This window comes from Eretmochelys imbricata, chromosome 19, assembly GCF_965152235.1.
Source record: "Eretmochelys imbricata isolate rEreImb1 chromosome 19, rEreImb1.hap1, whole genome shotgun sequence".
NCBI lineage: Eukaryota > Metazoa > Chordata > Testudines > Cheloniidae > Eretmochelys > Eretmochelys imbricata.
The window spans coordinates 4,082,519-4,151,264 of NC_135590.1; the positions used below are offsets into that span (position 1 = coordinate 4,082,519).

The 68,746-nt window shown below is 57.8% G+C and overlaps 3 protein-coding genes across 5 annotated transcripts; 2 read left to right on the plus strand and 1 right to left on the minus strand.

Annotated features, from left to right (window-relative positions):
- The first annotated feature begins 2,076 nt into the window (after window positions 1-2,076).
- DLGAP3 (DLG associated protein 3) lies at window positions 2,077-30,614 on the plus strand. The gene is made up of 10 exons (XM_077837858.1): window positions 2,077-3,090; window positions 15,887-16,092; window positions 18,047-18,161; window positions 20,144-20,378; window positions 21,601-21,941; window positions 22,530-22,615; window positions 26,071-26,498; window positions 26,776-26,867; window positions 27,411-27,554; window positions 30,396-30,614. The coding sequence occupies exons 1-10, from the start codon at window positions 2,077-2,079 to the stop codon at window positions 30,612-30,614; spliced, it is 2,880 nt and encodes a 959-aa protein (XP_077693984.1).
- A 6,440-nt stretch (window positions 30,615-37,054) lies between these two features.
- On the plus strand, window positions 37,055-40,270 carry SMIM12 (small integral membrane protein 12). Of its 3 annotated transcripts, none has more exons than XM_077838000.1 (2): window positions 37,055-37,200; window positions 39,037-40,270. In XM_077838000.1, exon 2 carries the CDS (start codon window positions 39,068-39,070, stop codon window positions 39,344-39,346), a length of 279 nt encoding a protein of 92 aa, XP_077694126.1. In that variant the 5' UTR covers window positions 37,055-37,200; window positions 39,037-39,067; the 3' UTR covers window positions 39,347-40,270. The 3 variants fall into 3 exon arrangements, with proteins under 3 accessions (XP_077694126.1, XP_077694127.1, XP_077694128.1); XM_077838001.1 differs by lacking the exon at window positions 37,055-37,200 and adding an exon at window positions 38,148-38,710; XM_077838002.1 differs by lacking the exon at window positions 37,055-37,200 and adding an exon at window positions 38,148-38,646.
- Window positions 40,271-59,355: 19,085 nt separating this feature from the next.
- On the minus strand, window positions 59,356-65,571 carry GJA4 (gap junction protein alpha 4). The gene is made up of 2 exons (XM_077837942.1): window positions 65,418-65,571; window positions 59,356-62,666 (listed from the first exon to the last, which is right to left on the minus strand). Exon 2 carries the CDS (start codon window positions 62,646-62,648, stop codon window positions 61,644-61,646), a length of 1,005 nt encoding a protein of 334 aa, XP_077694068.1. The 5' UTR covers window positions 62,649-62,666; window positions 65,418-65,571; the 3' UTR covers window positions 59,356-61,643.
- Between the last annotated feature and the right edge of the window lie 3,175 nt (window positions 65,572-68,746).

Consider the following 68,746-nt stretch of genomic DNA (forward strand, 5'->3'; position numbering starts at 1 on the left):
GTGGGAGAGATGGAAACATCACAGCTTAAAGCCGCATCGCTGTAGGCTGCATAGATTGCTATTAGGACTCCCATTGCTTCTGCGCGTTCTCATTGGTAACCACTGGGTGTGGCATGGAACAGCTGTTCCCTGCGGCCGTGTCTGAGAACTGGACGCAATGCTGGGGCAACAGCTTTGAGTCAGGTGAGCACGTTGCCTCGCCCCAGCCCGTGCCGACTCATGCCCGTCCCTCACCCATGTCTAAGGAAATAATAATAATAAAAGAAATGTGAGAGAAATGCCAGGGCCCCCTCAATCCCCGGGAGACTGTTCAGTTCATGGCTCAGAGCCCACGAGACAGCCTGTTAGAGGAGCCAGGCCGTTTGGTTTGAGCCTTGTGTTGAATAAAAAGCCCTGGGTACAGTTTAACTTTCTTTGCTCAGTTTCTTTCTTCTTGTTGTTTGCCTGCTTTGAATGGGGAACTGCCGGCACTTTGGTAAATGGACTGATAGGTTCCTGAGGTTTCAAGGTAGCTTCTATAAATACCTCTGTAACCTCCACTGGAACACGGCAGAAGTGCCATTTGGACGGCTTGATTGAAGATCTGCAGGTAGAATGAGGATGGATTGAGATTTCATATCACAGTGGGCCCTCTCTCTCTGACTCCTTATTTCAGCACATTATATGCCACGTGAGTAGAGCTGGTTGGAAAAATGCAGAACCATTTTCCACCAGCCGGTGCAGTTGTGATTACATCAAAACGCTTAGGATTAACATTTCATCTCGGAGGAAAACCAGGGAGGGGGTGTGTGTGTGTGTGTAAAATGTTCTGACAATGTTGAAATGTCCCGTTTTGACATGTTGAACTGAAATCTTTAGATTTTTCATTTTGGAATGACTTCATTTTGATCGTTTTTTATTCTGTGTTCTAGTATGTATTATAGTAGAACACTGACCAAAATCACAATGAAATGTTTCAATTGATCCAAAACGCATTTGTTTTTTAAAAAGAATTTCTTTTGTGGAGACCTTTGAAATTTTTGGGGTTTGTTCTGATTGGGAGTGAAGCTAGATTTTGAAATCTCAAAATCCTTTCGATTTATAAGAACCGGCATACTGGGTCAGACTTACTTCATCTAGACAAGTGTCCTGTCTTCCAGTGCTTCAGTGGGAATGAACAGAACAGGACAATTTATTGAGTGATCCATCCCGCTGTTGTCCCGTCCCAGCTTCTAGCAGTCAGAGGCATAGGGACACCCAGGGTTGAGTCTCTATCTTGACCTATCCTCTGTGAATTTATCTAATTCTTCTTTGAGCCTGGTTAGACTTTTGGCCTCCACAACATCACCTGGCAAGGAGTTCCACAGGTTGACTGTGCGTTGTGTGAAGAAATACTTCCTTTTGTTTGTTTTCAACCTGCTGCCTGTTAATTTCATTGGGTGACCTCTGGTTCGTGTGTTACGGGAAGGGGTAAATAGCTCTTTTTCTCCACACCATTCCTGATTTTATAGGCCTCTCTCATATCCCCCTCGGTCGTCCCTTTCAAGCTGAGCAGTCCCTGTCTTTTTAATCTCTCCTCATATCGAAGCTGTTCCATCCCTTCTCTGCACCTTTTCCAATTCTAATATCTCTTTTCTGTGTGAAATGGAACGTCTGTCCTGTGCTGGCTCTGCACGGGAGCACAACTTTGGGCTGGGCTCACAGACCTGCCTTACTTGGAGCTCACTTTTCAGCACCCATAACTTCGCCGTCCTTTCAGATGTGACTGGCGGGTGCGGTCGGGTTTTTAGACTCGGTGGGCCAGGCCTTTGGCTGGTGTAGCTGGGTGCAGCTCCATCAAAGTCAGAGGAGCCGTGCTGACTTACACCAGCTGACGGGCGGGCTCATACATTCTGCCCACATAGAAAGGTGGGTACAGAGACGCCACCGACCCTTCTCCACATGGGCAGGTTGAAGGTGGAAAGAGACGCGGGGCTCGGAAACCTGCCCAGGTGCCAGAGGGATGGGAGATGGCTAATGTGTCTGTCCTGTCTCCGCAGGGGACCCCGCAGGGATCATCCGGCAGAATGAGGACGTTCCACGCAAGGTTCTGACACCATGAAGGGCTACCATGGGGAGCGCAGCCAATCACAGAGCTCCACAGGGCGCCCGTGTCCCTGCATCCCAGAGGACTGTGACCAGCCCCTGGACTACATCCGCCGCGGCCAGGAATCCAGGCAGTCGTACCTCTTCAGCCCCAGTGAGCCTTGTTCTTTGGATCACCGCTACTGCCCCTCTCGGAGCCCGGGGGTCCCCGCCGAGTGCCCAGCCGGGCCCATGAGCCTGACCGAGCCGCTCTCTGCCAGCAGCAGCAGCACCTTCCCCAGGATGCACCACACCCAGCAGCAGTATGACTCCTGCGACGAGTGCATGGCGGCCACCCACCCCTCCAGCAAGATCAACCGCCTGCCCCCCACCCTGCTGGACCAGTTTGAGAAGCAGCTGCCGCTGCACCACGACGGCTTCCACACGCTCCAGTACCAGCGGGCCGGCACCACGGAGCAGCGCAGCGAGAGCCCCAGCCGCATTCGCCACCTGGTCCACTCCGTCCAGAAGCTCTTCGCCAAGTCCCACTCCCTGGAGGCCCCGGCCAAGCGGGAGTACAACGGCACCAAGATGGAGGGCCGGGGGGATGGGTACCACCAGCACCACCAGCACCACCAGTCCCGGCACGGCAAGCGGAGCAAGAGCAAAGACCGCAAGCTGGACTCCCGGCACCGGCCCAAGATGATGGGCTGGTGGAGCTCTGACGACAACCTGGACAGCGACAGCAGCTACCTGGTGTCCGGCCGGCACGCCGTGGACCAGGGCACCCAGTACTGCGTGGATGCTCCCGAAAGTGCCTTCAGAGACTTGACCTTGAAGAGTCTAAAGAGTGGGGGGGAGGGCAAGTGCCTGGCCTGCGCCGGCATGTCCATGTCGCTGGACGGCCAGACACTGAAGAGGAGCGCCTGGCACACCATGACAGTCAGCCAAGCCCGGGAGGCATATCCCAGCTCGGGAGGCAGCCAGGAGAAAGCCTTGGTACTGCAGGAGGCAAAAGCCAAAGACAGAGGCTACCATTACCTTCAGGTGAGGTGTGCGCTGGGGGGGAGGGCTGGCTTGGTTGGCGGGGCGGGAAGGGAGGGCGGTCAAGTCTGCAGGAGTCGATTGCTGGTTCCCATCCAGCCTGGTTGCAGTGTCTGGAAGTCACTCTGCACTAGCGCAGAGGGCGGTCATCATCAGCGCTGCGTCTCCCAGCCCTGCAGAGAGCTAGCCAGATGCAGCGCTGAGAGCAGGTGTCCCTTCTACACCAGGGCTTGCAGCAATGGGAACGCCTGGTAAAAACACCCCAGCGCAGACAAGTCTCTGGATGCTCCTTGACCTTTGTCAGGGGCCTTCCCTGCTCTGCTGAGCCAACCCATGGGCTCTTCTTTTTGGGCTGGAGTTCTGGGGATGAACTTCTTACGAATCCAGTTCCTTTGGCCTGGATGCCCCGCCGCACACGTCTCTCCCCTCCGCGCAAACGACCCCCCATGCACACAGGCAGCTTTCAGCAATGGTGAATTGCAACCTCCGCTATGAGCCTGCAGCCGTGTGCTGGGCTGGGCTGCCGGCCGGGCAGGTTGCTGTGGCCCTAACCCAGGAGTTGTCTCTGAAGCGCCGTGCGCTGTTGCACAGAAGCACGATGCCCCCGGGCTGTGGTCAGTGGCTGCTGTGCCAGCCTGTGATGGGATGCCCAGGGGCAAGCTCCCTGCCCTGCATTGTGGCAGCAGGGGAGCTGTGTGGCGGGGCGTGTGGACAGCGCTGGACTCACTGCGCTAGGCTGCGGTGAACCGTGGAAAGCTGGAGAATGTCCCTGTGTGGCTGACACCCAGGACTCAGGGCTCCCGGAGCTGCAGGTCCAGTGGGCTGCTGCCACCTATGGGCTAGAGTCCGTGGTACACGTAGAGCCCGGGAGTGAACGGGGCGGGAGGCCGGGATGGGATGCAGAGAAGCTTGGGGTTGTGGGTCCAAACGGGATGGTCCTGGCCTCCAGCTCCCTCCTGGGCTGGAACAAGGAAGCCCCAGCTGAGGGTCACCCGCTTCCCAGCGACATAACCGGTGAGACTGGAACCAGGTCCTGAGCCAAACTCCGAACAATGGCCTGAACTATCCGCCCCCCCATCCCTATGCAGGGCTGGACCCAACCCCACTCCCATTGCCTTCCACACCCCCATAGCCCACCCTTGCCAACCCCCTGCCCCGCACACACCCAGTGCCCCACACTTTGGAAGACTTTGCTCTGGGTGCCAATCCTGCCGCTCAGTCTTGGTTTTGGTGTGACCCCATCTACAGCCATGTGGGCAGCGGGCAGTCTCTTTCCTGCCTGCTCTCCAGAATCCGACCCCCCCTCCCACCCTGCTTTGACCCACTTGGCTGGGGCTTTGGTTTGCCAAGGGGTGGGGGTGGGGTGCTTCTGTCAGGGAAAGGACCACACCCAGCCAGTGCCAGCCTTCTCTGCCTCTCCTCCCCCAGCCTCAGGGCCTGCAGGGCTATCAGTGGTGGGGTGATGCCTCCCCCACATTTCCTCTGCATTGGGCCTGTGGATTGTTCCACACGTGACCATGTGGTGCAAAGGGCAAACAGTCTGGACCTGGCACTGACTTAGGGTCATCAGTCTTGGCTCCTCCCAGTTTCAGTGGGGGGATCTCCCTGTTCTAGACCGTAGGGTATTTAAGGGGCCTGAGATGACTGGGTCCCTCCAGGTATCATCGGGTGATGAGATTAGTGTGAGGGCACTGCAAGGTGATACCATGTGCAAATCCTGGCATTGTTTCATCCCAGGATGCCAGGGCACCATGCGAATCCTCACACCTGGTATGCTTTGGTAGGTGGTGCTGGACCCTGGGAAACTGAGGCACAGAGCGGAAAAGGGACTTTTCCAAGGTCACTCAGAGAGACCTGAGGAAGAGCTGTGTGTAGCTCAAAAGCTTCTCTCTCTCACCCACAGAAGCTGGTCCAAGGAAAGACATTACCTCACCCACCTTGTCTCTCTCATATCTGTGACCAACCCGGCTACAACAGTACGGCCTACAGAGAGCCAGCGGCAGGAATAGAACCCAGGAGTCCTGACTCCTGTTTTCCTGGTCTGAAGACCAGGCTTCACTGCTTCCCCTGCAAAGCACGCGTTTGTCCAGCGCCGTTCCCCGGTGAAATGGGTCTGACTTTGGGAAGGTCACTGCCAAGCAGGCATGTGCCACCACCGCTCCCGTGGCTTATCACACTTCCAGGGGTGTCTTGCCTGCCTCTCCTGCTAACCGCAAGCGCAGCTCGCTTCTGTCCCCCGCTCCCCTGCTGAATTATTATTTATTGATCTGGACTGGGCCTGTGGTGAGCTCCAGAGCACTTAGCAGATTCCCAGCCTCTTGCCAGTCTGGCGTCCGTGTCCCCGGCTCCCTCCCGGGCTGTCCCTGCAGCTACGGTTCTCGGGGTAGCAGGTGGCTGGGGGAGGTGGGGAGTGGGCTTGTGCTTCAGGGCTTGAGCTGGGGTCAGAAAATGGGAGTTCAACTCCCTCCTCTGCCCTAGGCATCCAGTGTGACCGTGGTCATGTTGCTTAGCCTCTCTGTGCCTCAGTTCCCCTGGTGTGAAAGGGGGGTGATACTGCCTCCGCTCTCCCACCCCTGGTCTATTCAGATTGTAGGGCAGGGACTGTCTCTTTCTATAGGTCTGTACAGCACCTGGCACGCTGGGGCCCTGAGCTTCGTTGCAGCCTCTAAGTACAAAATTGAACACCCTACCCCGCCCCTTCCCTGAGGCCCCGCCCCATGCTCACTACATTCCCCCTCCGTTGGTGGCTTGCTCTCCCCCACCCTCACTCACTTTCACAGGGCTGGGGTAGGGGGTTGGGGTGTGGGAGGGAGTAAAGGCTCTAACTGGGGGTTCAGGCTCTGGTGTGGGTCCAGAAATGAGGGGTTCAGGGTGCGGGAGGGGGCTCCGGCTGGGGGTGCGGACTCTGGGGTGGGGCTGGGGATGAGGGATATGGAGTGCAGGAGGGTGCTCTGGGTTTGTGGGGGCTCAGAGCTGGGGCAGGGGGTTGGGGCTTGGGGTTGGGGCTCAGGCTTGGGGTGTGGGCGTACCTCGAGCTACTCCTGGTCAGCGGCACAGTGGGGGGGGGGGGGGGGGCTAAGGCAGGCTGCCTGCCTGCCTGTCCTGGCACTGCCCTGCATATGCCCTGGAAGCAGCCAGCAGGTCCGGGTCCTAGGCAGGGGTGTGGGGGGCAGGAGGCTCCATGCGCTGCTCTTGCCCGCAGGCATCGCCCCCCCAGCTCCCATTGGCCGGTTCCCAGCCAATGGGAGTGCGGAGCTGATGCTCGGGGTGGGACAGCGCACGGAGCCCCATGGCTCCCCCGCCTAGGAGCCAGACCCGCTGGCCGCTTCCGGAGCGCAGTGCGGTGCCAGGACAGGTGGGGACTAGCCTGCCTTAGTGCCGCAGCACCGCTGACTGGACTTTAAACAGCCCAATTGGCGGTGCTGACCGGCGTCGCCAGGGTCCCTTTTCGACTGGGTGTTCTGGTCCAAAACCAGACACCTGGTCACCCTCCCTCTAAGCAGTGCTGCCATACCGATAGCACGTAGCAATCTCGCTGCCGTTGGAGTGTAGGGCAGGAAGCGAGGAATATGGCATCCCACTAACGCCAGCAGGGGAGATTTTAGGAAGGTGAAAGGGGATTGCACGGGACGGCCCAGCACTAGGGGAAAAAGGGTGATGGGGCTGACCCTCAGTGACCACAAGTGGCCAGCGGCACAGCGCCCCCTAGTGCCGGGGGGCTCACAGAGACCAGGTGGGAGGCAGAGACGGTGGGGACAGGGGGTGATTGAATGAGCCGGCTGAGAAGGGCACAGAGGTTTTCTGCCCTTCTTCTTAGTGGTGGGATCAACGCTCATCTTCACCCACGCACCCTGACAGCTGGCCGGCGTTGGCTGCTTTTAATGAGCGCTCGCCTTTCCAAAGAAAGCTCCCCTCCTCCTAACATGTCTTCCCGAGAGCTTATCTCTGCCAAACCACCTCTCCCTCCGGCTTTGGCAGCTGGAGTGGGAGGTCCGGATCAGGTCGTGCTGCTTTCAAAGGATGCCTTTCCTATGGCTGGTTCAGAGAGTCACCCCCCCAGGCTTCCTTTAAATGTGAGTCTAGAACCAGGGCAGAGCAAGGGCAGATACAGCATGTGGATAGGCATGTGTCTGCCCACAGAAGGGCAGTCGGTCTGCATGTCTAGCTAGATATAGCTGTACGGGAGGGGGGTGGGGGCATAGATAGCTTGGTGATGAGCCAGGGCTAGCCCTTACCCCGCGTGTGTGACGGGTGGTGAGAGCTGGGCATGTAGCTCCATGGCTGTCTACCATCCCCTGGGACTGAGCTCCTCTCCTCTGGGTTTGGGTTGAGTGGGATGGGATCCAGGACCTGGCTTGGTTCCCAGCTTCCTGCTCCTCCTAGCCTGCCCCCTGTTTCCCTCTCCATGGTGGCAGAATCGGGTCCAGTGTGTTACAAATGTGCATAGGGTCCTGTCCCAGCTTCCTTACGGAAGCTCCGCTCTTCAGTGCTTCTGCCTCATGCTCCTCTGAGTGATCCCCCAGCCCGCCCCAGTTCCTGAGAGCTGCTCAGCGGCAAGGCACAGAGGGGCAGGGTGGAGCTGCTTGCTCTGCTCTGTGCTATGGGAGCCCCAAGACCAGGGTGATGGGCTGGCAACTCGGCGTTTGGGACCTTTCAGCGGCTACAAGGAGTTACTAGTGGCAGCTTGGTGACAGGGCCACGCCTCGTGCCATGTGTTTAAAAAGTTGAGATGGCTGGTCTGGTAAAGCTGTGGGAGGATCACAGGTTCAGTTCCTGCACATGGCCTTGCGCTCCCGTGGACCTCCCCAGAGCAGGATCTGGGTGTGCACCTTTCAGCCCCTGCTAGGGGGAGGAGATGCTCAGCATTACGTCCCCTCCCCTAGTTGATTGTAGGAGGGGGGCATAGAGAAGGGGACTTGAGGACATCGCCAGACGATGCCCTTGGGGATGGGAGTTAAATACTGAGGACAGAAGTTGAAGCCCTGGGTTTCCCATGACCTGCTGATGGCGTGAAGGCTGATGGCATAGCGCCCCCTAGTGCCACGCTGGGGAGCTGGCTCCGTGCAGCGACAGAGGGAAGCCCCTCCTCTTGCTGAACTCCCAGCAACTCTTTCTGCATCTGCCTGAGTCTTCCCTGCAGCAGGGGCTTGGAGCAGCACTATCAGTCGCTGGCTGGGTGCTGGGAATCACCCAGCCTGCTCTCCTGCTTCAGCCGGGGCTCTAGCCGGCACCATCCACCCATGGGTTAACTCATGGGAGGGGAGGTGCTGGGGGTCGCTGTGCTTCTGGGAAGAGGACTGGCTCTTTGATAGCAGCTCCCCTGTGGCTGGGAAAGGGCAAGCAGTGAGCTTTGTAGGCCATTGAGGGTATGTCTACCCTGCACAGTGAGCCCGGGCTCTGACTCGGGTTTGAGCCACAGCCCCCCTTCCATCCACACACAAATCAGTCTTACCTGGGTTAGCCAGCACTCGGGACCTGGGTCCTTGGATCCTGCTAGGGGGTGAGTCCGAGTCTGAGGCCCGCTGAGACTTGGTCCAACTGTCGTTTTGCAGTATGGATGCAGCTCAAGCCACAGCTGAGTCAGAAGGTCTGGGCAGTGCAGTATGGACACGTCAGCAGGTCTGAGATCCAGGTCCTGCAATTGTAAAACCAGGTTCACAATGCAATGTGGACGCTCCGAGTCCCCAGGCTGGGCCCCACAGACCCAGGTTCACAATGCAGTGTGGACGCTCCGAGTTCCCAGGCTGGGACCCACAGACCCAGGTTCACAATGCAGTGTGGACGCGCCGAGTCCCGAGGCCGGCCCCACAGACCCAGGTTCACAATGCAGTCAGGCACGAGGACTCAGCCGAGAGCGAGCCCAGCTGGAAGCTACATGTTACTCTTCTCTGGACCAGCGCGAGGCTGAAGTGGCTCTTTCCTGCAGCTTTGTTCCCCGTTGGCTTTGCTCTCCCCAGTGTTCCCACAGTGCCTGGCGGTCCAGCACCTTGATGTTTGTGATTAGAGGAGAGTCGGGCTGTAATAGCCTTGTCCTCCAAAGGCACAAAGCAAAAGGCTTTTATTTAAAAAGGGGACAGGATTATGCCAGCTGGTGCAGCCGGCTTCCACGGCGCCGGGGCCCCCAGCTCTGCACATCCCAGTCCCAGTGCTCCTGCTAATCACAACCTAACAAACAATGAGAAGAAGCCGTGGTCCTTGGCTCTCCGAGGGAGACAAAGCTCCAAAGGCCCAATCAATGAGCTCCCAGCTCTAACGAGGAGAAAACAGAGCAACGGGGGTGGCCAGGAGAGAGGTGGTTTGTGAAAATGCATCTTAATCCTTCTTCACAGCGTCCTTTGCTGGATCTCTCTGTCTCCGTATAGGGCCCAGCACCTCACCCACATTCATGGGCCCCTTTGGGGGAGGGGAGGGTCACCATTCTCTCCCTATGGAACAGGGGTGCAGAGAGACTCACCCAAGGGCATACACAAAGCTTGTGGCGTCCCCATCACCTGCTTCCCAGTTTGGTGCCTTGGCCACAAAGCCATGCTTCTTCTGAGAGCCCTGGAGCATGTGCTCACGCTCAACGGGACCCATACATCTAAGGCATAGGGAGCAGCAGCTCAAGATTTCCACCTGACTCCCCACCTCTCCCTGCTAATGTCCTGCAGCCCCTGACTAGAGAGTGCCCAAACTGGGGACAGATTCTGTTCTCCTACTGGTGTAAATCTGGAGTAACTACAATGGAGTGGCACCGGGGCAAGGGGGGGATTGGGCCCACATGGACCATTGAAACCCTGCTGCTGTTGGAACCATGACCCATCTAACCTGCTTTGCAGGTACACAGGTTCTGAAGAGGCTCCCGATCTGGTTCCCTGCAGGCCTATGTGGGACTCAGTGGCGTTGCCTGGCATGAGACCGGGATGACTCTGTGCAGAATCAGGCCCTGGGTTTCTTTATTTAGCAATAGGTGTTTACCACGTGTATGTACAGCGCCTAGCACAACGGAGCTCCGATCTCCCTTGGGTTCTATGACAGTGGTTCTCAAACTTATTCGATCAGGCTCCTCTTCTTTTTGTCTGTAGTCGTTTAGGCCCCCACCTATAAGTCCATATATCGCCACCCAGCTCTGAGGGCAGAGCGGAGAGCAGCGGCTGCTGGCCAGGGCAACCAGCTCTGAAGGCAGCACCCTACCAGCAGCTGTGCAGAAGTAAGGGTGGCAATGTGAAAAGTGACATTTGTCAATATCACGTTTCACAGCCGACTTAGTGCCCCATTGCCACCCTTACTTCTGTGTCACAGCTGCCCCCCTGGGGCTGACGGCTGGAGCCCTGCTGCATACGGGTGAGGGATTGGGGGAGGCCGAAGGAGAGCCCGAGCCTGGGTGGCGGGGCTCTGGCTGTCAGCCCTGGAGCAGTGGGGTTCCAGCTGTCCCCTTAATCCCCGCACAGCCCTTCTGCACGAGCCCCAGCCATCCGGAGCTCTTCAAAAAAGGCACACGGCTTGGGCCTCCCTTGACACGTTCACCTGCCCCCCCTGGGGAGGCCTGCCCCATAGTTTGACAACTGCTGCTCTACGGTAATGCCAGGAATAATCAGAGCCACTGAAAACCATCCACTAAGGAACTGAACGTTGCTCCCGTCTGAGGGCAGCTGAGCAAAGGGAGGTTTGTGGCCTCACTCCAGTGACCCTGTTCTGTGGCTGACTAGGACCCCGTGCTGCCTGGCAGCTGAGAAATAGCAGGGAGAGCGCAGAGTGGAGTGGAGATGGAGTCATCTCTACCATTGAAACCTTACTGCTGTAGCTGCAGGACCACGAAGGAGGCAGCCGGCCTGTGGGAGCATTTACACTGGTAACCGCTTCCTCCCCAGGGTCTCGGAGTGGCTGGGCATGGAGGGGATTTGCCAGTCAGGGTTCTCCATGGAGTAGGCTGGATTTCGCTGCGTGGTTTTCCCATGCCGTGATCCACGGGGAGCTGGCAGGGCAGGCAGACCCGCTCCCTTCCGCTGCAGGTGGGCTCAGTCTCTGTTTTCTTCCTCATCATGCTTATGTTTCTGGGTGGGTTGGGCAGGCGGCAGATGGAGCTGACTAGGAGCCTGGCATGCCATGGGCAGGGATTGAGTGTTGCCTTCCTGCGGGCAGCCTTGACCCTCAATCCTGGCCTGCCGCGTGTCCTGCCACTCCAGCGCCAGGACCCCACCCCACATCTTTCATTGTCCAGCTGTGCCAAGGACCGGGATAGAGAGGAGGTGGCGGATAAGGATTGAGGGGCATCGGCAGAGCTGGGTGGGAGACGGGCTGTGGGTCAGGATTGAGATGCAGCGGCAGAGCTGAAGGGAAACTTGCCTAGCGCCGGCCCGTGCTCTCCCTGGCTCTATCAATCGCTCACTGTCAGATGGCCAGGCTACTCTGAGGCCATGGCTCCTGTCCCATCCCGTGTGCAGAGAGCACATGGGGAGTGAGCTGGCTCTGCTCCCAGGCCCCAGTGGCATGCTGCAGGCGTGCAGCTTAACAGGGCAGGGGCTCTCCGAATCCCAAAGCACCCACCTCACCCGTGCACCCCACCTTGCCTGGGCCTGCAGCTGGTGACATGACCTGGCCAGGGCTTACAGCTCCGTCCGGGCCCTGGGCTACCTCCAGCCTTGGAGTCCCAGTGCAGCCCGTCAGGAGTCCTCCCCAGGCCTGCTCTGTAGCGTGCACCTCACAGGCCCTCACAGAGCTCCCTGGCTCCCAAAGTGCAACCCCCAGGGCCTGCGTTCCCCAGCTCCAGCCCTGCCACCGCACCCCCTCCGCCCTCTCCTGCCCTGCCCACATGTGCCTGTTGGACAGCCAGTGTTGCCGTCCCAGAGGCAGAGCAGAAGTCGCCCTGGTCTGAGGCCTCCCAGTCTGAAGGGGAAACTGAGGCTCTGCCCTCAGCTCACACATGGCTCCTGGGCCAGGTCTAGGAGTCTTCACCTGCTGCCGCCTGAGGAGCTGTGATTGAAAAATCAGGCCTGTGGGCGTGCGTGTCCCGCACCCCTCGCGGGGCCTGTCTTCCTGGCTCTTAGCTGAGCAACGCTGCTGTTTGTTCCGCACCACTTAGCACAGATTGGAAAAATGTAAATGATCTGCCTTCCTAACCAGCCCATCAGCGCCGGGCCTCCCCTCCTGCCGTGGGCCCAGCTCCAGCCTCTCCATGGTAGAGGCGCCTGGCCCACGCTGCCAAGGGGATGGGGAGGGGGGAGAGGGTGGGAGTGGGCCTGTGCACGTTGGCACCTGTGCGTGTGAGATCTCTGGGGCCAGACCCTGTCCCCGTGCTGGTCCCTTTCTGCTGTTCTGAGTCTGAGAGGAAGCCGGTCAGGAGCCTGCCCAGCGCTCTGGGGAATCCCAGCAGGGTTGCCCCACCCTGGTGTCATTCCAAGGGACAGGAGATACTTCGGGCCAAATCTTGCCCTCAGTTATGCTGATGTAAATCCATAGCAACTCCACTGGCTTTAGCTGAGCTACACTGGATTTACACCCGTGAGTTAGCCTGTGCGCACCACTCCATGCTGCGGTGTGGGAAACGGACGCCCTGGCTGATCTGTGGGGCCGGGAAGGGCCACGTTCGGCTCTCGTGCTGCTGTAAATCCGGGGTGTCTCCACTGGGCTTCAGTGGGGCCACTCCAGTTTCAGGCTGGTGTAGGAGGGTGCAGAGCTGCTCTCCCGCAATGCAATGGGGCAGTGGGTCTCACTCTTCCAGGCCCCAGCCCCAGTGGCTGCATTTCAGCAGCGCCTGGCAGCCTTGGGGATGAGGGGTGCTATAGCAGCCTCCAAGGTTGTGCTCAGCTCGGGTTCGTTGACGGTGTGTTTTGCTCGCGGGTACGCATGTGACCGGGGTGGTCCGGGCATGCCGGGCACAAAAGTTCCCGCCTTCCTGTTGGGGCATGGCTCTGTCATAACCAGTATCGAAGGCTTCTGGTGGCTGGAGCTGCCCCCTCTTCCCGTGGTGGTGGCCAGCTGGGTTCCAGGCAGGGGAGGCAGCAGAGAGGACTGTGGGAAAACGAAATTCCCAGGCGCTTCCTTGGCCCTGCCTCAGGTTTGATCTCGTTGGGCTGAGCCGCTCTGGCCAGGGATTCCCCTGGCTCTGCCGCGGCCCCCAGGAACGGGGAGTCGCATGGCTGGCGCTGGAGCCTATGCAGGGCTGCTGGCCGGTTTCCATGCTGGTTAGCTCAGCTGTCACTCCCCGTCTCTGGCCCATCTGCGCGACCTGCAGCTCACTCGTCGGCTGGACCGAGAGGAACGAAGGGATTCTCCAACATTGGCTCATCAGCTCTTCCCTGGCCCAGCCTTGAGCAATTGATTGCGGCCTGTCTCAGCTGGCTGACGCACCCCTTGGGCTGTCTGCTTCCCGAACGCTGTCTGGGCACCTGTCCCTACGGCTCTGACCGGAGCAGCCCTCTCCTGGACTGCTCTGCTCTGCAGAAGAAGCCCCCGCCCCAGGAGCACTGGAGGCTCTGAGGTTTCGGCTAAGAAGCCCCAGCAGCATGAGGCAGAATTGTGCTTCTTGGAAACAAACAAAGCCAACAGTAGGGCCAGTCGCCCCAGGACAGCCCCAGAGCCGCCCTCTGCTCGTCTCCTGCCAGAAGGTCTCCATGGATGCATTGACACGGCTCGCCCCCAAAATGTCCATATTCCCACATATCTCCAGAACCCAGACTGGCCCAGCCCAAAGAAATCTCCAGCGCCGGAAACAGCCCCACAATGAAACTGCTCCTGTGCAATGGGACATCCCAAACTGCTCCACACTTGCACACAGGTACACTCACGCTCAGATACACCTACATTCGTGCTCAGGTACACTTGCACGCAAACACACACAAACATTTATCCAAAGCCCTCCCGGCTCCAATCGTTGGGCTCTGGTCATCATGGCACCTGGCTCCAGGCCAGCCCAGTCTGGAAGTTTTGCACCACTCCCAGCCTCACCCATCTCCCATCGTCCCCCCTGGATTTTGGATCAAACCCGGTGCCAGCCCCGATTCCAGTTCCTTGGTGTGTGCGCAATACAAGATGGCGCCAGGCTCCCACCCCCTCTGGCTGGGAGGGTGCAAACACCCCTCTCTCCCCGACCCACAGGCTTTTGCCAGCTCCCTTCCCAAGTGGCGGCCATGGGTGTTTAACCATTTAATGCCTGGATTAGTGCCGGCGGCCAGCCCCGCTGCCTGGGTTCCACGATAGGTCACCCTTTACCAATTAAAAGCTAATTAGCTCTTCCTTTTTCCCAGGGGAAGGAAACTGTGAATGACAACAAAATGATCATTCACCCAGGCTGCGGGAGGGGATGGCCAGGTTCTCCTGGCCCCCTCCCCACTCGCTCGCCTTCCCAGCCCTGGCTACCTGAGTGGGAATGTGGCAGGAGAGCGAGAGATGCGGTAAATGGACCCGCTGTCATTCCCATGTTCCCTCTGAGTGGCCGGAGAGGCACCTCTGTCTGTTCGGGTCTCTGGTTCCCTGCCAGCTGCTTTGCTCTTGTGCTCATAGGAGGGTGGTGAAGCACTGGAATGGGTTCCCTAGGGAGGTGGTGGAATCTCCTTCCTTAGAGGTTTTTAAGGTCAGGCTTGACAAAGCGCTGGCTGGGATGATTTAGCTGGGGGATTAGGTCTTGCTTTGAGCAGGGTGTTGAACTAGTTGACCTCCTGAGGTCCCTTCCAACCCTGATATTCTATGATTCATAGCCCGGGGCATACCGGAACCTGGTAAGGACGCCAGGGTGCCGGCACCATTGTGAGCGCGGAGGCTGTCAGGGGTAAGGAGAGAAACAAGGCTCTCTCTCTGAGGGCACTGAGCTTGTCCAGGCCAGCTGGCCTTTGTTTGGGAGTTTGGGGCAGGTTCTGAGCCCAAACAGCACCCCAGCCGTGCCGTGCTGGGTCGTCAGCTCCTGTCGTTGTGAGCGGCACCTGACAGCGAAAGGAACCCCAGCCTGGCAGACATGGGGATGCCGAATCCACTTTCCCTTTGCAAAGGGAAAGGCGGGGTGGTGGGGGCTGAGCCGCAGAAGGCTCACGGGGCGCCCAGAAGATCAGATGCTTCTGCCAGCTCCAGGAACCCCTGAGCAGAGCCCAAGCCAGGCTGGAGCAGCCGTCAGAGCAGGAAATTTGTGGTTCATCAGCAGGGGAACAGCCCATTTCACACAATTTTGTCCCTGCTGGAACGCGGCCCCACTGGAAAGCAGAGGAAGCGAGGAGGGGAGTGAACCAAACTCTGCTGACCCAGTTTGGGGCAGAGACAGGCTGAATCAAATCCTGCAAGGCCAGGAGCCCTGGGCTTTGGAGTTCAGATCTGGTGCCCTAGACTTTGGGGCTCGGGTCTGAGCTGTGGGCTGCTGGGAGGAATGGGGAAAGGGATGGTTCCTCTTGGGGACAGGATGGTTTGCCCCTCCCTAGTGTGGTGCTCCCAGTGGCTAATGGGGAGTGGACCCTGCAGCCAGCAGGGGAGAGAGGCCCTGTCTGTAATGGCTATAAAGAGGATTCTTGTCAAGCTGTTGGACACAGACAGACCCTGTGGGTCCTTCGGGCTCTCTAGCGTCTCTGTCCTAGTGTCACGTCTCCCCAGTGTCCCCATGGGGTGGATGTCTGAGTCTGCTCCACCACCACAGAGAGACGACGCGTGGGTGGGTTACATGGGGTCACCCCCCCCCCCCCAGATTTCTACCAGGAACCCCCACTGCGCACAACCAGAACCTTTAAATTGTGCCCTCCCACCACTATCAGCCGTTACGTGTCGTCTCTGCCCCCATGCACGCTCCACGGCCCTGGGCTCCCTGACCTGACCCCTCTCCATGGGGCTGTCCTCGCTGCAGGTGCCGCAGGACGAGTGGAGCAGCTACCCAGCGGTGGGGAAGGACGGCGAGATCCCCTGCCGGCGGATGCGGAGCGGCAGCTACATCAAGGCCATGGGGGACGATGACAGCGGTGACTCGGAGGCCAGCGCCAAGGTGTCTCCCAAGGGCTTGTCCCGGCGAGACGGCTACCGCCGCTCCTCCAGTGTAGACCAGGCCAGGACCAAGTAAGAGAGGGCCTGAGGCGCCAGGCCTGCTATGAACCTCCTTTGGGGATGCAGGCTTGGAGAGGGGCAGGGGGCAGGGAGGTGGGGCTTGGGGAGAGGATGCTGGGGCGGTGGATGCAGGGTTGGGGAGGGACGGTCGGGGAAGGATGTTGGGACGGTGGGTGCAGGGACTTGGGTGTTGCTTTAGTTAGGCTTTAGTGAGAGAAGGGTTCTCTGGCAGGGAATCCAGGCTAAAATACACAGCTTATTTTTTAAAAAGTGAAACTCCATAGAACCATGGATTTCAGCAACCTTCCCACGCATCCCACCCCCCTGCAGATTGGCAACTTCAACATCCTAGGCTCAGGTTAGTGCTGGGACATTTGAGTATGAAACTGAAAAATTCGACTCGCCCACTGTATTTATTCTTTATTATGTGTACTAAGGTAGTGCCCAAAGACCCTGATCGTGATTGCACGCCATTGTGCTAGGCGCTGCACATACGCATCAAAGGAGAAAGTCCCTGCCCCGTAGATCTTTCGGTCTGGGAGAGCGGGGCGTGGGGGAGAATTTCCAGGCAATTAAAATCTTTCAATTTTCTTTGTCTTCCATGAGTGCTAGTGAGTAGATTTTGCACTGGGAAATGATCAGTTTTGCAGGGCTGCCATAAACAAGAAATGCAGATGTTCAGTCTATATTCAGAGGATCCAGATGTTCAGAAACGCTTGTTCAAAACGCCTGTGGGTTTGATTGGGTGGCTCTGCTAAATGTGCGCACAGATGATACCCAGCTTATGTGGACATTTGCATGTGCAATTACTGCAGCTGCATTTGCATATAAGGGCCCGATCCTGTGCTTGGATCAGTGGGCACAGACTGAGTTCTGGAAGGTTCTGTGTGGGTGCAGGGTGCACATGAGGGGATCTGATTGCAGGATCGGGGCTTGGGTGCACAAGTGTCTGGGCATTTTTGTGCATGCAGATCTGCGAAACCAGGACAGTGAGTGAAACCCCAAAGGTAAAATAAACTGTATTGGAGTTCATAGAAAGTTTGAACTGTTGGACTCTCTCAGGGTTGGGTCTTGTCTATGCTGGGATTTTAGCCACAGCTGAAAATCCCTGGCTAACAGGGATGCAAACACCGTTTGCACCAGCACAGGGGGATTTCACATTGGTGCAGTTTATCTCTGTTGCGGGAATGGGGCAGGGAAAAGAGGAGGGTTACTGGGGTCAACTGCAATAGTGCAAATTACGCTGCAGTGTTTAGACTAGGGGTTTGCACTGGCGTAAATCGTTGTGCACTGGTGAAAACAGTGTTTGTATCAAGAGTTTGCACTAGTGTCAATTATGCTGGACTGGTGTCAATTATGTCCACATTAGGTGTCAATTATGCTGGACTGGTGCAAATTGTGTTTAAATTAGAGGTTTGCACCATTGCACTAGAGTGGTGTAAATCAGGCCTGCAGTAGGAGTTTGCACTGTTGCAGAGTGCACCGGGCTGGTGTACATTGTGCTGTGTTAGGGGATCACACCAGTCCCTGTGTCGACAAGGCTGTAGTGCTCTCAGGTGTTGGTGGCCCAGGTAAGGACACACCTGCTGGTTAACCTGCTCTGTCTCTCTCAGTGGCCTTGCCTCTTTGCCAGCCCCACACTGCCACCATGGCTCTGCCTCCTGCCCTGCTTATCGACACCTTCCTGTGCTGTGGGTGTGGGTGATGTTCTGTGAGCCCAGCCTACCCAGAAGTGGAGGGCTCCGGGAATCCCCTCCTTGCTCCGGGGCTGCCTGGGGAGATTGTAGAGGTGGTGGGGCGCTCGCGTTGGGATGGCGGGCGGGTAGGGGGCGGGACAATGATCTGCCGGGTTCAGGGGGCAGCAGCAGCTGCGGACAGGAGCCCAGTCACTGGGCTGTTCCCAAATGCTCCGCTTGAACGTGTTGCTTTTGGTCCGAATCCTTTTTCCCCCGCTGTCTCTCATTAGGTTTGCGAGTAGGCACTATTCTGATTCATATATCTGTAACTGTCCCAGCTGCTGCACCCCGCCCAGAATGCACCCTCGCGGACAGGGCTATGGACGCTCTTTCACCACCGGCCAGGTAAGGTGGGCCGCGCCCGTTCTGTGCCTGGCTCTCATGCCCTGACTGTCCTGTGCCCTCAGTTGCTGGAGTTCATATGCTCGGTGCGGGGGCGGTTGGTGTTTGGGCGGACTCAGCACCCTCCATGGGGCTGGATTTTCTGAATGAGTGGCTGGAGCTGAGGAGAGCTCTGCATGCGAGGAGCCGAGTGGAGCCATCCGGAGCTGGGCGTGGGACTCAAGGTTCCCAAGTGGCAGCAGTGTCCGAGAGGCAGGACAGGCCTGGCCGCTCTCCACTGACCCTTCTGTGCCACATGGAGACCTGACCCCCCACCCCGGGGGGCTAGTCCCCCCCCCACCCCTGCATTGCATGTGCTAATCTGCAGCATGGGGACGCTGATTCTTGGGGAGGCGGCAGGCTTCCCTGCATGCACCAGCGAGGCTCTGCCCCTTCCCCGCAATGGCTTGGCTTCTGCTCCCCTCCAGACATGCTGCCTGTTTGTCCTCCCTGTCCGGCCAGCGCTGTCCTTTCTCCGCTCATACAGTAATGCAGAGCGCTGTCTGCATGCTACCGGCCTTTCCTCCGCAGCCCTGCCTGGGCCGGCCGGGACCCTCCCACTGGTGGCGATGCAGAGTGCTTTCATGTCTTCCCAGAGGCTTGACTAGCCGCAAGAGGCCCCTGTGTTGAGGCGTCTCTCTTCTCGGTCCCTCCTCTCTGCTCCCAGCATAGGCTGTTTATCTGCCCCTCCTTCTGCATGCATGTTAGCCCCAGGGACCGGTACCCAACTGATGCGTCTGTAGGAAGGGTGCAGCCCGGACAGTGGCCAGGTAAGCTGCCCCAGGCTGCCCTTCCAAAGCACTACAATCTTGAGTCCCTGCAGAAGAGGTGAGGGGATATCAGCCTCCGGGGCCCTTTCACCTGTTAGCCTCTCTGCCAAGCTGAGCTCCACATTTTTCGCCAGCCGAGGTTTTCTCTCCCACTGATACATCTCATAGAAGGCATCAAACAAGCACCAGGTGCTAATGATTTTGGAGGACACTCGTGACTTGAACTGGATTCAAACCAACGACCTAGTAGCGCAAGGCTCCCCTGGCCCCTATTACCGTCTCCCTGAGCCATCCAGCACCAAAGAGTAACTGGAGTGTAGTGCTGTGATAATTCGGAGTTGGTTTGGATAAGCTTCCCCAAAGGTTCGGAAGCTTCTCTGAACCTCTTGGTTGTGCCAGGCCTGGCTACTAACATCTAGGGAAGAGCTTGTCTCTCCCGTAATCCCGGTGCTGCTTCTCTCAGTGCTGCCCGGACAGACTTCGCCTCCCTTCAAAAATGGGTTTGAATTTGGATGACTGTCTCAGTGCCGCTTTTCCCCAGCAAACCCCAGGGCTCCCTGCTGTCACAGTGCTAACTCCTGGGCCTGGCACCAGGATTTGGGCAGTGATGTCTGCCTGCTCTCTGTCAAGAGCAGAGGTAGAGAGAGACCTTCTAGGTGCGCCAGGGACATGCTGCAATGGATGGAAACCCTGACTGGGAGTCGCCTCCCCCTCAGTGGGTCACGGCTGGGCTCCAGGCAGCACCTGCGCTGAAATAAAGCCCGGCATGATCAGTCGGGCCTTTCCCTCATGGCAGATTCTCGTGCACCAGAGGAAGTAGCTGCCTGGTACCAGGGCTCAAGAGCTGCAGCAGAGGGGAGAGATCCTGGCAGTTGGCGGGAGCCTGGCAATGGGACTGGCAGACTTTCCTCTCTAGGTTGCTGGGTCGAATCCAGCCAGGGGGAGGGAACTGGCTGGCTGGAGTCGAAGGGCCTGGGTGACTAGGGAGGGGTGGATGCAGGGCCCTCGCTGTGCCGGCCGATATATCAGTATCATCTCTAGTCCTTGAGCCACCAGCGGGGGCCAGGGCGAGTTGTTCCCTGTAGCCCCTCTGGTATCTCCATGGAGGATGGAGCGGGGGGCGCTGGACCCTGTCAGAGCTGCCCAGGCCCCTCATCTGCCCCACTCTCCCCTCAGATCAACGAGGAGCTGAACCACCAGTTTGAGGCGGTCTGCGAGTCCGTCTTTGGCGAGGTGGAGTCCCAGGCCGTGGAGGCGCTGGACCTGCCGGGCTGCTTCCGCATGCGGAGCCACAGCTACCTGCGAGCCATCCAGGCGGGCTGCTCGCAGGACGACGACTGCCTCTCGCTCTTCTCCATGTCCATCCCGCCCAGGCCAGCCATCACCAGCAGCATCCTGAAGCCCAGCACCTGTGAGTCCCAGCCCCTGCCCCATGGCGCTGCTCCCAGGGGCCCTTCACTCGTGCAGGGGTGGGCGGGGTGGGCAATCCTGCCGGGACCCAGAGGGTCCTCACACCCACCCCAGCCCCTTCCCACAGAGGGACCCCCCCGGAGCGCCTCTCCCCTTCCCACACCTCCTGCCAGCCCCTCCCCCTTTCCACAGAGACCCCCCCACCAGCCCCTCCCCCTTCCCATGCGGGACCCCCTTCATACCCTCTCCCGTCTCATGTTGGGACCCCCCACACCAATCCCTCCCCTTCCCACAGAAGGACCCCCATCAACTCCTGCCTCTTCCCACATAGGGACCCCCCTGCCAACCCCTTCCCATAGAGGGACTTCCCCCACCTCCCCGTAGAGGGACCTGCCCACCTACCTCCCCCTTCCCATAGATGGCACCCAGTGGGGTCACCACTCCAGCTTCCCACTGCCGCACTTTGCTGCCATCTTGAACGGCTTTCTGGGATGCCCTCCAAGGGCCGGGCTCAGCTGCCCGTGGGCTCACCCGCCGTGAGGCTGTGGGTGCTGCCAGCCCCAGGGCAGTTCTCTGGCCGGCTGGAAACATCGTCCTCACTGAGGTGGCAGCTCGTGTGGCTGGCCCTGGGGGATGCTAAGTGTGTCCGACTGGGCATCGCTCCAGCCAGCCAACAGCCCTATCTGTCTGTCTGTCCATCAATCCTCCTGCCTGGTCTCCACCTTCCTCTCTGCATTTATTTCGGGTTTCCCCTCCTCTCTTCCTGTCTTTCTGTTTTCCTCCTTCTCTCATTTCTCTCTCCCTTTTTCTGCCTGCCTGCCTGCCTCATGACTTGTGCCGCACAAGAGCACACTGATCTTCCCTCTCATTTGAGGGTCGTCTGGTCCCTTCGGGTTTGGTGGATGAATTGGCCAAGCAGCCGGTCCAAAAGCAAATGAAGCTTTTATGCCTCTTTGCCACAAGCTCACAGTTAACCGGCAGGGCATGTGGGGTGGTGCAACCTTTGGTGGTGCGGCAGTGTAGGGCCAATTCCTTGGCTGGTGTAAACGGGCCTGACTTCAGTAGGGTCGCTCAGCTTCACAGCAGCCAGGGATCTGACCACTAGGCCTGGCACCCCATGGGGATGCAGGAGGAAGAGGTGGGACTGGCCGGTGTTCGCGTTAGGAAATGAGAACGTGTCTCTTTCTCATGTGACTTTTTATCGTGTGTCTCTCCCACAACAGCCTTCAGTTACCGAAAAGCACCACCGCCCCTCCCTCCAGGAATCAAAGCCAAGCCCCTCATCTCAGTCACGGCACAGAGCAGCACTGAGTCCACCCACGAGAGCTACCTCCCCAGCGAGGTCGCCCGGAGCCCCTCGTGGTCCAAAGACGCCGTGGCTCGCTGCAACTCCACAGAGAGCTTGGAGAACTCCAAGGTGACAGCCATCTCCTTGGATCTGCCTCCCGTCCAGCCCCGGGGCTCTCCCAAGCCGTCCACACTCATCATCAAGGCCATCCCAGGCCGGGAAGAGCTGAGGAGCTTGGCACGGCAGAGGAAATGGCGCCCATCCATCGGAGTTCAGGTAGGTGTCACTCTTCCCAGAGCCTCCCAGTGTTGAACCGGGGCCTAAGCCCATGTGAATCCAGCTGCCAATGCTATGACTCCGGGCTTCCTAGGGGCCCCAGAACTGGCACTTGTAGGCTTGGCCACTGGGGCCCCGTGTAGGGGCCCAATGCATGGTGACTCGCCTCCCATTCAGCCCTCCCTTCTCTTACCCGCAGTGAATCTTGGGCTGCTCCAGACCAAGGTCTCACCACCACGACCTGGCTTTGCAGCCGTTGCCAAGGCCTGTTGCAAGCGGCATCATGTTGGCATGAAATGGTCTTGCCAACAGGCAGTGGCAGCCCAAGGGTCCTTCCTGCCATGGCCCCCTGCCCATACCTCATCCTTGACCAACAAGGCGAGAGGGGACTCCAGTCTCCATGGCCCTTCATCTCTGTGCTGGATGCTCCTGGAGCTGCCTGGCCATGGCTTTCGTCAGCCCTTTGTTTCTTTGGCTTTCCCACTGCCGCTGCACCTGCTGTGGGAAATGAAAAAACATGAGTCTTTTGCGCCCGAGGCTGTGCAGCGATTCTTCCCCGACATGCTCTCCCTCTGATCACCACCGCAGGTTGAGACTATATCTGATTCCGACACAGAAAGCAGGAGCCAGAGGGAATTCCACTCCATCGGGGTGCAAGTGGAAGAAGACAAAAGGTACGGCTGGTTAAATGCAGCTTTTATCGCTCCATCCCTCCAGGAGCAGGGCTTAGTGCAGCTGCCGTGCCGGCTTGATTGTTTTCACACAATGCCTCCCCCAAACTAAACATTCATAACGTGCGCGTCTTCTCCTGAGCATCCCAAGAGCTTGGCAGCTTCTGATGCTGACTGCTAAGTACAGCTGTGTTTCCTCGCTAGCTCATAAATCAATGGGCAATGCAGGCAGCAGCTGGGCAAGCTTCCCTGCGCAACATGCCTCATCCCTGACCTGATGTCATCCTAGGGATGGGTAGGTAGGTCAGTCTCTGGACCATTAAGCTGCTTGGTTGGTCAGCTGTCAAAGAAGCCGCTGATTGTGATGAGCAGGAAGGTTGTACTGTGGGCACTCCTCCGCTGCAAAATGAATTGAGGCCCAGCAAACTCGCATCACACAGGTCAGCAGGTGGCTCTCAAGTCATCACAACTTTTGCTCACTGCTAATAGATTCAGATCTGCACCCAAGAGGCCAGAGGCTCTGGTACCCTGTTACGGCCCCTTCCTGTTTTATCAGCACGTTTGTTACCCTGGGGCCCTGATTGATATGCCAGAACACCAGCCGTCACAAAGCATGTGTTAACCTATGCACTGGGCGGGTATTGAGGGATTTGCAGCTGTCTGGATTTCCTCTTGCTGCAGGTGTGAGCAGTGACTCTAGGATTGATCCCTATGGGATGTGTTTGTGCCTGGAGATCAGCAGCTTCTATCTGCCCATGGTTCTGATCCAGATCTGGGGTTCGGTTCTGGGGGTTTGGATCTGCCCCTCATAAAGGCCCCTGGTTCTGATCCAGAACTGGAAGCACGGTTCTGTAGGGTCTGTCTGAGACCATCAGTACCTGGACCTGCAGCTGAGCAAGGCTGGGTACGAGGCATGGCTATGACTCAGCTGTTCAGACAAAGAAGCTGAGATGCCAAGTGGAATCCGGCTGAAACCCCTAGAGATGGCCATCAAAGGGGCCCTTCACGTGGCCCACTGGGGCTTGTCCAGCTCTGACCCAAGCCCCTCAGAGGCTGGGCTATTCTGGACCTGCTTGTTCACCCTCCCTGCCTCCCCCACTCCTTCCCGCCCATAGCCGAGTCACTGAGGACGAGGCATCTATGGGGAACTCTACAATGTTCCTTCTCTTTGCTTAACAAGGGGCCTGAGCGCATGTTCCCGTCCCCGTCCTTCAGCATCCATCCAGGGCCTGTTACCATAGAAACAGGCTAGCGTGCGCAAGCAGGAGAGAAGGCATTGAAATGAGGGAACACGAGGAAGCGGCTGTCAGCGGGCTGTCCCCACGGACAGCCAAGAACTCAACAGCTTGTGAGCCTCCCAGCGCAGCTTCCCCGTCTCGGGAGCCGGCCGGCCCCTTGCTCTGCTCCTGCAAGGGGAGAGGTGTCCCGGCTGGGCAGGGTGGGGAGGGGCAGCGCAGCCCCAGTGCATGGGGTTTACAGTCAGTGAGCTCTGAACTGGGGATTACACTCCAACTGGGCAGGTTTCCTTAGACCCCCCACCACACACACACACTACTCCAGCTCCAGGTCCCACACACAGCTCTGCTGATGCCCTTCGATCCTGACCCGCAGCCCCCTGTTATCCCAGTCCCGGAGCCCCCGCTGCTGTCCCTCAATCCCTCCGCCTCACAACCTCCCCGCCGCCATTATTCCAGTCCTGGAGCTCCTGCATCTCTACCGATGCCCTCCAATCCCGACCCACAGCTCCCCGTTATTCCAGCCCCCCAGCTCTGCCGCTGCCCCTCAGTCCCGACCCACAGCTCCCCGTTATTCCAGCCCCCCAGCTCTGCCGCTGCCCCTCAGTCCCAACCCACAGCTCCCCGTTATTCCAGCCCCCCAGCTCTGCCGCTGCCCCTCAGTCCCGACCCACAGCTCCCCGTTATTCCAGCCCCCCAGCTCTGCCGCTGCCCCTCAGTCCCGACCCACAGCTCCCCGTTATTCCAGCCCCCCAGCTCTGCCGCTGCCCCTCAGTCCCGACCCACAGCTCCCCGTTATTCCAGCCCCCCAGCTCTGCCGCTGCCCCTCAGTCCCGACCCACAGCTCCCCGTTATTCCAGCCCCCCAGCTCTGCCGCTGCCCCTCAGTCCCAACCCACAGCTCCCCGTTATTCCAGCCCCCCAGCTCTGCCGCTGCCCCTCAGTCCCAACCCACAGCTCCCCGTTATTCCAGCCCCCCAGCCCTGCCGCTGCCCCTCAGTCCCAACCCACAGCTCCCCGTTATTCCAGCCCCCCAGCTCTGCCGCTGCCCCTCAGTCCCAACCCACAGCTCCCCGTTATTCCAGCCCCCCAGCTCTGCCGCTGCCCCTCAGTCCCAACCCACAGCTCCCCGTTATTCCAGCCCCCCAGCTCTGCCGCTGCCCCTCAGTCCCAACCCACAGCTCCCCGTTATTCCAGCCCCCCAGCTCTGCCGCTGCCCCTCAGTCCCAACCCACAGCTCCCCGTTATTCCAGCCCCCCAGCTCTGCCGCTGCCCCTCAGTCCCGACCCACAGCTCCCCGTTATTCCAGCCCCCCAGCTCTGCCGCTGCCCCTCAGTCCCGACCCACAGCTCCCCGTTATTCCAGCCCCCCAGCTCTGCCGCTGCCCCTCAGTCCCGACCCACAGCTCCCCGTTATTCCAGCCCCCCAGCTCTGCCGCTGCCCCTCAGTCCCGACCCACAGCTCCCCGTTATTCCAGCCCCCCCAGCTCTGCCGCTGCCCCTCAGTCCCGACCCACAGCTCCCCGTTATTCCAGCCCCCCAGCTCTGCCGCTGCCCCTCAGTCCCGACCCACAGCTCCCCGTTATTCCAGCCCCCCAGCTCTGCCGCTGCCCCTCAGTCCCGACCCACAGCTCCCCGTTATTCCAGCCCCCCCAGCTCTGCCGCTGCCCCTCAGTCCCAACCCACAGCTCCCCGTTATTCCAGCCCCCCCAGCTCTGCCGCTGCCCCTCAGTCCCAACCCACAGCTCCCCGTTATTCCAGCCCCCCCAGCTCTGCCGCTGCCCCTCAGTCCCAACCCACAGCTCCCCGTTATTCCAGCCCCCCCAGCTCTGCCGCTGCCCCTCAGTCCCAACCCACAGCTCCCCGTTATTCCAGCCCCCCAGCTCTGCCGCTGCCCCTCAGTCCCAACCCACAGCTCCCCGTTATTCCAGCCCCCCAGCTCTGCCGCTGCCCCTCAGTCCCAACCCACAGCTCCCCGTTATTCCAGCCCCCCAGCTCTGCCGCTGCCCCTCAGTCCCAACCCACAGCTCCCCGTTATTCCAGCCCCCCAGCTCTGCCGCTGCCCCTCAGTCCCAACCCACAGCTCCCCGTTATTCCAGTCCTGGAGCTCCTGCCGCTGTGCCGATGCCCCGCTGTTGTGGTTTGAATGCTTTGCAATGCGGTTGCTGCCCCTGCTGTGGGAACGGGAGTCCGTCCCCATAACCCCTTTATCTCCCTGTCCCGAGGCGGGCCCGGTTCAAACGCTCAAACAGCGTGACGGCTGGCGTGCAGGCCGACCTGGAGCTGGAAGGCTTCACGGGCCTGTCGGTGGCCACAGAGGACAAGGCCTTGCAGTTCGGGCGGCCCTTCCAGCGGCACTCCTCGGAGCCAGACGCGTCCAGCCGACAGTACTCGGTGTTCAAGACGGTGCACACGCAGGGCCAGTGGGCCTACCGGGAGGATTACCAGATGCAGTATGACACTGTGGAGGTGCCCCGGCGGGACTCCTGGATTGAAAGGGGCTCCCGCAGCCTCCCCGACTCCGGCAGGGCCTCTCCCTGCCACCGAGACGGGGAGTGGTTCATTAAGCTATTGCAGGCTGAAGTGGAGAAGATGGAAGGCTGGTGCCAGCAGATGGAGCGGGAGGCTGAGGACTACGACCTGCCGGAGGAGAGTGAGTCAGCCAGGGCTGTGAGACTGGAAGGGGGGTGCAGGGCACCCCAGGATTCACGTAGGGCTTGGCGGGGACTGGAGTTGTGCAGCCCTGAGTAACGGATATGGGGTATATCCCCTCTGGAACCCGAGCCAGTGGTTGCCCTACACATTAGTGGCAAGAAATACTCTCCAGGGCTCGTGATCTCTGGAGCTGGGAGGGCACGGGGGGAGGTAATCAAGCCCGCATGTCGTTAGCAAATTCCTCACGCATTGGTTTTTCCTGTGTGCCTTGCCAGTTCTGGAGAAGATCCGGAGCGCCGTGGGCAGCACCCAGCTCCTGATGTCCCAGAAAGTGCAACAGTTTTTCCGACTCTGCCAGCAGAACATGGTGAGCGCCTCCTCCTTCCTTATGGGTTTCCCAGGGATGTGTTCTGCATGACGGGCAACTGGGCGGAGGCGGCAGCAGGTCCCCTGGAGACTGAAGCGGGTGCATGGCACTCTGCACAGCTGGCGATGGTTCCGTTTGGAGGTGCTACCTGAAGGGTTGGAGGCTCACCCCGACCCTCTTAAGGCTGGGACCAAGGTACTGTAGAGAATAAATGGCACCTTCTTCTGGCGATTTGGTTATTTCATCTCTGGCTGAAAGCAACAGCTGCACCAGCCTTTTAATTAAACAGTTATAACAATTCCCAGCCTTCTCCCACGTCGGGAGCTGATTCGGCCTCTGGGCTGAAAGCCCAGCCTGGTTCTTATTTCCCTGCAGCATTTTGTCCCAGCCCTGCTAAGGGACACATTTTTAATCCAATAAGGCCCAGACAGCCCAGCTCTGCTCCTCATCAGCTTGAGCAGGGAAGTGATGGAAGACCTGGAGTCCTCTGCACCCCATGGTATGTAAGGAGCTAACCAACCTTGTCTTCTCCCTCTTTGGAAGGACCCTAATGCATTCCCCATGCCCACCTTTCAAGACCTGGCTGGATTCTGGGACCTCCTGCAGCTGTCCATCGAGGACGTCAGCTTGAAGTTTGCAGAGCTTCAGCAGCTCAAGGCCAACGGATGGAAACTCATCGAGCCCAAGGTAGGAGGATAAGACCGTCTCTGCCAATTGGCTGAGAAGGGTGGGGGGTGCAGCTCGGGTGTGGGGGTGGGGTAGCTGTCACTTCACAGTGCACAAAATCAGCTTTTGTTGGCCTCCAGCTGGAGAACGAAAACCGCATATGTCATAATGCTACTATATGAATCCGTGGTGCACTCATACCTTGAATATGGTGTTCAGTTCTGTTTGCCCCATTGCAAAAAGCATATAGTGGAACTGGAAATGGTTCAGAGAAGGGCAACAAAGATGATCAAGGATGTGAAATGACTTCCTTATGAGGAGAGACCAAAAAGATTAGGGTCCTTCAGTTTAGAAAAGAGATGACTAAGGCGGGATATGCTAGAGGTCTCTAAAATCATGAATGGCATGTAAAAAGTAGAGAAGTGTTTGATCCTTTCACACAATACAAAAATCCGGGGTTACTCAATGAAATTAAGAGGCAGCAGGTTTAAAACAAACCTAAGGAAGTACTTTTTCACACAATGCACAACTAACCTATGGAACTCACTGCCAGGGGATGTTGTGAAGGCCAAAAATATAACTAGATTAAAAAAAGAACTGGAAAAGTTCATGGAGGATGAGTCCATCAATGGCTATTAGCCAAGATGGTCAGGGATGCAACCCCATATTTTGGATGACCCTAGACTTCTGACTGCCTGAAGCCAGGGGTGGAAGACAGGAGTAGATCACTCCATAATTGCCCTGTTTTGTACACTCCTCCTGAAGCTCTAGTGTGGGCCACTGTTGGAGACAGGATACTGGGCAAGGTGGACCATGGTCTGACTCAGAATGGCAGCTCTTATGTTGTTACATGTGGGGCATTGTTAGTAAGTGTATTCATGGCTTCACAGAAGAGCAGAGGGTTTGTTGGGGGAGAGTGGGAGGGGACATAATCGGATCTATTGTGTATGTCGGGTGTGTTCCCCAAAGCATTCGAGCACCATCACGCAAAAAGAATGGAGAAAAAGAGGAGTTGGGTCCCAGCCGCCATGGGTAGAAGTGGGTCTGGCTGGAACCAGGGAAGCGCTGAGAGGGAGCACTCTGTCTTGCGGCACTCCAGCTGTTTCCCAGCTCCAGGCGAAAGCTGTGGTCCTTGGCGTCTCCAGTGTGTGTGTGGATTATGGAGCGTCTCCTGGCATTGCATCCCTGATACTGTCCTCAGCCCCCTTTTGCGGGGAGAAGGGGCAGGCCAGGAAACAGATGAACCTTGGGCTCCATCACACGTCTTAGTAGAGATTAACTCTCTCTTCCCCTTTCATTGGTTCGTGGGGCTGGAGTGGGGGATGACCAGGACTGGGCTACTGCAGCAGTGGGACAGAGAGGAGCGAGCTGGTGGGAGCCCTGCCAGATTGTGAGCGTGGCCAGGACCAGTTAGCAAATCCCTAGCCCGTCTGTCTCAGACCCTGCCTGCAGATGGAGCCTTTGTGAGTCACAGGGAGCGACTCCGGTCAGGGTAGGTGGAGAGTGAAGATACTGCATGCCCAGCTAGCGTGGGTGTAAACAGCAGTGTGGACAATGAGGGACAGCGTAGGTGGGTAGAGCAGAGTGCCCCACGCACCTGAACCCCCGGGGTCTATACCCTGTCCGGCTCTCTACGTGCCCAAGCAGAGCCTTGCGCGTCTACACGGCTATTTTTACCACTTAGTGTCCCGCTGCCTCCCTGCTGCCGGTGCCATTCCCTGTACTCTGCACACCTCCGAAAGTGTAGACTCCCCCTTGGCAGAGCTCGTGGGAGTTCGGCTGAGCTCAGCTCGAAGTCACTGCTATGCAGATCCCGTCCTGGCTTGTGTCTCAGGGACTTCCTGGGGGAAATGTCGGGGACGCGAGAGATCTATGATCACAGCTACCTTCTTCCTTTTCCATGCACACTTCTGCTCCTGAGCTGGCACTGCTGAACTGTGCCAGGCAAAATCAACAGGCATCTTTAGTTAACACTTAAAAAAAAAAAAAAAGAACCCGAACAAACAGAGCCCTTTTCTCTCCTGTGTTATTCACATACAGCTACGGCGTGTCCTCTGTTTGATGTTATCTTCAAAGGTACAGATATCCTCTGTGCACACACGCACCACGTAGGACAAACCAAAGCAATTCCAGTCCTCTCACCCCCTGGCAGTCCTGCCATCCATCACACTCATTCAAACCCTGGTGGAATGCTCCCAAGGTCAAGCACAATCACCAGCCTGTGTCGCAGGCAGAAAATGCAGCCCTCGTTGGCCTTGTGTGAACACAGCACACAAGAAGCATGTACGCAGGCACTGGGCTAGATCCTGTGCTGACTTTCAACCCCAGGGACTGCGCTCAGCCCCGGGGACTGGTGGAATTGGACAGAGTGTCAGTCAGCACAGAATTTGACCCATTTATTCTGTATAGAGATAGGTACACACCTGGGGGTATCTGCTCGCGGACACATGCCCTCCGATATGGATGCAGACGTACGCAGATGCACGCAGATGCATACAGATGTGCAAGCACACATCTGTTTATAGCTGCACATACACGTATGGATTCTTGTAGACGTCAGAGTGTAGAGACAGGCACCCACTCAAATGTGTGTTCTCTTGCATGGTCTCACACACAGACAGATGGACACACACACGGATATACACACACATTTGGATGTGCATACACGCCCACTGTGTGTACCCTTGCATGGTCTCACGCACAATCATGCAGCTGTGCGTACATTCCCCCCCACACACCCAGATGAACACAGACACTCACACACAGGTGCGCACCCCTGGCACATGCTGTCTAACACGGCACGTCCAGCGCCTCCCGGAACCCCCTCTAAGCCCTGCTCTGTCTGTCTGTCTGTCTGCACAGGAAGAGAAGAAGGTCCCTCCCCCGATACCAAAGAAGCCGCCGCGCTCCAAGGTGCACCCGGTGAAGGAGCGCTCCCTGGACTCCGTCGACCGGCAGAGGCAGGAAGCCAGGAAAAGGCTCCTGGCGGCCAAGAGAGCTGCCTCCTTCCGCCAGAACTCAGCCACCGAGAGCGCAGACAGTATCGAGATCTACATCCCCGAGGCCCAGACCAGGCTGTGAATGGAGCCCTGGCTTTTCTACCCACACCGTACAGAGAGAGTACATAGCTCACTGTGATGGCCAGGGCCCGAGCCGCAGGGACCCCCGGGGGCAGCTCTCGGCCCACTCACAGCTTCTCGACTTTTTATCGTCTATGATTCATGGATCCGATGGCGAATGAACACGAGCCTGGTTCTGTCTTGCCCTCATGCTCCTCCCCGTGGGGCAGGGCTCTCCCTGACCCTGCCTGCCCACAAGCCCCTTCCTGGCCTTTCCCCATTGCCCTCTCCCTGAGCCCCCTGTCTGCCCTGAAGCCTTTTCTGCCCTCCATCTCCCCTCCTTCTTGCAGCCCTGTCCCCTTCCAAGCCCATCTCCCCTTCCCTGTACCCTCCTTTCACATCTCTTTGTACCTTGCTCCTTGCAGCCCTCCCCCCCTTTGTGTCCCCCTCTCCTCATGTCCCCCCTCTTCTCCTGCTTTTCCCCTTATATGGGAGAGGGAGGAGCCCCCCCCAGCTCAGCTGATTGGGGGGCAGGCAGGCCCACCCCCGCACCTCCGTGTGTCCTCCCCCCCACGGTCGTGCCACCTTTAACTTCTCCCATTTCCTCAATTCAATGCAAACAAAGCGTCTTGCGGGGGGAAAACGCCGCCGAGCTCCATGCTGCACCAGAGGGGGAACCTGTGCCAAAGTCACCATTCCTGGCAGCCCGGCGAGCCAGCTTCCCTTGCTGGCATGAGGCTTCGGGCCGTGGCAGGCATGAGGGGCAGTCCCTCCCTGCACCCCCACCATGGTTCAGTCCCATCCCTGCCTCTCGCTTGGGCACCTCGGGGAATCCATGGTCATAGACTTCTATACATATATACATATAACCGAAGGAATAAAACAAAAACTACACATGACCACAGCTGTGTTCCTGCTGGTGAGACTGGGATCAGATCATCAGGAAATCCATGGCAGCCGCAAAACCAGCCCCTGCTTTCCCTACACTTACATCGTCAGTAAGAATATGCTATGATTTCTCTTCTTTCTTCCTTTCTCTCTTTCTTTCCCTTCCTGCAAGCGTGAATCCTGGGCCTGCACTGGCGTGCGTCCGCTCGCCACGGAAGGCTAGGAGAAGGTCAAAACTTGGATGGTCACTTTATTTTCCATCCCTCTTTGATTTCCCCACCAGCTGCTGGTCTGACTAGTTTACCCTGGGAGTGAAATTCGAGGGTGAGGTTGGGCGGCGGGAGGAGCAGGCGTCTTTGGAGCAGCGTTTGGTTTCTGTCTAGCAATGGCAAGGGCTGGCAGAAACTGAGGTCTTTGGGGTTGGTTTCGGGTTTCCCTTGCTGCTGTCCCCTCTCCCTTTAGACAGGGCATAGAAACAAGCCTGGCCTTTCAAGTGACCAATCAACCATGCAGGGTATTGGTGCTGAGCCAAGTGCAGGGCACTGTTTTGACCCATCTGCATCTGGTTTAAAGACATGGCTGTCCCCAGGAGCCAGGCCAGAGCAGATGGCAGGGAATGGCAAACGTGCCATTGACAACCCATCTTGCCTTAGGAGGAAGAGGAACCTGCTGTTGCGTCCCCAGGGTGTTGCTGGGCCGGCTCCTTGCGTTGTATTTACCAGTGTTAAGGAAGGTGAGAAAACCCTTGGAGCTGTTAACCGCACAGATGGAGCTCCAGCAGGCAAGGGTACTTGGGAACGACGTTTCTGTGGAGAGAGCTGGCCTGTCTGAATGTCGAGGGGGAGAGGGGGATTCGGGGGCCGCCTGTGAGGTGAAATGCGGGTTCGTTGTTACTTGCCACGTCTGTTCTATAGGATGATTCCAGAGCCTCTGTTTCAGGGCTTCTCAACCCAAGGGTCACAAACCCCTGGTGCTGAATGGGGTGGGGATCTCAGCCAGGTGGGAGTGGGTTCTGGTATGGAAAAGCTTGAGAACGCCTGTGCAATAGCAGCCCTGGCAAAGGTGACGCTGCATTCACCATGTGGACCCTTGAGCATTGGAGCGGGAGGTTTTATTCCCACCGGGCTGCGATGGGGCTTGCCATGCCGGCCCTGGCTGCCCAGCCCATAGAGAAGCCCTTCCCCGACAGTGCAAACCAACGGGAGCGGGAGGCGCTCAGGAGCGAGCCATGCCAATCCCAGCCAGGCCCACTGCCTCTTGGCCCTTCTCCCTCCATCACAAACGCTCCCCAGCCCCTCTCCCTGCCCTGCAGCTGCCCTGTGGGGGGCTACCCAAGCCCTCTGGCTTTGCCAAAGCCTCCATTTGGCTCCTGCCGCCCAGTGGTGCAGCCTACGTTCTCCTCTGCTGAGGAGCAGCTTTCGGTGTCACCAGCTGCTCCCGTCCCGGGGACGCATCTGGGCTCACAGACGCCAGGACATGGCCCCTCCTTCGCAGCATGGTGCCCTACCGAGCAAGGCAGCGGCCCTCGCTGCTGGCAGCCGGGTTAGGCCACAAAGAGAGTCCGGCAGGGGCAAGGCCTGGAGGTTCAGCCTGAGCAAGGACTGGGGCAGGCCAGCAGGCTTTAGTCTTCAGTCTCTATCTGGCCAATAGTGCCCAGGGACAGCAGCTCCTGGTTGTTGCGTTCCAGGAACCGCCCTCCCCGGTCAGTCACTGTCACTAACGCCAGCTGGGAAAGTGACTTGGAAAAGCAAAGCCCTGGCAGGGAAGGGCAAGTGGAACTGGAGGTTGCCATGGTGGCGGGGCTCTGGCTCGTGGCCTGTGGGTCATCACCCTGCGCCTCATGCAGTCCTTTACCTCGCAGCAAAGCGAGTGTGAAATGCGGCCGTTCTGTTTGGTGGTGCCTACCCCCGCTTTGCACTGGTGTAAAAGATGGGCCCGGGGGGGCGATGGAGGATTGGGACCCTGCTCTGTTCAGACCACCTCAGTGACGATAACCTCCAGCAGCTGCACCGGTTCCCTAGCCGCCAGCCCCCCTGGGAGGCAGGGTAAGTGCCGCTCTCCTTAGTAGATGGGGAAATGGAGGCACAGGGGGCCCAGAGGCACGACTCCAAAGCTCCAGTCTGTCACTGGAGACCGACCCAAGACGTGAATGTGGGTCTGCCCTTCCCCAAGCTGAGTTCCTGCTTGTGAGAGTGGCAGATAGGATATCGCATTACAAGAACCCCCTCCTCCATGGGCATCCCATCCTCCATGGTATGGCATTAGCAGTGCCCTGTCCTCCCAGGTATCATGAGGAATGCCCTCACACTCATGCTACACTAGAGGAGGTGCCCTCTCTTTTGTGAAGCCGTAAAGGGGATGCCCTCCTCTTCCTGGCATGGCTGCCATGGTAGCTTTCTTCAGGGCTCATGGGGTGACCCCCCTATAGCAGGAAGCCATCACTCCTAACAGCATATAGATGAAATGCCTGGGGAGCCTGCTGTCCACCGCCCCCTCTGCGCATCGTTACCTGTACACAAGCCAAAGGTTGGGCTCCACACTCCTCATATTACCCATCGTGGGCACCTTCTCCACCAGGCTGTAGTCCTGAGCATGCCGAATGGAGGGGGTGATTTCAGACCAGGCTAGGCCCTCTCAGGTGATGCGGTAGGGGGATAGGGCATAAACAGAGGGGCCCTGTAGGGTGGGTACCTGCCAGGATCTTGGAGATCAGATGGTCCAAGTTCTCCCCTGCTGGTTGTCCTGAGTTGTCTTTCCTCTCCTTTTCACTCATTCTGCTTCCCAGCCGTGCAGACCCCTCCTTCCTCCCCCCCCCCCCCCGAAGTACAGTCTGTTCCACCTGCCCTAATGTCTGTAAGGCTGGGGAGCAGAGAGTTCACCCACTGAGCCAGGTGTCCTGCCCTGGGAAAACGGGGTTGCCAAGCCACCCACTCTGAAAGGTCAAGGAAAAAACTCAGTGCTGCCTTCTCACATTGTCCCTCCTTCCAACTGGGGAGCCCCCTGCACTGTGAAACCCTTCAAGGGGGACCCCCCCCCGTCTTCTCGCCACCCTATGATTGTACCAGCTCCTGCTCCCTGCCCACTCAGCTATCTTGGAGACGCCCTGCTTCAGACACGAAGAGGGGAGGAAAGATCCCAAGAAGAGTGGCTAAAGGAGCAGCAAGGCAAGGAGCAGTGACACCAGCCACAGCCTAGGCGGCCAGATCTCTAGGGCAGGGACTGTCTTTTTCATGAGCATACAGCACCTAGCACTATGAAGTCCCTGATCCCTGACTGGGTCCCTCAGGTGCCAACAGTAAATTTCAGCCCAAGGGGACATCCTGCCTGGTGCATGCTAGGATTCCTCCCTGTAGCACCTGGGACAGGTAGGATGTACTGAGAGATGGGAGATTCCACAACCATACTGGCTTGGGCAGGTGGACGGAGGAGAGCTTAATTCTACCAAGAGCAATGCACCATTAACCCCTGGGGCCTTTACATCCCCCCCTTGGATGGGATCCATACCATGACCTGGTGCTAAACCCTCCCCCAGCCTCTGTTATGTGCCTGTCCAGTTGGGAGGGTTTGAAAGAATCATATCATGGCCTCGGGTTACTACATTAAAATAACAGGTTTCAGAGTAGCAGCCGTGTTAGTCTGTATTCACAAAAAGAAAAGGAGGACTTGTGGCACCTTAGAGACTAACCAATTTATTTGAGCATAAGCTTTCGTGAGCTACAGCTCACTTCATTGGATGCATCCGGTGAAGTGAGCTGTAGCTCACGAAAGCTTATGCTCAAATAAATTTGTTAGTCTCTAAGGTGCCACAAGTCCTCCTTTTCTTTTTACATTAAAATAGATGTTTAAAGGGAAGGAGGGGGGAATCCAACCAGCATATCCTGGAACACAGAATCATGAAAAAAATTCCCAGCAGCGTGAGATCTGGCCCAGCTGGAGGAGGGGAAAGGCAGGAGACTCCTTGCTCAGCATCCAACACTCTCCAATACGCTGCTGTTACCGTCCCGGCCAGGAAAGCAACCATCAGCTCGATTCACCTGTTCTCTGCCTCCGTCCACACTTTAGTTCTTAGCAATGTGCCTGGAAGAGGAAGCCCTTCCACTTGTAAGTTCTGGAAGACAAACAATACTGTACAGTGACTGTGATATGTGGTTTCATTTTTATTGTAACAAACTTAGCCGTACTGTAATAAAGACAACTCTTTGATTACTCTGGGCCTGGCACCATTCTCCCAGCCGGTGCTAGTCTCACCTTTGACCCTTCGTGTCCTATGTCTCACTTTCTTGTCTGGTTTAAGGGAAGGGGAGGGCTGAGTCTGGAGTCAGCTTACCAGGGTGGGGACTTGCTGCTCTTCTCTGGGAGCAGGAGGTAGGTGGCTTGTCACGATGCTGGGGAAGATGCAGAGCTGACCGCATCTCTCCTGCACAACTCACTACGCTGCCAGGTGGCTTGCCAAGTCTGCTGCAAGGGGCCACTGGAACAGACTTTATTAGCAGAGGGCTCCCTGCAGCAGCTGGGCTGGGCCCTGCATGTTACCAGGGCTGAGACTGGAAGGGGGCTCCTAACAGCGTCTACAGGGAGCAGCTTTACCAGTTGAGGTACAGCGAGTGCCTCCTGCCTGAGCCCCCAGGAGCTGTGCAGAGCTCTGTATTGAGAGGGGGCAGCAGATCTGTGAATCGGGGAACCCAGGGCTGGAACCACTGTGGGGGGCTCTGGGTCTGAACTGAGGGGCTTGGCCCAGCCTGCTCTTCACTCCCAAGCTGTTCGGGTGGTTTTGAGGGACTGTCTCCAACCCAAGGGCTACATCCTCGGGCAAACTGGGTGTTTGTGTAGCCCCGAGGTTCACTCCGTGTCAGCAAACACCGCTCCCGGGCGGGGTGAGGGAGAGGCTCCACGATTAGACCCACCCGAAGTGACCAGGGAGCGAGGTGAAAGGGCAGGGGGCCAGCGCTGGAGACGGCCTTGGCTGGAGTCTAAGAACCGGCCCTGGCAATGAAGGCGGAGGAGAAGCCCCAAGCCAGCTGGCCAGGGCGTCCCACCTCATCCCAGCTTCCTGCAGGAACCATCCCCGCCGGCCACCTCCCCAGTGCCCCGGGCATGGACGGACAGACACCCTCCTGCCCTGGTCCCAAGCGGTGCTGCCGGTCTGCACCCGAGGCAGAGCCTGGGTGAAATGTCCACAGGCAGCGCCTGGCTCTGGTGCCTGGCAGGAGGGGTCCCCAGCGAGGCTTGGCCCCCCCCCCGGGCTCCAGCCGCATCCAGGGGCCTGGCAACCCCGGGCCGGGGCCACCGCGGGCCCCTTGGCAGCCTGGCTCCCAGGCAAAGGCCCCGGGGCTGAATCCCAGCCCGGGGGGACCAGGGCTCCGCCAGCCTCGGAGAGGGACGAGTTTGACGGAGCGGGGCTCTTTTGCCCCTGAGCCCCGAAGTCCAGCCGGGTCGGGGCGAACGGGCACCGCCGAGCCCACAAGGGCCCCAGGGGGAGGCGGCGCCCCGGGGGGGCCCTGCTGGAAATCAAGCCCCAGGACGGACGCTGCCCGGGGGAGGGACGTTGGGGGCCCGCCTCAGCGCCCGGCCCGGCCCGGCCCCGCGCTCTCCAGCAGAGGCCGGCCCGGGCTCCGGCCCTGCCTCCGCGGCCGCCCATCGAGGGCGGGAGGCGGAGGCGGCGCGGCCTGGCCCGGAAGCCGGCGGCGGGGAGAGGGGCCGGGCCGGGCCGGGCGGCAGAGGTGAGAGGGGGCCGGGCCCGCTGCGGGGATCCGGCCTGGGGCCGCCCCGTCCCCGCCGCGCTCTGGCCGGGGCGGCCTGGACCCCCCTGGGCTGGGCTGAGGGGCGGCCTGGACCCCCGCCGTCTGCGGGGCCGGGGGAAGTGGGGGGGCGGCAGGCCGAGCCCTCCGCCTGGGTCACTGCGGGAAGGAGCCTCCGCCCTCGTGTTCCTGTCCCCGGGATTCGGCGGGACTCGTGGGCCCGGCGCGGCAAAGGCCGAGTAGCCTGGGAGAGGGACCCTGCCCGCGGGCGGGGATCGGGGGGCCTGGGCTGAGCTGGGGGGGGAGCCCGGGGCTGGGATAGCGGGGGGCCTATGGATCAGAATCGGGGGGCCTGGGCTGAGCTGTGTGCATGGGGAGCCTGGGGCTCGGATGGGGGGGGGCTATGGATCAGGATCGGGGGGCCTGGGCTGAGCTGTGTGCGTGGGGAGCCCGGGGCTGGGATAGCGGGGGGCCCATGGATCAGGATTGGGGGGCCTGGGCTGAGCTGTGTGCATGGGGAGCCCGGGCCTGGGATAGCGGGGGGCCTATGGATCAGAATCGGGGGGCCTGGGCTGAGCTGTGTGCATGGGGAGCCTGGGGCTGGGATGGGGGGGCTATGGATCAGGATTGGGGGGCCTGGGCTGAGCTGTGTGCGTGGGGAGCCTGGGGCTGGGATGGGGGGGCTATGGATCAGGATTGGGGGGCCTGGGCTGAGCTGTGTGCGTGGGGAGCCCCGGGGCTGGGATGGGGGGGGGCTATGGATCAGAATCGGGGGGCCTGGGCTGAGCTGTGTGCATGGGGAGCCCAGGGCTGGGGTAGCCGGGGGCCCATGGATCAGGATTGGGGGGCCTGGGCTGAGCTGTGTGCATGGGGAGCCCAGGGCTGGGATAGCCGGGGGCCCATGGATCAGGATTGGGGGGCCTGGGCTGAGCTGGGTGCGTGGGGAGCCCGAGGCTGGGATAGCGGGGGGCCCATGGATCAAAGATTGGGGTGTGTCCCTCGTCGGCAGAGCTGTGTATGCACTGTATGGCCGCTGTTACTGTCCAGAGTCCACCAGAACTAAATTCCTTTCCTCTCTCTGCCCCAGACTAACCAGCCGCTGCTTTGATTATCCCCTCGGGTGGAGGGATCAGGAGCGGGCTCCTGTTTATACCTTGCTTTCCAAGCATAACACAAAGCACGGGGCAGGCTCCCAGCAGCTGTGTCCTGGGCGCTGGGAGATGAATGGGGTGTGTGGGGGGTGCTGTTCTGCCCTTTCTCTTAGGGATTGGGCTCTGCTGGAGCAGGAGACTCTGGAGAGGCTCACTGCCCCTTGCCTTCCCCTAGGCACCCCAGAAGCTGTCAGGATTGGGGGGAGGCGGCTGGCATAGCGGGTTCAGCCCTCTAACTGCCCTGGAACCCTGCAGCCTGGTTGCCGAGCTACCCCAGGTGGGAGTTTGACCAGTGCCACCCGTGTAACACCCACGCGCCGAGGCGGGTCATGGCCACATAGGTGGGTGTTTGGGGGGGACACGTGTAGCTGAGATATCTAGCCATCTGGGGGGTGCCAGCATGGGGGTGACTTGCCTGGCGTTCCGGGTTCCTTTGGAGCTGGGTGTATCTGGGCCAAGGGGCATGGTCAAGTGTGAGTGGTGATTTTGGGGCCCCCCTGGGGTGGAGGGAGGTGCAGGGTAGGTCATGTGGGGGATGATGATGGTTTGGGATCTTGGAGGTTTGTCTGGGGAGCGGGGAAGGAGGGGGGCGACTCTCCCTTGGGTGGGGGGCTAGGAGGGAGGTGGGTCCATGCAGCTGTGACACTGTTTCTGCCCCCCTCTCCAGAACACATCTGGCGCTCTCTCCTGGCGACGCCATGTGGCCCTTGCTGTGGATGACTGTGCGGACCTACGCCCCTTACGTCACCTTCCCTGTGGCCTTTGTGGTGGGGGCAGTGGGCTACCACCTGGAGTGGTTCATCCGTGGTGACTCCCCGCAGCCGGCTGAGGAGGAGAAGAGCATCTCAGAGCGGCGGGAGGACAGGAAGCTGCAGGAGATTGCAGGCAAGGACCTGACCGAGGTGGTGAGCCTCAAGGAGAAGCTGGAGTTCACCCCCAGGGCTGTGCTGAACAGGAACCGTCCAGAGAAGAGTTAACCAGGCTGCCCGGTTCCCCCTTTCCTTTGGGTTGGAGCTGAGCACCCAGTCCATCTGGCTGCAGGTCAGGACCCTGGGTTCCTTAGCCGGGCTCTTGGAGTCTGTCCCATCTCACCCATGTGTTTTCAACCCCAATCCACCAATATCTGGCTCGTGCTGGGCGTCCACCCCTGTCGCTCACAATGACTATCTTGTGAGGTGGCTGCTTGTTGGAGTTTCCCACCCATGGATGGAGGTGGAGGAGGCGGCATGGCCAAGGAAGCAGAGCTGGGCAGCCTTGGCCATTGCTGCCCGAATCCCTGGCGCACCCAGTCACACAGCTAGGGAGAGGGATGACGCTCCAATTCCTGGAGGAGACGGCTCCACTCCCAGGGTGAACCAGGCCCTCGACGCTCGGCCCGCCCTGTCCCGGATCCTCTGGATCTCCCTGGATTCTGCAGGCTTCCTTTGCATGGAAACAGCCAAGACTTGCGTCCTGCCCAGGTAGTGGAGCGTGGCTGCCTCTACCCAGAGGCCGGGGTGTGTGTGTCCTGGGAGCTGAATGGCATGGGGTCAGAGTGGGGCAAGGAGGCTTGCACACTGCTCGCCTCCCTGTTCCTGGCTGGGATTCCCCCTCGCTTCTCAGGACCGCCAGATTCACCCTCGCTAGCAGGCACAGCCCCTCCTCAGCCTGAGGGCTCCAGCCCCCTTTGCTATGGTGGGTGCCCCTGGCGTCGGACTGGCAGCTGGCACAGAGTGTGAGGGAAGCTGTAATTGCCTGGCAGGCCAGAGACTCATGTGGGGAGCTGGAAGCCATTTCACCCTCCTGTCCTGGGAGCCCTGGCAGGGAGCTCTGGGCGCATTGCTGTGGGGCCAAGGTTTGGGAAATGAAATGACCTTGCAGTTGTGTAGAACGAAGCCAGATTAAACCAGCCTGAGAACTCAGAGCCTCCATTTTCTTCTTTCCCTCTTGAGTGTTTTGGCTCCCGGTTGGTACCATCCCGTCCCCCTGCCTGACACCCAGCAGCCGAGCGGGACGTTCTAGGGAAAGATCCCGCCTCAGCGGCGTGAAGCTCGTGGGTCCTGCTTGGCTCTGGCGCAGCGGGAGGGGTGGCTGCGTCTCTTCCCCAGCAGCCCGGGTGGGGTGGGGAGTGCTGCCAGCAAGGGCCTCTGTGCACAAGCCGAGGCTGGGTTTCCTCGGGGAGGCAGCCTGCCTGGAGCTGATGTGAGACTCCCCTCTTCTAGAGGGGCTTGGAAATTCAGAGCTCCCATCCTCCAGTCTCCACCCTGTCCTGCTGGGTCCTAGCCGCACCTCTCGTACATGGGACCTGGGCCTGACACTCCCCACTAATCCAGAGCAAAGCCCCTGTAACAAATTCTCTGGTAAACCTCCCCCCCACCCCTGAATATTCCAGACATGACAGTGACAAGCCTTTGTGTTTGCTAGCGGCCATGGGACAGGGAGGGGACGACCGGTGACCCCCTTAATGGGGCCCAATTCTAAGGGGTTGCAAAGGCACAATGCAGGAGGTGCTGTGGGTACTTGGTACTTTCTAAGAAACTGGTGCCTTTAAGGGGTCTTGAGGAAGGTTCGTCCAATGGTCGGAGCACTAGCATGGGCTGTGGGGGAAGACCTGGATTCAATTCCTGCTTGGCCACCGTGGGTGGGCCCTGGGAAGTCACTTAGTCCTCTTGTGCCTCGGTTCCCCATCTGTAAAATGGGGCTAAGAGCACTGTTGTGAGAGTAAACACTAAAGATTGGGAGGGGCTCAGACCCCCGGGCCAGATCAGTGTGATAGAGAGAAACTGGGCACCCCCAATCAGCTGCCACTTGGAGGGTGAACACCCACAAAGCTTTATCCAGGTCCAAATCTGCCCCCTTTTCAAGGGAGAGGGACTTATTTTGAGCAGCGGGCTGCTGTTCCTTCATCGTAACAAGGGTAGCTGGGAAGAGCCAGTGTGTGCCAAGGGCTGAAATGTGCATTAGCAGGAGAAGGCATTAGACCTTCGTGACTGATCACTGCCCGCCCACCCCTTTCCAGGGGAGGGGGGAGGGGGCAAGGGTTGGGTTTGTTTTGCTTTAAAGGGGCTTTTTCAAGACGAGTACAAACGCTTTCACAAGAGCCTGACCCTTCTTGCAAGCTGGCCTGTCAGCCTGGGTTCGTAGCCATCTGCGTGGCTGCCTTCGGGAGAGGGCCAGAAACCTGCCCTGCGTAGCACTCTGCTTGTCAATCATTGCTGCTAAACGATGGGGGTGGGGATGGAAAGTCACCTTCCCCTTCAGCTGCCCACCAATCCCGACTAACGTTTTCTTGACCCCTCAGGCCCTGACCCTCCTGCCCGCTTGCTGCTGGGAGCGCTGCCATTGACTTCAGCATGTATCCATGTCGTGATCCCTCGTGCACTGGCAGGGGGTGGGCTCAGCACCTCCCCGGGGCCGCAGGGAGGGGAGCTGGCTGGAGGGCGGGTGCCCTCGGAGAGTAGCCATACTAGTGACGAGGAGACAGGATGAGGGGGTTGGACCGGAGGCCAGTGGCTGGCATGTGCAGCGAGGGGGAGGAGTGGGGATCTGGCACAGGTCCGGCTGCTGCAGTGAGGGCCTCCCCCTGCAGTGGCTGTGGTTGCTCTCAAAGCCACTGGACGCGCAGTTTGAATTGAATCCAGGTAGGGCGCTGGCCCCTCTGGCATGCTCCGCTGCAGGGGCTGGCCCTGTGTCTTGCTGCGTGCCTTGGATGGGGTGAGTTCAGGAGATAATTGGCTGCGGGTGGCGATGAATTGGCTGGTGTGATCCAAGCAGCCCCCTGGGCTTCGGCTGGGCGATCCTGGTTCTTGGCTGTCAGGGCTGAGCAGGGAGCTGCATGAGGCCAGGAGGAGCATTCAATGAAATCTGGCACCTCGGCATTTCCATCGTCCAGGGGCTTGTTTGACTAGCACCTGGGCCTGGAAAAAAACTCTGGTGGTCTCCAGCTGGTGCAGCCCCTGCAGTGCTGGGAGCAGACAAGCTCTGCCGGCCGGTAGAGCTGACTCTCCATGGTGGTAGGGGAGCGTGGCCCAAATAAACCCAAATCTGAGCAGCGCAAATGCCTGAAATCCCCTGGCACTTTCCCTGCTCTCTGGGGGCCTGGCTGTACCATGAGGCGGTGCGCCCCCAAGTGGCAGTGAGGTGCATTGGCACCCGTGCTGCTTCAACCTGGCTTTGCTCCTAAAGAGGTAGAAAAAAGCACAAAACCGGGCGGTTAGGGAGGAGCGAGTGTGGGGTGCCGCCCTCCTTCAGTGTGACCCTGGAACTGCCAACCGACCCAGCTCCTTCTGAGGTCCCTACTGAGCCACTCAGTCCTCCCCAAACCCGCTAGGCAGCTGGGTGAGGGGCGCCGGCCCCTGCTCTGCACACCAAGGGCATGTGCACAGCAGCAGAGAGGAGACACTTTTCAGCCAAGGACACTGTAGTGAACCTCCTGGTCTTCCCTGGGCTCTGCAATGTCTGCGCAGAATAGATACACTTTCTTCCTTAAGGTCTCAGCTAAAAGGGCCCTGCACCAGCCCAAGGCACAGAGCTTGGCTAATGTCACCTGAGAAGGGACCTGACCTCATTCCAAGGGAGCTGAGAACCTGCAGCTCCCTCTGAAGTCAGTGGGGGGGCGGGTTCAGGGCTGAGCATCTCTGGACACTGGGTGGGTGGGTGCTGAGTGTTTGCTTGTGGCTCAGGTGTACGTGTGTTACGTGTGTGTATACGTTTGCGGTGTGCGTGTACAGATGCAGTTTGCAGTGATCTCAGCTCTGCCAGGAGAGGGGAAGCAGAGCAAAGCTGACCCTTTGGGAGAGCACCCAGCAAAGGATTCTAGGGAATACTGTCAATCATGATGAGCCTCCAGTCCCACTGTAACCCCCTGGACGTCAGCGGCTTTCACCAGGTGTGAGTTTGGCCCAAATATCCCAGGAGGAACACAATGGACCTCATAGCGGGAATAGCCTCTACACTGGGCTCTCATCTGACTCTGCCACAGACTCACCCTGGCCATGGTCCTTGCCCTTTCTGTGCCTCGGTTTCCCCATCTACAAAATGAGAGCAGCGGTATAGTATTTCCATCCCTGCCAGGCACATGCCGGCCCATAGCTAGTTCATGTTGCTTGAGGCCTTGCATGCCAGCGGCTAGGACCTAAGTAAACTACAATTATTCATTAATTCCACTGTCACTAACAATGCCAGGGCTTGAAATGCCTGAACTATCCCGACTTATTCTGGTGCCCTCAGTTGAATGACGCTGCGGTGTAGAGTCCCCAGCTGGCCCGCTCAGCATTCGGCAGCAGGATCTGGCTGTGACGGGGCTGCTAAAACATTCCTGATTCTTGGGTTCCCCCCCCTTTCTTTCTCAGAGCCTTCGCTCTCTGCACCAGCCTGTCCTTCCATTGCCGAAGACGATCAATCCGCTGATGAATCCCTGATGTCAGCAGTCTGTTCAGCACTTTGTATCGCTATGGCCCCGTTTCCTCGAGCGCTCTGGGGTTAAAGGTCTCCCTATTTCCCACAGATGTTATGGGTGGTAATTGCTGAATTAGCAGCCAGCTTTGCGCTGGCTCCTTGATCCCCTAGCTGACAGCTTTATTAGCACCACTTGCCGTCTGTGTTTATCTCCTGCACTTGCTCCCAAGTCGGGCTGTAATAATAACCCTCTTTCCTGCTGTCCTTCCAGCCAGGAATCCCTGATTCCTCACCAGCAGGCACTGAGGAGCCCTCCAGAGTTTATTATCCCCATGGGAACCGGGGGGGGGTGTTGCGGGGGGAAGGTGAGGAGCCGGGAGTTGGCCCAGATCACCCAGCAGGCCAGCGACAGGTCAGAAGCCTGCACCTTTTCCTTGCCTGGCCCTACCAGCTTTCTGTGGAGCTGGGAAGGTTCTCATGGAGCTGCCTCGACCGTCCCGTTGGGTCCCTGCTGTGCTAAGGACCTGAGTCTTGTGCCACAGGATCCCTGCCACCTGGAATCCAGCACCTCAGCAAGGGAGCCTCACCCCTCGCTGCCGGCCTTGTCTCACCCAGGGGGCCATCTGCTGCCACCCAGAGGTCACTGCCCACTAATGCAGAACATTTGCAGGGAAACCCATTTTTGCATTTTCAAAGGTGAGCCTTTTGCATCAGGAACCTCACTGACGCAAGCAAGGAGCAGGAGCCCAGCACAGCTAGTGGCCAGCTCCTTAGCTGGTGTAAATCAGCACAGTGGATGAAGCGATGCTGATTTACACCAGGTGAGGATCAGGTCCCATATTCAGATTAAGTAGCTAATTTACCTGGCCCTTTGCAGCATTATGTCTGAGCACCCTCTTATAGTTCCTGGCCATAGTTTACCAGGTATCTAACCATCTTCAACAGCAGGATCCTGGTAGGTCTGTGATTCCTACAGCCCCCCTGAAAGTGCTGGGGAGGGCTGTGGGTGGCGTAATCCATTTCCCTAACTCCCAAACCACACTTGCCCCCCTGCTGCAGGGAGTGACTTCTGTAAAAGCTGCCCAGTTCTTTTGATCACCCTGCTACCCAGAGACCAAGTCACTTTTTTAGCTCTGAGCTGTCATTTCCCAGCATTGGTGAAAGGATCTCGGAGCCTGGAAGCTAATAGTTTCCTCCATTGTCTTTTAATTGCCCCCCAAGTGTTTGTTTAGAAGTTGCTTAGCTGGTTCCATTGTGTTGCTTCCAGTCGCCTCCTGTTAAACTAGAACAATACATTCATCCAGGAAAGTCTTCAAACCCAATATTCAATCACTTCACCTCACTGCCTGGGCCCCATCCAGTGTTCATAAAGTTCTCACATCTCAGGATTCTTAGCTTATTCCATGTTCAGCACACACCCAACACCCATCAATCGCGTTATTCTCTTCCCCCTCACCGGCAGCTAGGGACTGTTAGCCTCATTTTACAGATGGGTAAACTGAGGCACAGAGCTATGACGTCACACAAGCAGCCTATGGCAGAGCTGGGCATTGACCCCAAAGCTCCCGAGTCCCAGTTCAAAGAGTCCCAATAAATCCCAGCAATGCGCTGCTTGTGAACAATCCACCAGGCAAGGATTATTCCCTGAAATATGTAGCAAATAAAGTCACTGGGGGCAGGACTATTCATGGTGACTTGTGTTGAATAATCAGGCTTGCTACACGCTACTTCCCAGCTCTTACACAGGACCATTCAAGGAACAAATCAGCTCCCAGGCTGCTATCATGAGGCTGCGTCAATCCAGCTGGGATGTAGCTGACGTGCTGCGAGGGCCTTGTGGTAGGGGATCAGTAAACATTTCCAGTAGCAACAGCTTAGACGTCTAAGGCCCAAAGCATCGTCTGTGCAAAACGGCAGCAAAGCAATGGCAGGAAATTCCGTCTCCCCACACGCTGCCTGAGTGATTCCCTTCCAGATTCTGGGGGCTGGACTTCCCAAGGGGGTGAGGAGGAGACGGGGCGCCCCTGGAGCCAATGCAGAACCTCCAGCTTGGTCCATTCTGCATGTGCATGCACCAGGGAAGCCGTTGATTAGGAAGGCCAGAAGGATAAGTGCCTGGCGTTCAGTGGGCAGAGATGACTTTGTTCCTGCTCAAAGCTGCTGGGCTGGATCAAAATCCTGTAGCTGCAGAGGGGATATGCCATGGAGACCTATGAACCAAGCCCCGGTTACCAACCAATGCATGGTGTAGTCCCCAGTGGGTGCGCGTGAGGGGCCTTCACTCAAGCCTTATCAGCAAGGGGGATTTGACCTGGTTACAAACCCCAGCTTCAGGCAGGCAACGGCACCGTTAGCTGCTGTTCGCAATTGTGCAGCTAACCCCAGGTGTGTAAGGGAGCTAAGCACCCCCAGTGCAAGCCAGCTCGTAGAAAGGCTTTGCCTGTCTATCCTTGGGGTTTGCACCAGTGAGGACAAAGCCTAAGCACTCGTCTCCTGGCACGCTGGACACGTTGCCATGGTGCATGTGGACAGTAAGGGAGGAGGTGTGTAACGGCCCTGGCGTGTGTAATTCACTGCCCCCATGTGGCACTAGCCATGCTGTGGATGCGCTGATGTCTTTACCATTAAAGCCCCCATAGGCTTGTCTCCCAAGGCGAGGGGGTGTCCGTCCCGTGGGAGCCTGGCTGAAATCCATCTCAGGCACGCTGGATCCCTAATCTGCCCCCCGCAGCATCAGTACCATGCGGGGGGGGGAGAGCTCTTCGTCACCGCCTGCCCTGCTGGGTTGGTCTGAGCTGGTTAAACGGTTGCCTTGTTCCAGCCCAGAGGGGGCCCATATGGAAGGCCCCTTCGCAACTGCCCCATGCCCTGCAGCAGGGCCAGGGTGAGCTGGGCTTCTAGGAGGGGCTTAAACAGGCTGCAGGGTTGTTTAATAGGGAGCTTGCTTGCTTTGTGCTATGCCCCCCTCCTGCCTGCCCCTGTCCCCGCAGCGCCTGCTTGGCCTGTGTGCGCCCTTGTTTGCTGACCTGAATTTGGCGCTGGCTCGGCTGGGACGTGGGCAGCTTGTCAGCGGGGGCATTACTGACACCAGCTCATTCAAGGAGCTGGGGGAGGGGAAGGGGGCTGCTTCCGGGGTCAGGCTGGAGGGGTGCAAAAGGCTAGGCTGATGGCACTAGTGTGGGGGAGTATCCAGCGGCGTCAGCTGCTCAGGGCTGCGGACTCAGGCCACCCCCCATCCCTTACTGGAGAGGCCAGCGTCCACGAAGCCCCCTTGCTGTCCACTCTGCACAGCCCAGGACTCCCAGCTCCTCATCATGCACATCTGGGTGGCTCTGGCCTGCATCACCACCAGGCTGGTCTAGGATCACAGCACGCAACTTGGGGGAAGTCCTATTAGCTCATTGCAAGGATATTGGCCTCCTGCAAGACTAGAGTGCCCCCCCGCCCGCCCCCCCACCTTCCCACCGTCCAGCCTGGATACAGCTGAGCTTCATCTGACCTTGCACGAAGGCTGGGTAGACCAGCGGGTGGCTTGGTAGCGATGCAGCATTGTTCATGCAAACAGTGGCCCAAAGCTCTTTGCAGAGTGAACATGCAAATTACAGTTGCGGGGAGACGGGAGTGGGGGCAGGGGGGGGCTGACATGGCAGTAACTCAGCAAGGAAAGGGGGAAAGATGCAGTGTGAAATGAAAAGGAGAGTGGAAGAGGTACAATGATAGGGGCTGGGGACCATATGACCCTTCCCTTCCATCCAGGCCTAGCTCGCGACCCCATCAGGGTTGCGGGGTGTTTTGGTGGGGCTCTGCTATGCAGCTGGCTGTGCATATGTTGTATGGGGCTAGAACTCCAGGGTTCTATTCTCAGGCTTCATTACTGCTCAATGGCAGCATGAAGAGCCCTGCCTGGGGGGGGGGGGAGGAGGGCTCCCTGAGCGACCCCCCCCCCCCCCCGTGCACAGGGGACTGCCCCCCTGAGTGTGGTGCTGGTGTAAGAGCTCTGCACTAGCCTCTGGCATTTGGGGAGGGGGAGGACTGTGGTTGGAGTACATCATACTATGGTTAGGCTCTGCTACCCAGGGCCCATGGGAACGCTGCTTTAGAGCAGCCCCGAGACTGCTCTAAGTTACACTGGGAGCTCGATAGGGCTCTGCATGGCCCAAGCTGTCAGGGACACAGAGGTGTGGTGAAGCCATCTTCATGCCCGTTCCATCCCTGCCCCAAGCATGGGATTGGGGTAACTGCACCCGCTCGCCCTGACACTGAAGCCACACCCAGCGAGCTGCTGGTGTCGGGTTGAGCAGTGTCTGGGCAATGCTGCACACCCAGCTGTGACCCAACGCATGGGAACCTAGGCTGGAACACTGATGAGCACCTAAGCCCCCGGAGCCGAGCCAGGGCCAGGCAATGAAAACAAAGCAGCCGATCCCGTGGAAATCCCCAGGGGAACTGTCTGCTGCTTGCCCCATCCCTTCAATGGCTGCTCTGGCCTGTTTCCCAGGCTCCCTTTCTGCCCTTTTTCCATGAGCTTGTGGGAATCTTGTCTCAGCCTCTCGCGGGGTGACCCACTTCCTGGCGTGGTCTCCACGGCCCTGGAGCTGCCGACTCCAGCTGCATCTTCTTCCCCAGCAATCAGGCACAGCCAAAGCGCTTGGTTGTTCAGAGGAGCCGATCTGTGTTTACACTGTAATGTGGGCCGAGAGCTGGAGAGGCCAAGTGGGGTGATGCCCTGATACCCCCTCACCCCCACCCAATGCCCTGCACTGCCCTGCTCATTTTTCTGGCCACTGAAACCCAATGACCAGAGCTCTCCTTGCAGCCTGGCGTAGTTAGAGCAGGTGCCGACAGCAAAGGGGGCTGAAACATCACTGGGTGAAACGGTGTCAGAGGCTGAACGAGGGGCTTTGTGTGCAGGGGGCTTTTAAACCTGTTCAGTTAAACTGGTGCCGAGTGCAATTTAAGCTGGGTTTAGTTTGGATTAGCGTATGGGAACTGGGATAAACGTGTGTGTGAGAGAGCGAACAACAAGCCCAGGGACTCAGGATGGGGAGTGCGGTGGGTATGGCAGTGGGGTTTGCAGAACCCAGTAACTCAGCAATCATGTCATTTGGGGTGCGCGGGGGCGGGGGAGAGTAGGTCTGCGGTGGGGGTCCCATAGACTTTGTTATCCTCTCCCAGAAATCTTTGGGCTGGTGCATTATTTCCTGCCTGTTTATTTAGCCAGGTAAGGGGACCATTCCCTTGCGTCTCAGGGGGTACAATGGCTAGCTCAGGATGGGTTTAGCTTGGCCATGGTGAAGTGTCAGTAGCCCGGGGGGTGGTGGGGGCTCGTTTGCTTTCTTGCCTATGCACACAGCCTAGCACACCAAGAACCAGGCTCCTTGCCTGGCTGAGTCCCTGGTCGGGCACCCAGAAGGCCTGGCGTCCAGTCCCTTGCTCTACCCACTAGCCCACACACGTCCCTGAGCTAGGAATTGAACCCAGGCATGCGCTCGCCGCTGGCTTAACCCACCTGCCTCCCAATGCTCGGAGCCAAGAGCAATATGTGTAAGGCCTACTTCACAGGCCCCATGGCCCTCCCAGCGCCAGGAAGGGAACCCAGGTGTCCTGTCTCCCAATCACACCCCCCCCACACTCAGCTGTACCCACCAGCCAAGCCTTCAATGTGCTGCCCCACCATACTGTGGGTGCCATGGCGTGCTGGGGTGGGGGATGGTTTCAAGGGTGCACTGGCGGGGGGGGGGGTGCATGTGAGCCATGCCCCCCCCCCCCCCCCCCCCCCCCCAGAGAGAAGCCAGCACCCCCGTCTGGGAAGACGCTTGCGGAAGTGCGGTTGGAGGGGACTGACAATGTCAGGATACGGGAAGTCGTGGACGCTATTGAGAGCTGCTTCCTCCAGCATCGTGGTTCTCACACATCTGTCAGGCGGGCCGGGTTCTGCCGGGGCTCAGCATTGTCTGACACAGCCCCTGTGAGAGGCGCACTATATATAACCCCGCTCCCATGGCTGGGACGGGGTGGGGTGCGGGGGGAATTGTTTGGGGCTTGTGGTCCCTTATTGTGAATTGTTGGCACCAGGCGCGGGTGACTGAGGTTTGTTATTGCTCGCGGCACAATGGGAGGCCCAGGGACTTGGGTGCAGTGTTTGTGTCCGCAGGGGCAGGTGCTGGCGTCTCGCTGGAGGCTGCCATTGTAACTGGGACGGGAAAAGGCAGGCTAAGACACCGCCACCTTAAGGGTGTAACTTAGCCAGGAGTTCAGTCGCATGTCAGTGGCACAGTGCCCTGGCCGGTTACAGGCGCTCTGCAAGGACAATGTGGCCTGGTGGTTAGAGCAGGGGAATTGGGAGCCAGGCTGCCTGGATTTCATTCCTAGCTCTAAGGGGACAGTGAGGTCTAGTGGGTAGAGCAGGGCTTGGTTGCCAGGGTGCCTGGGTTTTATTTCTGAGTCGCTTGGTGGCCGTAAGCAAGTCACTTAAACCCTCTTGTGCCGCGGGTTAGCTCCCTGTTAAAATGGGCGCTGACCCACCGGCTGGGCGGCTTCGTTAAGTCGTGCGTGCGGCTGGGCTAGCCGGCGGTAGAGACGCGTGCTGTGTGCTGGGTCTCTGGGCCATGCTGGCCAGGGCTCCATAGTAAAGACAGCCGGGGGGGTGGGGGGGAGCGGTCACAAGGGCTTTAAAGGTTGTAGGGCACCCAGGCGGCCTGGCGTCGTCAGTGCAGCGAGTGAGCTCCAGCCCGGGGACACGACATGCAGGCCTGGGCATGCCCAGCCCCCAGCTCTCCCGTGGGGACACACCACCTGCCCCAGCACGGCAGGGATTTCAGCAATAGAGGAAGAGGAAATGAGCCACTCGGCTTGTTCCAAAGCCCAGCGGAGCCGGAGCCGGAGCGAAAGGAAGCCTCAGCTGACCTGCTGCACCGCCCCTCAGGACAGCAGCGGCTGGTCTTGGCGGGGACCCGTTTGCAAGTGTCCCTCCAGGGGGCGCTGTCTGTGTGTCCCGAGGCCCCTGGGCTGCTTGCCGCCCAGTGCCCAGCAGGGTCACCGCGTGCCAAGCCGAGCTGGCCACCCTTTGCTCCAGAAGCAGCCAGGTCTCAGGGTACCTCCCAACAATACACCCCTCTCCCGGGGCACTGGCCTGGCACAGTCCCTGGCACAGAGCTGGCATGCGGGAGGGGAGGTGATAGCTCCAGAGGGGCCTGTGGAAGAGGCACCCATTCTCCTCCCAGCCAGTGAGATTGTTTCCCAGTGGGGCAATTCAAGTCCCCCGCCCCGCAGCAGCTCTTGGCTTGCTGCTTCTGTCCTCGGTTTCCGGCGAGGGAATCTGCTCTGGGAGCGTTTTCCTGCCGCGCCGCGAGGCGCCCTCTTGGGTGTGGTCCATTTGCCCTCGGCTTCCCCTCCCCTGCAGCTCTGGCTTCTGAGCTCCGGGCGATGCGCTCAGATGACATGGCGCAAAGCCCCCCTTCACTCCCTGGGTCACAGGCCTCCCCTCGGGCCCCCCTGCTGGGACCTAGAGGGGCCAGGCTCCGAGGCTCTGCTGGGGGCGGGGGACTGGGGTGGTGATAATGGAGTGGGGCCTGCAAAGGACCCCCGCAGGGGGCATTTATAGCCACTTTGCCCCAGTGGGGTGCCCTGGGGCAGTTGGGAATTGGCCCTGTGGCCTCTCTTCCCTGCAGAGCACATACAGCCTGGGCAGGCCCAGGGGACCGCCCCAGCGCCATCCCACCCACCCTCCCCCAGGGCATCCTTCAGGGAACCCATGCCCCCCAACACCAGTGCCCTGTGGCCTGGTGCAGGCCCAGGCACGAGGATTTGCGCGGCCCTTCTTCTGAGAAGGTGCAGGCTGGGGGTGTCCCTAGGGCTGCGGAGGAAGTGCGGCGTCTGCTATCGGCTCCATCCGGCAAGGCCCGCGGGGGGATGGGGGTGGTGACAGTTGAAATGACAGTGCGCCCTCCCACCTCCCCTTTCCCTATTCAGACAGGTCATTAATCAAGCAACAAATTCATCCCTGCTGCAACTTCATCGACTTCAACTGACTACGGAGGAACTGGACTGGGCGAAACAGAGAGAAAGAGGGACTCACAGAGTGACACACACACAGACACAGAAGTGTAATCACACACACACACGGAGCGGTACAGTCACACACCTACAGACAGAGAGAATCTCACACACACACAGAGGAGGAGGTACAGTTAGTCAGTCGGTCTGTCGCTCTCTCTCAGACACCCCCTCCCCCCCGCTGGAGAGACAATCACACACATACGGAGGAAAAGGTACAGTCTCTCTCACACACAATCACATGCACACACACCCACACAAAGGGAGAGGTACAGTCACATATACAGATGGAGGGACACTCTCTCACTCCCCTCCATCCTCCCCCCCACACAGAGAGGGAGAGAAAACCCACACACACACATGGAGACACAATCACACACACAGAAGGAGACGTACAGTCTCACAAAAGACACACACAGACAATCACACACACGGAGAGACACACATACAGAGGGAGACGTACAGTCACACACAATCACACACACACACAGAAGGAGACCTACAGTCACACATACACACACACACACAGGGAGATGTACAGTCACACACACTCACACACACAGAAGGAGACATACAGTCCACACACAAATATACACACACACACACACACAGAGCCAATCACACACACACACGTACAGAGGCAGAACTCTTGACCACGTCCCAACTTAGGTTATTTTTCAAATTCCTTCTGACAACTCCCCCTTGGCTGCTGCTTCCTCCTCCCTGTCAATGGAGCCCTGCACGTTCCCAGCAGCCTTTGCTAGCCCCCGGTTCCCTTTAACTCGCTAGGACTACCAGCTGCTTGCTGGGGCTAGGCCCCCCACTAGGCCCTCTGCTGCCCCTTGCTTCTGTTCCCATGAGGCTGGCTCTCTCTCTCTCCCCCCCTCGGGTAAGGGCTCCCACCCCCTAGGTACAAAATTTGCATGGAGAGTTTTTTTCTGCGACTCAGCCCTTTTGAATCCCCTGGTGACCACTTGTCCTGGGGCCTGGGAGTCGCTGTGCGTTCCAGGAACTGCGACCGCTGAAATAGCCCTTCTTATCTGTTTATGTAGCATCAGAAAATAGTCTCCCGCTAGCACTGCTGGGAGCGATAGGGTGGGCATAGGAAATCGCGAATGCCCCCGAGCGGGTCACACCAGCCTTTATAGCAACGAGGGGTGACGGGGGAAGAGACCTGGCAGGACGGGAGGGGTGGGGAGGCACTTTTACACATAGTTAGACATGAGCCCGGGGGCTGGTTGCTGAGGAATGGAAGGTTTCCCTGTGGAAACCACCGATAGAGTTTCCTAGGGATGGAGCCGAGGGTCTTACAGAAATGTATCGGGGGTGCTAGAGAGATGCCGCTAGACCCGAACGGAGTGCGAGCCCCTTTCTAAAGCCTGGTGCACTTGTCTCTAGGCCGGGTCGCAACCGCGCTAGGAAAATGATCGGTCAATGGGACTCTGCCATAAAGGCATGGAGGAGGAGGAGATTATGACGTGGCTCTGGCAAGAGGCGCTGAGTATCAGTAAGAGCCAGGCCTGCCCCGAAATGCTAACAGTCTGGGCCAGACCAACACGGGCTGGGAGAAGGGCAGTACTGTATCCTTAGCTCCTTTTTGCAGCCGGGGCCCCGAGGAACAGCCAGACTAAGCGAGGTGTCTGTGGCAGAGCGGGGCATTCCCAGTTCAGTGCTTTAACCGCATGCCCATATGTGTGTGTGTGTGGAGGGGGGGATCACATGTATTTACATACATGATGCATGTGGGTTTGGCATGGGAGCACTGAGTGCAAGGTGGCCTGTATGAGGCCGTGGGGACAGCAGCCCTGCCCATTGAGAGAACCAATGAGATGCGGGGTGTTTCGAGACAGCTCCTGGCCGGGGGTGGGGGGGTCTTGTTTCCCGCTCTCACTAAAACCCTCCTGCATGGTGACTGTTCAGTAGCTGTATTACGGTCGTGCCTAGTGGCCACAGCCCCATTGTGCCAGGTGCTGTACAAACCGGACAAAAAGAGAGTCCCTGCCCAAAGAACTTACACGCGAATAGGAGAGACCACAGGAGGTTACAGCAGAAAGAACTCCCCTGTTCCAGCCCTTTTATGCTAGGTGAAAGGGCTGGCGTGGTGTAAAAGGGGCCCTCAAACCCCAGGTCCAGCCTGGTGAGGCGGGCCCTGGCACTGGCCCTGTGCCAGGCATCCATAAGGTGCCCTCCCAGGAGTCCCTTGCAATGACTAGCACAGGGTGTGTTCAGCAGCAGGCTAGTGGAGATTCCAGGCTGCTCTGTAACCAGGGAGGCTGCCGTAAGTTAGACAGGCCCCAGGGCTGGCTGCGTTACCTCGGGGATCACACCAGGCTCCGGAGCAGCTGAGGTTGGGGATGGCGTAAAGCCACCTTAGCCCCCCCCCACTTCCCATGGGCTGCAAGTTTGGGACAGCACAGACTGTTACCTACAGCGCTTTACAGGCCTTGGGATGTAGGTAGCTCAGGATCATTCATCTGACTTTACAGATGGGGAAACTGAGGCACAGAGAAGCGATATTCCTTGCCCAAGGCCACACAAGAGGCTAGTGCAGAGCTAGAAATAGATCCTAGCCCTCCTGAGTCCCAGCCACGCGATTGTAAACACTTAGCTAGGCAGGAGCATGGTTAAGTGCCTGGGCTTTTTTTTAGGCTACAGCATCTGAGCTGACATGTCTGCACATCCCCAGGTCCAGGCTGTGCTTTGTTTGGTGTTGCTCTGTGGGTGTTATCAAGAAGCTGTTTCCTGAGCTCTGAAAAGAACGGGCGGGATCGACTGGCCGGACCCGCCCCACGCTATCACACAAAGGCAGCCGCAGCCCTGCCGTCAACTTTGTATGGCAGGAAAAGTGGGACCATCCAGTTTGCAAACTCCAAGGACAAAAACATGGCAACAGAATCTGTTACCAGGAGACAACACGAGCGTGTCAGCCAATCCTGGGCTGGACTTCTCCCATCAGCACCCCGTGCATCCCCGAATTATGGATGTGCTGGGATCCAATCACATCGCTCCTCTTCTGCACAGGACACTCCCTCTGATGCTTAGTTGCCCTTTGACTCCATCCTAGAAAGATTATTCACTTAAGCATGTTCAGTATCATTATCCCCGTTTTACAGATGGGGAAACAGCGGCACAGCTTGGGGCAGGCTGTCATTGAACTGTTCTATGGCCATTTGGAAGAGGCAAGAAAGGCTCCCACAGAGCCAAGCTGGCTCCTTCGGGAGTCCCGCCGAAAAAGCATCTACTGCCCCTCACCGGCAGACGTTTCTGCCCAGCCTGGTGCAGCTGTGTGTGCCACACGGCCGTGGAAACCATGAAAGGTGCACCGGAACGGAGTTCAGACATCCCCCCAGCCAGGACGCTGGCACGGCAGAGGTGGAGGAATAATGTGGCTTTCCAGCCAACGCAGAGCCCTCAGGGTGAAAGGGATGTTCCACTCGTTGCATTGCCTATGGGTCTCAGCCTGAAAGCACTTACCACCAAGCAGCATGCTTACACCCCACAGGAGGCGGTATGGGGCTGGGCTGGGGGTCAGGTGGTGTTACCGAGCTGCCGTGTGATGTTCAGCGTCCTCCCTCCTGTTTCCCAATTTCCATTGCAATCTCTGTGGGGCAGGGACTGTTTCTTAGGATGTGTCCATTCAGCACCTAGCATACTGGGGCCCCGAGCACGGCACCATGCTCCTCTGGGGTTTAAATCACAACGCGGCATCTAGCTCATCAACCCAGACCCAGTGATGCCATGGTGCCAACCAGCTCCGCTCATGGCCCAGTTCATCGGTACCACGGGCCAGCTCACTGCCCTGCGGCCCCGCTCTCCCCTTGGCTGCTGCACAGAGGGAGCAGAGGCCTCGGTGCTGAAGTGTATTATCTCCCCGCCAGGCCTGTGCAGAGGGGAGAGCAAGTGGTTCATTTCCATTCACCACCCTTATCAGCTGCAACCTTTTATTTGCACAAGGGCCGACTGCCCTCCTTCTAGGGAAACAGGCCGTGTTGGTGTCACTCCAGGCACATGGACAGAAGCAGGGCCTGGTTGTCTCCTCGGCTCCCAAGCCTGCCCTGGCTGGCCCCTGGAAATGGCTCGCTGTGAAAATTAACTCCTCTCTGTTGTTCTTGGAGTGCAATGAAGGCAGCTTCCCACAGCTGTGCGAGCCCCTGGCCAGCACTTCGGGTCACTAGGGCAGCCAGGGCCAGCCTCATCATAACACAAAACAATAGCATGCCCGACAGCATTATTATTCTAGCTCACCTCACAGCCAGAGCTGGCACTGGGAGCTCAGAGGCTAGGGCAGGGGTGGCTGCAGGTTTCAGACAAGGGGGCTCGCGGCTGTCTTGTTTTTCACCTTGCTGGAGCAGTGGGAAAAGCCTGAAGCCCCGGCTGTGCCAATGAAAATATTCACTCCAGGCCAGGAGAGGGAGCAAAAACAGAGAGCAATACAAATAAACAGCAGACTAAGCACTCGGGCTGTTGTTGACCAGGGGTGTCAGAGGCATCTGTACAGTTACCTTTCACACAGGCATTTCCTCTCCCTTCGCACGCTCAGGACTCCTCTCTTTGGAGAGCCAAGTGTGTGTGTGTGTGTGTGTGTGTGTGTGTGGAGGGGGTTATCATCAGTATTACGATAGCACCTAGTATTATACATGGGGAAACTGAGGCAGAGCATGGGGACGTTTTCAAAATAGTTCACTGACAGGATAGAAATTCTCCCCCAACCCAGGACTGGCTCCAGTGGGAATCCCTCCGGAAAAGCATCTACTTCTCCTCCCTGACAGACATTTCTGCATATCCGTGTGTGTCATGCATGATGGTACCTCACAGTAGCACCCTGCGAAGGATGCAGGGCCTAACTGGTGTCTCACTCGCACTCGTGTAACTCTAGGGATTCCTAGTGAGCTTAGTGATATTGTAGTAGGCTATTATCCATTTTACAGGTAGGGAACTGAGGCCCAGAGAGACTAAGCTACTCAGCCAAGATCAAACAGGGAGTTTGTGGCAGAGCTGGGGATTGAACCCAGCTCTCCCAAGTCACAGACTAGCACCTGAAACTCATGACTAGCCCACCTCTCTTTGGAAGGGCAAAGCCACCAGCACCTCCCCACACACTCTTCTGCCATCCCTACTAATAGCCAGTATCTTGTACTCAGGCTGTATGTAGCCTCACGCCTGAAGCACACAATGTAGATAAGCGTTAGCCTTACCTAGCAGATGGGGAAACCAAGGCACGAAGACTTGTTCCAGGTCAGGTGGCGCATCTGTGGCAGAACTAGAAAGATGGCCCAGACAAACCAGGTCTTCTGCAGCCCAGCCCCATCACTAGAGTCACTTGCCACAGCTGTGAGATTTATAGAGGAGAGAGCATCACCGGCACTTGAACAAACTAGGAATCCTAGCAGGAGAGAGCTAGGGTGGGAATGAAAAAGGCAACCTTCCTAGTAGAGGAAGGGGTCTGCTCCCTGTTGCTAAGCCTGGGTTCTTCAATCTAGCAGTCTATTCGCTCCCCCCACATCAAGAGAGTTGTTTACTACAGTTTCCAAGTAAGCAACAAGGCTGCATCAGTGCCACTGAGGGCATCAGCATCTGTGTTAGTTGCAATAATGCACAAGAAAGGACCCAGAGCTCGACTCTCAGGTGCCCCACTGGAGCAGGCAGGGCTGGCAGGCAGTTTGAGAGAAAAGAGACCCTTCTGCCTGTACCCTGAGCACATTCAATGTGAAACCAAGCGGTTAACACAGGAGCTCAGTGCCATTTTTACAGGCATAGGGCATCTATGGCCTCACTCTATTTCCTTCCACAGCTGACTTTTTGCAGTGCTACTGTTCCCATCTGCTCATCCAGCACATGAATTCAGCTCACAGCTGGAGGGGGGTGGTGGGGGGAGGAAAGTGCGTGGTTCAGAGTTATTTTTGAAACCCTTTTTACACAGCAGTTTGCCAGAGAGAATGGCCCGTTCTGGTGTATTTTAAGCCCTGCGGTTATAGAAGCAGAAAACAATATAGGAGTTTTAGCTTATCTAGAGCCCATTTCCACCTATTATGTGAGAACGGGTGAGTCCACGGCCTGAATTCCACTTCACCACTGTACCTTGGAGAGCACACGAACAATACAAGAGAGGCAAGGATGGTAAGGCTGGCCTAGCCCCCAGGCCAGTCCCCTGCGAAACAGCCCTAGGACAGTCTCCACTCAAGAGTCTGAACTATTAGTCAGAGTTCCTCCCCGGCACAGGCTCTGTGAAGCCAGGAATATAGTCACCCTAAGATTCATAGACCCCAAAGCCAGAAGGGACTATTGTGATCATCTCGTCTGACACCCTGTATCGCAGATGCCCGAGAACACCCCCCCCCCCAATAACTCCCAGAGCAGACCTCTTAGAAAAACATCCAGCCTCGATTTTAAAACGGTCAGGGACAGGGAATCCCCCCCCACCCTGGGTGAGTTGGGCCCGTGGTTAATTACTCTCAGTGTTAAAAATGTACACCTTGCCAGTCTGAATGTGTCTAGCTCTCGTTTCACACATTGGAGAACGGGTTCTTCAATCTAGCAGAGAAAAGCATACCATGATCCAATTTTTTTCTCCCCATGTAGGTACTGTAACCAAGTCACCCCTTAACCTTCTCTTGGTTAAGCGAAACAGACTCAAAGAACTCAGTCACTAAGGCAGGGTTTCGAATCCTTCAATCATTCCCATGGCACTTCTCTGAACCCTCTCCAATCCATCAACATCCTTCTTGAATGGTGGGGACCAGTTCTCCACACAGCACTCCAGCAGGGGCCACATCACTGCCAAAAATAGAGAGGAAATAACCTCTCTACTGCTCCTTGAGATACCTCTGCTTATAGGTCCCAGGATTGCCTTAGGCCACAGAGTCACACTGGGAGCTCATGTTCAGCTGATCGTCCACCACAACCCCCCCAAATCTTTTTCAGTTCCCTGCTTCCCAGGCTAGAGATCCCCACACTAGGAGTAGGGCCTCCTTTGTTCTTAGATGTATACATTTAGCCCTATTAACACACAGGGCTCAGTTTACCAAGCCATCCAGCTAGCACTGAATCAGTGATCTGTCCTCTTCATTAGTTACCACGCCCTCAGTTTTTAGGGCATGTGAAACCCCGCCCCCCTTAACTTTATCACTGGCAGATTGATTTCACTGTGACTAAGGGCTACATAGGGAGGCTGCTTGTGAGGAAGGGCTGAAGAAAGGCTGCTGAGCCATGATACGGGGGGTTAAGGCAGTGAGCTATAGCTGGGGTACACCCGTATGGAGGGAATTGAGGTCATTCCCATTCTTCATATGTCTGGTCAGCACCTGGAGTTGAAGTTCAAACAAGACCATTTCAGCCCAAGTCGTGCATGATGAGATCGCCACATTTACTAGACCCCAGGTTAATTTATAGCATCAGGCGAAAACTTCATTCGAAGTGCGCTGCTGATAGTGACAAAAAAGGCAAGCCAAGTAACCCAGCATTTCACAGTAAAAAGCTGGGAGCATTAGACTGAGAAGCACCGGACTAGACGCGTTACACTAGATCTGTGAGAAAGCACCACACAGACACGGCAGGAGGTAGTTTATGTCAAAGTTTTATTTGACAAAAATGTAACATTAAGTCTGCCAGAAAGAGCTGAAGACCAACTTCCATCTGCTCCTCTCTCAGCCTGGAGCGTGTGCACTTTGGTGAGATAAGAATACAGACTGAGCAGGCATCTGTGGTGGTTTGGCTTACATTAAAAATGGAACAAACAGTCAGAAGGACATAAGGCTAGACCCTTTTGGTTTCACAGCTTTGGGATTATTCAGGCACAATTCACTGGAGCCTGCTCTCTTGAGGAGGGACAGCAGGTTTCCCTTAGCCCACCACCCTCCCAGCATGTCACACCCCAGCAGGAGAGGACATTGGTGCAAACAAACAAAGTTACTGGATTTTTTTTCCTACCCCTTTTTAAAATTAAGATGTTTTGGGGGTGACTTGGGTGCTCATTAAAGTGAAATAATCAACAGCCTAAACAGTGCGGATGAACACTCTGCCAGGCAGCTCCATACCTCAACCCCCGCCACCCCCACAGCTACTCCAGCATCAGATCTCTGCCGGCCAGGAGTTGCCCGTTCTGTTGACTGGTGCAATCAGTCCCTATCGGGGAGCCCAAGGCAAGGGAACCTAGGAAGAGCGTGATCAGCCTTAAACCCCTGCCCCCCCCCACGTCAGTGGTTCTAGGTCTCTGAATGGGGCAATTCACTTACAACAGCAAGGCTCCCCTCCACCCTGGCTGAATCTGTGGGCAGCCCCATTCCGGCAGAGGCCCTGTGCTCACACTCCACACGTGAAGGCCCTCATTCCCAGGAGAATTGAGCACACAGTGGGATCCCTGTAAAGCAGCTGGGAAGTGAACACTCGCACTTAGCACGAGCCAACCGACAGCTTACCAGAGCCAGGGGCAAATACTGGGCTTTGAAGCTGCAGTCGTTTTAAAGTCAGACCAGCAGGTTAAAAATAAAAATAAAAATTAACCAATGGAAATCTGTGCCTCAGAAATGAGGCCACCTGGGGCAGAGGACCAGGGCTGTTACTGGAGCTACCCATGGGGATCCCTTACACCTATAAATACATGGACAGCAAGTTACTCTGAACATACATGGGGAACAGTGCTTATAACTTTGCTCTGGGGCAACAGAACTCAGGGGAGTAGGTGTTAAGTCCTGTGATACGTCCTTTCCTTAGTGCATCAGAGTTTCCTCACCCTGGGCAGGCACCTCAGCTTGGACGGATAAGCTACTGAGTCATTCAACTTGGTGTGGCAAGATCTAGATGTTGGGATTATTTTGTCAGGTGACCCAGAAGAAGAGATGTTTGGTTTATGAGCAGGACCAGCTGCTTTGATTGGCACTCCAGTGCCCCCAACCCCACATTAATTCTTACAGCAAGCTGCCCAATGGAATTTCTAGGCTGGTGCCAAACGCTTGCAGCTGCTAAGATCTCAGAGGCAAATAGGCTTCCCCCACTGCCTCCTTTAGAAGGACAAATTGTTGACCTAGGCTGAGCCAGATTAACTCCACCGGTTCGGAATTAAAGGTCTTGGCTAGAGAGATTTAGAGTTTAGGTTACAAAGCACAGCTCTGATCAGAGCTGATGGAAACCATTGAGCAGGAAAGGGAAATCTCCCCTAGTTATAGTAAGGATATTTCCCCACATATTGCCCCAAAGACGCAGTCGCTGGTCCACCCCAAGGCAAAGCACCTTGGATTTGAACGCAAGCTGCATAATATCCCAGGCAGCTTTCCACTGAAGATGCTTCTGTAGCTGAAGAAGGGATTTTGTTTGGTTTCCATGTCTACACAGTTTAAAAAAAGAAAGCAACAGCTCTCCCGGGACTGCAGCTGGAGAAAGGCGAATGTATTGGTATCACGTGACATCGGTTACTTAGGGTCTTTTGTACAGACAAAGGCACCAGAGAATAACCCTCCCCAAGGGAGCCTGAGGTACGTTTTGCCAGCAGAATGGTAGGAAGGGTCCTCGCACCCTGTAAACTTCAGCCAGCTGGCTACAACGCAACGCAATTGAGCCACGTGCACGTCCTATGGCAAGACCAGTCTGCAGAGAGGTGCACATACCTGAAAGCACATCTACGGCACCCACACTTTAAATACACAGACACACAATGAACAGTGGAGAGCAGGAGGTGCCTGCTAGTTAACCAAAGTGGGTCGCCAACAGGAGCTTTTGGGTTTGGTTTTGTTTTTAAAGCCTCTATAGCAAACAGGTCCTATGGCCAAGATGCCCAAGAACCAGAGTGTCCCCTCGTTCAATGGCCAAAGGATACCCCCCGAGACACAGCAGCTTGGTTTCAGTGCTCTCCTAGACGTACTGCTTCTTGGAAGCAGAGCTGCCAGGCCGGCTGGCCTGCCTCTCCTGCAGGGGCTGGGCTCCTGGGGCGTAGGACTCAGGAGAGGGCTTGTTGCCACTGCGCAGAGCCAGGTTCTCCTCGGTGTTGAAGTTGGCCCAGTTCTGCTCGCTCGACAGCTTGTTGTAGGCCAGGTAGGGAGGGGAGTGGCTCTCGCTCAGGGGGAGGTAATGGCATTGCTTGCTGTCTGGGAAGGAGTCTATGTCCACAGCTGGGCTGGGAGAGGAGGTGGCCTTCCTCACGCTGCTGAGCAGGTTCTTGCAGCAGAGGTGGAAGAGTTCCAGGAGGTTGAGGCCCAGGGAGATCATGCCCACCACCATCATGAAGATGATGAAGATAGTCTTCTCAGTGGGGCGGGAGACAAAGCAGTCCACCTTGTGGGGGCAGGGGGCCCTCTCACACACGAAGATGGGTGGCATGAAGAAACCATACAGGTACCACTGGCCTAAGAGGAAGCCGGCCTCGAAGATGCTCTTGCAGATCACGCTGATGACGTAGGTCCACATCAGGGAGCCACGGATCTTGATGTGGCCGTCCTCCGCCACGCAGATCTTGGACATCTTCTTCTGTACCACCACCAGAGCCTGCTCCACCTTCAAGTCTTTGATCTGCGCCGCCCGGAGCTCGCTCTCCCGCTGCTTCAGCTTCTCCTCCCGCCCTGAGAGGTAGATGACGTGGCCCAGGTAGACCAGGGTGGGGGTGCTGACAAAGAGGAACTGCAGCACCCAGTAGCGGATGTGGGAGATGGGGAAGGCCTTGTCGTAGCACACGTTGACACAGCCCGGCTGCTTGGTGTTGCACAGGAAATCCGACTGCTCGTCCCCCCACACTGATTCCCCGGCCAGGCCCAGGATAAGGATCCTGAAGATGAACAGCACGGTCAGCCAGATCTTCCCAATCACTGTTGAGTGCTCCTGGACCTGGTCCAGCAGCTTCTCCAGGAAGCCCCAGTCCCCCATCTTCTAGGGGGTCTTGTGCTATTGATGGCAGAGAGAGAACAAGAGTTAAGTCAACCTGACAGTTTGACCTTTCAGCCCTTGTTTCCGTGAAAGCCAGAGGTAGGAGATACACGGGGCTTCCCAGATTGCCACATGGCCTGGCAGCACTCCCCACCACTCTGCTCCATGGCTAGTGCGCCGTTTGACTAGGAACCCAGACAAGGGCCAGAGGGACACCACAGCCTGCCCACCCCCAGCCTGAGCCGGGACGCTGGGTTTTAGCCAGCTCCGCATGCAGTTCTTGGGTTCTACGGAGCTACGTTTAACGCTGTGTGTGCTATCGCTTTGAGGACCAGGTAGCTCTGCAGGAGAGGAAGGACTCAGATGGGCAGCTCGTGTTAGGTGCTAACTGGCTGGTGAGGTTGGGCTTAGGGTTGCCAGCTTTCTAATCGCACGAAACCAAACACCCCTTCCCCGAGGCCCTACCCCTTCTTGCTCTATCCCCCCTCCCTCCATTCACCAGGCTGGGGCAGGGAGTTGGGGTGCAGGAAGGGGGTGTGGGCTCCAGCTGGGGGTGCAGGCTCTAGGGTGGGGCCGGGGATGAAGGGTTTGGGGTGCAAGAGGGGGCTCTGGGCTGGGATTGGGGGCATGCAGGCTCTGGGAGGGAGTTTGGATGCGGGAGAGGACTCTGGGTGGGGCAGGGGTGCAGGAGGGGGGTCAGGGTCCCAGCTGTGCTTACTGCAGCTCCCAGAAGCCACGTCGTGGCAGCCCCTAGGCGCATGGGCAGCCAGGGAAGCTCCATGCGCTGCCCTCAAACCGCAGCTCCCACTGGTTGCGGTTCCTGGCCAAAGGGAGCTGCGGAGCCAGCACTCGGGGTGGGGGCAGCGCGTGGAGCCTCCCTGGCCGCCCATGCGTCCCGGGGCCACGAGGTGCTGGTGGCCGCTTCCGGGCACCGCACGGAGCTGGGGCAGGCAGGGAGGGAGCCTGCCTTAGCCCCGCCCACCAGAGCCACCAGGGTCCCTTTTCGACCAGGCATTCCCATCACAAACCGGACGCCTGGCAACCCTAGTCAGGCCTCAGTGGAGCACAAGACATTTTGTTCCCAGCTGAAGCCCGGGCAGGAGTTTGCTATGCTGGCTTAGCCATGCCATCAGAGCATAGGGAGGGCTACTCCCTCCTGGGAGCCCTGGGCTAGTTATGGGACCTTAAAGCTGATCACTGGGGATTCAAGCGGCTACCACCTCTGCCAAAATACTAGGGCTGCAGCAAGATGTCAGCCTTCCAGAGACTCAAGCCCCCACACTGGGAGACCACAAATATCCAGCAGAGAAAGCTACACTAGCTAGACAGCATTAGCCACTGAAGCAAGGGGGGGGGGATGGGACACCCCCTCTCACCTGGTGATTGCAGGGTGCTGATAAGCCTGGTTAGATGAATAGACAAGTGCAGCTGTAACAAGGGTCCATCAGAAAGCAGCACCTGACAGCTGGGAGCAGGCTGTTTTTAGTTAAAGGTGCAGGGCCATTTAAGGGCAGCCCTCACCTTCCTGGCCAGCCACCAGCACTGCCCTCTTAGCACTGCGAAGCATGGGTGCCCCTGGAATTTAGGGGCTTAGCACAGCCTTTCTCCCACCAGCCCTTGGCAACAGCTCCAGCCAAAGGGTGTCCAGCCGAGAAGCCACTGAGGCAGGACATAGACTTTAGCGGTCCCTTGGCTTCTTGTAAGAGCTGGGTTGGTGCCACAGGGCAGGTTCGTGCCAAGGCATCCAGGTGCCCCGTGGGTCATCTGTCCCTGAGCAAGGGCATAGGGCAGCAGCCCACACCTGGGTGTAAGAGGTTAGAGACGGACCAGTCCCCCCTCTCTTTAGAAGCCTCCCTTGCAGATGAGCTGGAGGCTGGGCATAGGCAGCTGTGTCACTGCTGTGTGCCCCCCTTTTGACAGCCTTACTGAGGAGCTCGTTAGAGACACAAAAGCACTGGGGCTTAAGCAGCCCTCTTGGACAGGAGCCCAGCCTTCCAGGCAGCACCCCTGTCTGGGCGAGAAAGTGGGGGGGGGGGGGGGAGAAGAGCACAATTTGAAAGCTCCAGGTGCACTATCCTTCTCCCCAGGGTCACAGCAGCAGACAAAGCAGAGACCCCCCCCCCCACTTTACCACTTTCTTACCCTTTGGGGTGCAGAGTTTAGTTACTCAGAGCCCAACTCAGCAGAAACAGACTCTGATGTTAATCACCCAGGAAAGTCAAGGCAGCAATAGAGAGACAAGGCATTTCAGCCCCAATTAACTGCCCAAAGGGGAGATTCACTCACTCAATTCCTTCCCAGGGTCTCACTCACTTTCCAAGGGCACTTCAGAGCTAAGCACAGTAGCCACCCGCACGGGACAGAGGCTCCTGCAGCACCATGCCCCTAGCCTAGAAAGCTCATTTGTAAGGAACACCTATCAATTAACCAATTAAGGGGTCTGTTGGCTCTTTAAAGCAAGGACTCACAATGGAGACGGGTTGATGGGGCCAGATGCAGTCATGAAAGGGTTAAACTGAGGCAGCCTGGTGCGAAGCCAAGGGCTAAGGCATGCATCACCTGAGCTCAAAGGTGCATGCAGGGGGCTAGGACACAGACCTCCTTTGCATTCCCCCATCCCCTTCCCTGCAGCAACCCTCTGGTTTGCAGCATCTGGGCTGAGCCCCTGTCCCCAGTCCCAGCACCTTGGCCAGCCCAGCCATGCCCCAGAGCAGAGGGGCTGCTTGACAGAGGGACCCAGCAGCCAGCTGGAGTCTGGTGTTTACTCACCGAAGCCAGGCACAACTGGGTGACTTCAGGCCCAGGCTCCCTGCTGGCCCACAGGCTGGGAATCAAATGCTCTGCCCCAGGTGGGGCAAGGGGGTTACAACCTGTGGCTCTTTACGCAGGAGGCTGTTGCTCCCACCGAATCCCTGAGACTGTTAGAGAGAAGGAGGAAACTGACCCTGGATAGAGTTACACAGGGGGGCGGGGGGAGGAGCCGCAGGAAACTGGGGGTTGGTAAAGTTAATAGTTTGGCTGCAGAGCCCTCCTTTAAAGGGGCAGCTGCTTTGGCAGGTGTGCGGGGGGACTTTATTCTTTTCCTGGCCGCGGATTCAATGTGAAATCAGCGCAATACTGGGGGAAGAGCAGAACGGCGGGCGGGGGGAAGCGGCTGCGGGGACGGGGGGAGAGTGGCCCTGCTGGGCTCCCTCCTCTTTCACAGGGAGTCGCAGACGGGGCCAGGGCAGCCTGGAAATAGGAAATGGAGGAAAACAAGCCAGACAGGGCTGAAATAATACTCCTATCAGGCCAGGGCAGGGCCTCCCCCATGGAGCCAAAACTAACACGGTGAAGGGCTGCTGGGAAGATCCCGGGCCAGGGACCTGAGCTATGAGAGTCTGGTGACAACCAGGCCTCTGTGGGGGCATCGCCCCTGATTAAGCTCTGTTTTCGGGGCCGTCTTCCCCTGAAGCCAGGGAAGACCTCTGGCATTTGAACCAATGCGCCGGTGCACAAGTGACTTAGGCTGGGGGCTATGGGAGCCGGGAGCCTAGGAAGTGCCCCGCTCAGATGCTTTGCCAAGGGTCCGTTCCCCCCTCGTCTAGCTCCCCCTTGTCCTAAGGGGTAAGGCCCTGGCCCAGAGCTCACATGGGACTCTACTTGGGGGGTTGAGCTTGCAGCTAGCAGGGGGGTGAAGTTGAACAGCTCTCTCTGGGCTGCTGCTGGGGCTGGTGACATACGCAAGGGTTTGGGACGATCTGAGTTCAGGAGCAGGTCAGACTGCTCCCAGCTGGGCCTGATCCACCATAAAGGGCCTGATCCTTCCACCCTCGCTCGCACTGAGCAGCACTTACCTGGGAAGCCCCATGGATTTCGGCAGGGACTAGTCACCTGGCTGAGGGCTGTGTGACGGCAGTGAGGGGTGCAGGCTCAATCACACGCTCAGGGAGGTGAGGGAGGAGGTGACTGGCTCCCAGGGAAGGGCTGAGCGAGTTGAGAGCTGCAGGCAGAGGGGATGGAGGGATGGCTGCAGCCAAAAGGGAGGGGGGCACTTGCAGGTTCCATGGCAAGGGGGCACGAGGTTGATTATTGCAGGGGAATTGGCCCAGAGGTGGCTAGTAAAGGAAGACGGGGCTGAGGACCAGGGTTAGAGGGTTCTGACGACCAGGGTTAGAGGCTGACCATGACCACAGGTGGTAAAGCCCTGACCACACTAGGAGCCCTGGGGTTTAAAAACAGGTTAATTAAATCTGGGTTGGTAACTCCTTTTAGAACGAGCCGTAGGATTTCCCTAATCTAGACAGGGCTGTTCTCTCTGCCGCACTCCGAATCTCTCTCATGCACACACGTGTACACACACACACGCACCCCTCGTAGGGCAGCATTCCACACCCACGTTACACTCTCTTTGCACGAGGGTACATGACAGCACCCTGCACGCGCTGTGAGGCGAGGCACAGCCAAACCCATAATCTCGCTCTCTGGCTATAACCTGCCCTGCACACACATTTTGTACCAGAGCAACGTGTTGGTTTAGGGGGGTGATTCCCCCCCCCCCCATACAATTGTATTGGCACAAGCCCTAATTCTGGGGACAGCTGTACCAGTATAAAGGTGCTTCTACCAGTATATTCCCCGTCCCCTCTGGTCTGTTGCATTCCTAACTGCCCAGGTACTTGGTTGTTAGCGAGTAGCACCACCCTTTGGACAGAACGAGAAAGGCACGAGCAAGAGGAATTCGGATCATACAGGGTTTTAAAAGAATGAAAAGACTTTCCCCCCCTCCAGTTTATTCTCATCCACCCAAATAAGCCACCATCCCTCCCCCTCTCCTTGCTCTCTGCCCTCCCCCAAACAGAGGTGATACTTTTGGGCTGCTGTTTTCCAACCTGGGTCCCTAAAGTTCAGCTCCTAAATCCATATTTAGGCTACTAGATGAAAGTGGCTTTATTCCCAGAGGTACCGAGAGGCCACAGGTCCCTGGCTCAGCAGTGGTGCTGGTGACTCCTTCAGGCTATGTGGCTACTCTCAGCAATTTTTCACTAGCCAGGTGCCTCCATTTTCCTGCACTGCTTCTTGAACTCCCTGTTGGGCAAATTGGTTGGATTCTGAGAGGAAAGACACTGAATTCTCAGGCCTGTCTGAAATGTGGGTGATTTCCAGCAGATCAGGTTCAAAGCCTCTCTCCATATAAGGTACTTATCCAGCCCCACTCACCGTAGTCTCTGAGCACCTCACGGTCTGTAATGTGTTTATCCTCACAACGCCCTGTGAGGTAAGGAAGTGCTGTTATCCCCATTGTATAGATGGGGAAACTGAGGCACAAAGTGACCCAAGATCATGCAGGGGGTCTGTGGCAGTGAAGGGAAATGCACCCAGGCCAACACCCTAATGACTGGGCCATCCTCCCCCGCCCCCCCCAAGATCTAGGTTTATTTCCATTTCCAATAGCGCGTGTGTCTTAGGCTGCTTGGACACTTTTGAAAATGTCCCCCAGGATCAATCTGGGCCTCAGTTCCCACCTGTACAATGGACGTGACAGCCCTGGCCTGCCTCACTGCGGTGGTTTGGGAGAATAAATACCTTCAAAGATTAGGAGGTGCTCAGATACCATGGCCACGGGGGCCACATAGCTACGTTAGACAGATGTGGCAATTCGGCAGGCTATTGGTCCGGTTTTAGGCCAGACGATCCTGCTTTTCTAAAGTTTCTCCCCCGTCTGGTACTGAGAAAAACCCAGACGTGGTTTTGTCCCGTATCGGACGGGGAGGGAGGGGGCACCATTTTGAAGAGCGTGCAAGGTTATGCCAGTGGGGCAAGGTGGTGTGCACCTCAAAATGGCATCCCCCTGAGCGTGATCTTGCCTGGTAGCAGCGGAGTATCCGCCATTCTGGGGATGAGGGGCGTGGCCAGTCTCGCGGCAGTAAAACCGGCAGGACTGATGTCCCCACCCAAACCTGCAGGGGGAGCCGGCGTGTCTGATGGCAGCGCAAGGAGCTGACGTCTGCTGTGGAACAGCCAGCACCCACTGGGTGCAACGGAGTCCGCCAAGGAATTGCTTACAGGACCGTGCTTTTAGCAACAGGCAGACTCAGCCACCAGCCTTTCCTGCTCCG

What these genes read in the sequence shown, in the direction of transcription:
- GJA4 (XM_077837942.1), bottom strand. Translation starts at nt 62,648, where the DNA reads ATGGGGGACTGGGGCTTCCTGGAGAAGCTGCTGGACCAGGTCCAGGAG.
- SMIM12 (XM_077838000.1), top strand. Translation starts at nt 39,068, where the DNA reads ATGTGGCCCTTGCTGTGGATGACTGTGCGGACCTACGCCCCTTACGTC.
- DLGAP3 (XM_077837858.1), top strand. Translation starts at nt 2,077, where the DNA reads ATGAAGGGCTACCATGGGGAGCGCAGCCAATCACAGAGCTCCACAGGG. An exon ending in GTAGACCAGGCCAGGACCAA is followed by an intron (nt 16,093 to 18,046) that starts GTAAGAGAGGGC and finishes GTCTCTCATTAG; the next exon opens with GTTTGCGAGTAGGCACTATT. An exon ending in GGAAACTCATCGAGCCCAAG is followed by an intron (nt 27,555 to 30,395) that starts GTAGGAGGATAA and finishes CTGTCTGCACAG; the next exon opens with GAAGAGAAGAAGGTCCCTCC.